At 40.1% G+C, this 72,089-nt stretch overlaps 1 protein-coding gene across 1 annotated transcript; it reads left to right on the top strand.

Annotated features, from left to right (window-relative positions):
• The first annotated feature begins 44,409 nt into the window (after positions 1-44,409).
• On the top strand, positions 44,410-70,231 carry chrnb4 (cholinergic receptor, nicotinic, beta 4 (neuronal)). Its single transcript, XM_062067037.1, has 6 exons — positions 44,410-44,554; positions 59,182-59,327; positions 60,733-60,777; positions 60,918-61,027; positions 63,247-64,285; positions 69,568-70,231. The coding sequence occupies exons 1-6, from the start codon at positions 44,506-44,508 to the stop codon at positions 69,730-69,732; spliced, it is 1,554 nt and encodes a 517-aa protein (XP_061923021.1). The 5' UTR covers positions 44,410-44,505; the 3' UTR covers positions 69,733-70,231.
• Positions 70,232-72,089: the final 1,858 nt, after the last annotated feature.

The following is a 72,089-nucleotide window of genomic DNA, read 5'->3' as shown; positions in this document are numbered from 1 at the left end:
AATGTTTAACTCTGAATTTGTGATGCACATTTTCAAATGGATCCACGGTGTCCATGAATGTCTTTAATTTGCATCACAATACAACACAATTAGGTATACTATACTGTACATTTTACAAGTCAATTATGAGGGACAAAATAACTACCGGTAACTGTTATTTAGACTTAGACTTAGACAAACTTTATTGATCCACAAGGGAAATTGTTCCACACAGTAGCTCAGTTACAAAGGCTGGAAAAGGTAAGGATGGAAAGGATAATGCAGGTTTAAAGTAGACTAAAAATGTACCAGAGTAGCAATATAAAACATAACATATATGTAATATTTACATATTATATATACAGTATATAATATATACTGATATCTTATTATATTTTTATATAATATATACAATATATAACAAATCCCAATGACCATGTATAATATTACAGTATATGTAACTGATGCAGCATAAAATAAAGAGTAGATCCAGCAGAAAAAGAAAAAAAATGCACTATTACAATAATTTCACCAGTGGATTTCATTAAGTATCTACTTAAAAGTAATAGAACCAACAAACAAATTAGGTGATATTGGCGAATATGTAATAATTTTCAAAATATTGTAATACAAAATACAATATATTTAAAGTAAAGGAAAATAAACATGCACATTGAGTAAAAATATTCAGTCCACATATTATATTATATTTTTTGGCATAGAGAGAATGGGATTTATTTTTAAATATAATAGCCCCCCCCAAAATGTATTTAAAAAAAATAGATAGTCGGTTGAGGTTGAATAATAAAATAAAATCCTCTACATCGACGGTTGTATTTGTTATCATTGACCTATACCTCAGAGTTTATTTGTTTTTATGCATATTCATTGAACTTTCACAACATAATTACTTCACAAAAAAGGCATGGGTCCATCTTATGTGTCTTTGTCAGTTTAAGTGCTTCTCCAATGAGCCCGCAGAGGCCATTAGGGGCGAAGGCTGAGTAAATGTCACCTTGAATTGCAGCGGCATCACCGCAGAGTGTCTCCGTAGTCTATTCACATGGTCACTTACATAGATAATAGCTCCAGCGGCATTGAATATATGTGCAGTGGTGAAAAAAAATGCAATCACACCAGTTGTTTATTGATGGTTAACTGGTTATTATGCACCTTTCTTGAGGTTATTGGAATTCTTTGCTTGCTTGATGAGTGATAAAACGGCTTACAGCATTTTACTCAGTAATAAAAACTGACCTATTTTGTCACGAGACAATGAGTTTGAAAAACTCATGGTTATCATTGGGATTTAAGCAGGCAGGTTTACGCAAAAACAGCTTAGCCGAGTTTTACAAAGCACAGTTTTTACTCCTTAAACTTTGGTATTAATTTGACTGAGGGTTTGAATCCAGGATATTTTTATGGAGCAAGCAAAAGCCCTTTAAAGCAATTTTTTGAGAGTTTGCCGTGCTCAGAAACTCTCCAAATGTTAATCAAGGTGCAAATTTACATCTGGTAAAAATACAATTTTTTTTGTTTTTTATTATTGTGATCAAATGTAAAAATAGTCTAAAGAACCCATAGTGCTTGATCTACTAACATCCAAATAACAAGCGCCAAACAGTGTGGGTAAACCATTAATTTGCAAGTACTGTTAGTGGGCTTGTTGCAGGTGATCTACTAAGACTGTGTGTACAATTGATTACAAGAGCAGAAGTGATGCAGACCTATTTGAATGAGGTTTTTGCATGTACAACCGGCTGTCACCATGGAGACACTCATTTCCCTCCACATTTATGGCTTCATATGGTCCAACCTGTGGTGCTTTGTTATGTTAATGACATGGAGTACCACTTCTGCACGCTGACAGTAGTATCAGAACGGTCATACTGGAAATATGCAAAAATTATCCCTATATAAGACAAGAACACATACATTTTTCTTTTTTATGCATTCAAAGTCATAAATTAATAAATATATAAAAAGTCCACTAACAATGTAGTCAATGGGGGCTCTCTATTTTGCCCACAAAACCCTCTAAATAACCATCCAAAACCTGCCATCAATGTTCTTATACATATTGTGACCTGAATATTAACCACATTTTAGCTATGTTGTTATTATAAGAGCTAACACAGACCATCTATTCCTTAGCGGCGGATTGCTACCACACAGCTAAGTAGCCCTCTGCGGGTTTTCTGTGAGCCGGCCGTGATGTCAAAATTGGTTGTCATAGTGTACCAACTTGTCGGATTACGTCCTCGGCCGTCTGCTGTCCAGGTGAGAGGCATGATTTATGATATACGATAAAGCAAGGAAATGAGGAAGCAGCTAATTTCTCCTCTGCTCCCCTCTCCCTTATGGAGGGGGAGTTGCACAGGTCCGGTGGCCACGGATGAAGTGCTGGTTGTCCAGAGTCGGGACCCGGGGTGGACCGCTAGCCTGTGCATCAGTTGGGGACATCTCTACGCTGCTGACCCGTCTCCGCTCGGGATGGTTTCCTGCTGGCCCCACTATGGACTTGACTTTCGCTGATGTGTTGGATCCGCTGTGGACTGGACTTTCACAATATTATGTCAGACCCACTCGACATCCATTGCTTTCGGTCTCCCCTAGAGGGGGGGGGGGGGGGGGGGGGGGGGGGGGTTACCCACATATGCGGTCCTCTCCAAGGTTTCTCATAGTCATTCACATTGACGTCCCACTGGGGTGAGTTTTCCTTGCCCGTATGTGGGCTCTGTACCGAGGATGTCGTTGTGGCTTGTACAGCCCTTTGAGACACTTGTGATTTAGGGCTATATAAATAAACATCGATTGATTGATTGATTGATCAGTCGATCATGTCAACATTGGTAGAAAACCCGTGATCCCATCATTGCTTTAAATAGATCGTCTGTGTTAGCACTTATAATAACAATAGCACTAATACTTGGTTAATATTCAAGTCACAAAATGTAAAGAGGATATTGTTGTCGATTTAGGGATGTTTTTTTATTGGGTTTTGTGGGCGGAATAGAGGAACTCTCATTAGTTCCGCTGTAAGCTGACTTTTATTTACAAGTTAGAATGCATGAGAAAATAAAATAAAAACATCCGTGGCATGTCTTTCAGAATCATTGTGAACGATAGGCAAAATTCCCCAAAAAGTGCAGTTCCCCTCCCCTGTAAGTCACCCAGAAGCTATAAAATACACAATGATATTGCTTAATAGACCATATGTTTATTATTTTTATTTTTGACGGGCCAAATATGTTGAAACGCGCACAGAGGGAATATTTTCTCTTAATCGCAATTGCTTTGCGCGAACATTTCACACGTGCCAAATATAGACGCGGTCAAAGTACCGTATTTTCCGCACTATAAGGCGCACCTAAAAACCTCAATTTTTCTCAAAAGCTGACTGTGCGCCTTATAATCCGGTGCGCCTTATGGACCAATATTGAGCCACAACAGGTCTCGCAACCACGGTAAGCAGCCGCCGACTTTATTTTCCCCCGTAGAAGAAGAAGCGTGTGGTGCATGCTGGGATATATGACTGCGCGAGGCGTGCCGTTTCATTTCCATTTGTGTGTTTATGTAAAGACCCCAAAATGGCTCCTATTAAGAGACACGCTTACGACGCAGAGTTTAAATTCAAGGCGATCAGTCACGCAGTAGAACACGGGAATAGAGCAGCAGCAGCGAGATAATTTAACATGGATGACAGAAGGCGAACACACGTTCACCAAGACAGGGAGACAGCGCCCGGACGACATACTCCACTATCTGCCAGTGGATCGTAAATGCCTGGGCTGATATATCAGTCTCAACTGTGGTCCGAGCTTTCAGGAAGGCAGGAATTGTTACTGAACTGCTAGACAACAGCAGCGACACTGACTCGATTAATGAAGACTTCGACGAGACGGAGCCGGGCATGTTGAATGCCGTATTCGCCCAACTGTTTAATTCGGACACTGAAGAAGAATAATTCGAGGGATTCGTGGATGAGGAATAACTTAATAAAGTGAGCTTTACATGTTTATTTTGTGTGTTGTGTTGTGTGATATTAACGTTTGAGCAACGTTGAGTTATTGATATATTGTTATTGCTTTGCACTATTTCGAGTGTTACTATATTGTGATTGCACTAACGTTTGATTTACCGTAACAGTAGCTGAGATAGGCTCCAGCGCCCCCCGCGACCCCAAAGGGAATGAGCGGTAGAAAATGGATGGATGGATGGAGTATCAGACTGTTTTTTACATGTTTATTGAATCGAGGAAAAGTTTCCCTCCACTATGTGATATAAATGTTGCACTACATTTTATACCTTGCTGTTGTTAAAAGATAAACAAAATACCAGGTCACTGACTTTACCTCGGGGTAAATAATAAAACAGCCGTTTATTCATTTTGGGAGTGAACGGAGTTGTCAGAATGCTGGTTTGTAATCTATTAATAAAGTTTGACTGACCTATCTGACTGTTTTGTTGACATTCCTTTTAGCGCAGCTCCATCTAATGGATGCATAACGTAACCCCAGCCTCTACTGTAGCGTCTATTCTATGTGCCTTATAATGCGGTGCACCTTATATATGAACAACGTTTTAAAATAGGCCATTCATTGAAGGTGCGCCTTAAAATCCGGTGCGCCTTATAGTGCGGAAAATACGGTATAGTTTTAGTCTTGATGAATCACATTGCGGGTGCTAAATGATTATATAGATTATATTTTGCATATTAATGAAGACAGACACTCTAAACCAGGGGTGCCCAAACTTTGTGACTCGGGGGCCGCATTGGGTTAAAAAAAATTGGGCCGGGGGCCGGACTGTATGTATGTATGTATATATATATATATATATATATATATACATCCATTTTCTACCGCTTGTCCCTTTTGGGGTCGCGGGGGAGCTGGAGCCTATCTCAGCTGCATTCGGGCGGAAGGCGGGGTACACCCTGGACAAGTCGCCACCTCATCGCAGGGCTATATGTATATATATATATATATATATATATATATATATATATATATATATATATATATATATATATATATATATATATATATATATATATATATGAGTAACAAGCGGTAAAAATGGATTAGAAAGGACAGATTTAAAAAATAAATAAATAAATAAATAAATAAATACATATTACCGGATTGTGTGGGCCGGATTGTGAGGACCCCTGCTCTAAACCATGGTTCTCAAACCATTCTAAATCATAAATAAATACTAGCAAGAGGTGGCCAACAATGAAGCTAAAGGGATTCATCTATTCCACCAATAAAGCCCTCTAAAAAACATCCAAAAACCGTCAACAACGCTCCATTTACTTGTCGTGAACTGCTATTAGCGACATTGTTATTATAAGAGCTAGCGCGGAGGAACAATTTTTTAGGTGAAACTACTTATAACTACTTCAGCTTTTGACATACCGAGCTGGTGAGCTGCTGCACCGCCTCTGAGTTGGTAACAGTTTCTGCCTCTCACTTGTATAGTAGAAGGTTGTCACAATAAGCCGAGAAGTTGATCAACCTGAAATTCAATTTCGAACCGAAGACATTGCAAAGAAGATGCAACACAATGCCTGTTTGCTCCCAGTATGTTTTACCTGAGGAGTGAGGCTTATGATGGATTCCTCATCTAAACGGGGAACACAAGTCCTGTGCTGAAAGATAAAAACATCCCATCAGTTGGCATCCAAGTAAGAGTAGAAATTGTACAGTAAGTGATTGTTTTATTTTGTTGGTATTTTTTTATATTTCTTGTTTAGCACTTAGCAATACTGCCACATGTTCCTAGTGTTTCACTAAAGCTGGATTTGCTTAGCACACATCTTCTAAAACTGGTAGTTAATCCTCCGTTATATTCAGGCTAAAAGATGTAAGGTTCTAGACCATTGTTTGTTCCCAAGTTGTCGTTGTTGGCTCTCATGATTCATAGTTGTTGTTGATAGAAATCACAAATATTGTGATGAGCTCTGTAAAATCAATGCGCCGCCAAAAAGTTTCAGTAATGCTTAAAATGACAAAAATACAGTCAATACTACATGATATTAAGAATGGGCCAGTTACTACATTACAAACAGCATATACTTATAGAATGTATATAAAGTTGGCGTTTTTTTTTAGGGTTTTTTGAGTGCGCTTTTTAGGCGAAATAGATCAAATTCGCATTACCTGGATTGTTAGCCACCTCTTGCTAGCGTTCACTTACAATTTAAAAAGCATAAAAAATAGAAAGACCGACACCCTAAATAGCTTTCACTCTCTATTTTACTTATTTAGGAGACACAATCCTTAGTAAATTTGCTTTGCGTGTGCTATCAGGTTTGCACGTCTTTTAATACGCACAAAGCTTGAGTGCAGTGAAAAAAATACCATTAAAAACCATGGCAAACAATTGTTAAACAGCAACAGTCCAACATCGTCAAATCAAAAATAGTTTATCACAGTAGTAATTGCAGTGGATTCCTACAAACCAACAAACAGTAGATAATCTAAATTACTATGGTTATAATACCTATAAAAAGAAATTACCCAAGTGTGAAAATAATGGAAACATTCTATAATGCGTTTGCAAATACTGTAATGTCACAAGCATGCAAATACTCTAAAATGTACGGTATTAATATTATGTCTAAATCAAAGATATTGCAGATTGTACAGATTTACAGCATACCTTAATTGTTTTTGGGGTTTGTGTTAAAGCACCTTGGGCTAACAGCAGGTTTTCTTGTATTTTTGTGGCAAGTCATTTAGACATTGAGGGGTTATGTCTTTGTGCTTCATTGTAAACTGCATCGAAATGAACCACGCTGGGTGTTAAAGTGTGTTGGAACTGGTTGCAAACAGCTTTTTTGATTCATTGATTGAAACTTTTATTAGTAGATTGCACAGTGAAGTACATATTCCGTACAATTGACCACTAAATGGTAACACCCGAATAAGTTTTTCAACTTGTTTAAGTCGGGGTCCACTTAAATTGATTCATGATACAGATATATACTATCAAATATATACTAACATCATAATACAGTCATCACACAAGATAATCATCAGAGTATATACATTGAATTATTTACATTATTTACAATCCGGGGTGTGGTTACGTTTGGTTGGTATCAACAATCAGCATCAACAATTGCATCATCAGAGAAATGGACATTGAAACAGTGTAGGACTGACTTGGTATGATATGTACAGCAAGTAGTGGACATAGAGAGAGAGATCAGAAAGTATAAGAAAAAAAAAATGATATATTGAACTATATATATATATATATATATATATATATATATATATATATAACTATATATATTGAACAGATACGGAGCATTTAAAGCTAACTTTTTAATAGCTCACTTGAAGGAACATGTTGCGAAGGCCATGTTGTGAGTTGTCCAGTGAAAGGTTATACAAATACTTTCAAGTTAAAATCCTTAATGTACCTCACACATGTCTCGGAATCACAGGCATTTTGCAGATACTTGTATTGGTGAACGGGCAGCACTGTGTGCCGTGGTTAACATTTGTGCCTCACAGTGAGGAGGTCCTCCATTCGATTCCCAGGCTAGGAGGTCTTTGCATGTTCTCCCCGTGACGGCATGGCTTCTCTCCAAGTACTCTGGCTTCCTCCCGCCTCCAAAGACATGCACCTGATTGGCAACAGTAAAATTGGCCCTAATTTGTTTTATGGTAAATTCCTGGAAAACACAGCAGCTAGTATTTTACCGTAAATTCTAAAGGTTGTTTGTAAACAGGTTAACAATATATCAGTTTTTTTTCCACAGTGATTTACCGTGAGCAAAAACAGTTATCAACTTTAAAATCAACATCAACATTCCGTAATGTCCAATACATCTTGACTGTATTTTTCACGACAAATTCCTGGCAACCACAGCTCTCGGTATTGTACTTTAAATTGTGCAGATTTTTTTCCTTTTTTAAACGAACAGTCACTCGGCCATTTTAGCAAATAAGCGTCTGTTTTAGTGGGATTTAGATCTTTTCCAGTTCTCCAAAAAAAGCACACTTGCCCTCAAGAATTTACATTTAAAGCTTATGGGTGATGTTAAATAACGAAAAGTTTTGCATTTTTCTGACAGCTTTTTGGCAAAGCATGGTCGTGAAGTTTGATGACAGTAAAGCTAATAATTCAGCTCCAGTGTGTGGTGCATATGATAACTGCCCCGCTCTAAAAAAAAAAAAAAAAGATTATTATGCCAGTTAGGAACATAGTAAAGGCAGGACATACAAATATATAAGAATCGCAAATGTCATACATCAACCTGCTCTTATACATTTCATATGTACAGTACAGGCCAAAAGTTTGGACACACCTTCTCCTCATTCAATGCGTTTTATTTATTTTCATGACTATTTACATTGTAGATTGTTGTCACTGAAAACTATGAATGAACACATGTGGAGTTATGTACTTAACAAAAAAAGGTGAAATAACTGAAAACATGTTTTATATTCTAGTTTCTTCAAAATAGCCACCCTTTGCTCTGATTACTGCTTTGCACACTCCTGGCATTCTCTCGATGAGCTTTAAGTACACCTGTGAAGTGAAAACTATTTCAAGTGACTACCTCTGGAAGCTCATCGAGAGAATGCCAGGAGTGTGCAAAAAAGTAATCAGGGTGGCTTTTTTGAAGAAACTAGAATATAAAACATGTTTTCAGTTATCTCATCTTTTTTTGTTAAGTACATAACTCCACTAGGGCTGCAACTAACGATTAATTTGATAATCGATTAATCTGTCGATTATTACTTCGATTAATCGATTAATAATCGGATAGAAGAGACAAACTACATTTCTATCCTATCCAGTATTTTATTGAAAAAAAACCAGCATACTGGCACCATACTTATTTTGATTATTGTGTCTCAGCTGTTTGTAAATGTTGCAGTTTATAAAGTTTTCCAAAAATAAATAAATTATAATAATAATAATTTTTAATTAAAAAAATAAAAAATAAAAAATGTGGATGCGCATGCGCATAGCATAGATCCAACGAATCGATGACTAAATTAATCGGCAACTATTTTAATAATTGATTAGTTGTTGCAGCCCTAAACTCCACATGTGTTCATTCATAGTTTTGATGTCTACAGTGACAATCTACAATGTAAATAGTCATGAAAATAAAGAAAACACATTGAATGAGAAGAAGGTGTGTCCAAACTTTTGGCCTGTACTGTATACATGTCACGCATTCTAAATATACGCAAATTTTAGAAAGACAGAACGTGAATGTAATAACTCTGTTCCTGATAGTGTGATTTACTTCAAACTTTGTGTATTGAGCCTATCGATTTTTACCTCAGTTGTAGCTTTAATTTCTTTCCTAGAAAATGACTTGTGGATCTCAATGACAAAATTCAGGCTCAGCTATTCTGGTGTTATATGATGCCTTCGTAAAGATTACCAGTGTGACGCATAAGAAGTTAGAAGCATGAAAACCACAATAAAACCAAAGACATAAAACAGATGAGTAAGTAGAGAGAAAGTAGCAGCCAAAGGATTAGATAGAGATCAACATTCTCCTTGTAACATCATGTATTTTTCATAAGTCTGCGGGTAATAGATAAATGGACCGAGCTACAGCCAAGCTAATTGGATAAAGGTTATCTGTGCAGCCTCAGTGTTCCGAGGGATCTGTTGTTCCTCATGCGACTTAACCAAGTCAACTGGCTGCCTAATCACATTCGAACCAAAGTCTATTTACTTTGCGGGGCACTGCTGCTCTGGCTGGAGGCAAAAATGGCGCAGGTTGAAGAAGAATCCCGTAAACGAGCACACCAGTCCCTAATGCAAAAACTGTTTACAACAGGATAGGGGGGTGGAGAGTCTGACAGACTGACAATGGGGGGAGAAGCTTCAGTTTAAACTAATTAGCTCAGAGGACAAATTTCATGTAAATCGAAGCTTCATCTCCAAAGACTATGCAATGGACGTAGAAATGTAGAGGAACACAATTACAGCAGTGGTGTGCCGTCAGGGCCAGCAAGGCCTTCTCTGCTGGCCTAACATAACCAGAAATCCTGATCGTAATATCTAAAATTATTCATATTCTCTTCATGTCATATTTTACTTTTTCCAGTGCTGTTGTTTTTAGGTTAGAGTTTGTATCCAAACAGAATTCAGCTAGCTTATATTGCCATACTGTATGAAATCTGCCCGGGGCCTTCAGAATCAACAATGCAGGCGTCTGTGCAGTGTAAGTGAACCAGTGACGTGCGGTGAGGTTCATGGCTGGTGAGGCACTGACTTCATCACAGTCAGATTTACAAACATATGAACCCTAAAGAGTATCTTACTCACCATTTGATTGGCAGCAGTTAATGGGTTATGTTTAAAAGCTCATACCAGCATTCTTCCCTGTTTGGCACTCAGCATCAAGGGTTGGAATTGGGGGTTAAATCACCAAAAATGATTCCCGGGCACGGCACCGCTGCTGCCCACTGCTCCCCTCACCTCCCAGGGGGTGAATAAGGGGATGGGTCAAATGCAGAGGACAAATTTCACCACACCTAGTGTGTGTGACAATCATTGGTACTTTAACTAGAAGTCTTCCTTATCTTTCTTCAGTTTTAAAAGTCTCTCTGTCTCGATGGAGATGATCCTTTAATTATTACCTCCTACTTCGATTGAAAGTCCAGTTTAGAAAACTGTTTTATTTTAGATATGTAATCCTCCATGTTAATAGTCCAGGCAAGAGGAAAAAATAAACGATCGCTGCTAACTGTTGCTGCTTGTTGTCACTTCTTCTGCAGCCGAGTAGTCGCAAGAATGATCTCTGGGATCACTACCGCCCTCTACCACCAGGAGGTGGGATTACTGCGAGCCTCACAGAGTGCGTCTTTTGCAGCCGTTTTATGATTGCTCAGCACAAGAAATACGTTACACACATACAGTTGTTCACAAAATACACTGTACATTATATACCTCAGCTAACTAAATTATGGAAATGTATAATATAATTCATATGGGGACGGCGTGGCGAAGGGGGCAGTTGGGCCTAGAGTGGCCGTGCCAGCAATCGGACTGTTGCTGGTTACTGGGGTTCAATCCCCACCTTCTACCATCCTAGTCACGTCCGTTGTGTCCTTGGGCAAGACACTTCACCCTTGCTCCTGATGGCTGCTGGTTAGCGCCTTGCATGGCAGCTCCCGCCATCAGTGTGTGAATGTGTGTGTGTGTTGCAGGTCCCAGGTAGCCAGGACAAGCAGTCAGATAATAATGTCCTGTTATACAGGAGGAAAAATCACACAGAACGTTTCAGATGTTTACAGACTGGTCGCTCTCATCAGAATTTATTAACAGAAATTAGAAATCCACAATTCACTTAATTTCCCATATATTTTGTCACTTTGTATTTTACTTTATCTTCACCTCTATGTTCATCAAAACACTCAATAAACTATCATTAAACCGTTACTGTATCACTGGAGTTATAATTACCATAACAATACTGTATGCATTTGCCATATATTTTTTACATATCCACATCATCACTCCAAAACATACAATATAGTGCCCAATTAGACATTATTTCACTGTCTTATCTTTCTCAGGAATATTCACCTTTAACTTAATGCACAATTTAGCAACATTCATTTAAATACTTTACTTTTCTTCATATTGTCCTTCTTATAATAGCAGCTTTAAGTTACTGTATTTGAAATGTTCATTGACCATTCCTGAGAGCTTAACTTATATAACCATGTCTAAAGACAATAAAATAGCATGTAAAACCTCTTTCAGAACACACACATTACACAAAAATACATTATAAAATCAATAAGAAAACGGGAGCTCTAATTTGGGAGTCTGAATTAGGATCAGAAGTTCCTATACAAACATTGCGCACTCACGTCGCCATTTTGTATTGATTACTGCAGCTGTGCACTGGATTCAATCACAAATACAAACAACACACAAACACTTTAGAGTTAGACTCCACCATCAGAATGTGTACTTAAACTTATAAACATCACATGGATATTATTCAGTGAGTTGATTCACCAAAACTAACCTGTTATACAGGAGGAAAAATCACACAGACCGTTTCAGATGTTTACAGACTGGTCGCTCTCATCAGAATGACGAGAAGCTTCCGGTCTGCAGGTGATCACATTCAATTGGGAAGAAACGCCCTACTGCCCCCTACTGACCAATGTGAATAGTAATAAATGTGGAATGACAGCTCCAAAAACGAATTCAAACCATAAAATAAAATAAATAAATCAACACAAAAATGTGACACATTATGGGTGGGTCACATGTGAATGGGTGAATGTGGAAATACTGTCAAAGCGCTTTGAGTACCTTGAAGGTAGAAAAGCGCTATAAAAGTATAACACATCCATCCATCCAGCCATCTTCTTCCGCTTATCCGAGGTCGGGTCGCGGGGGCAGCAGCTTAAGCAGGGAAGCCCAGACTTCCCTCTCCCCATTTATTTATTTATTATCATATAGCAATACGGTCTCACTGCACAGCAGGCGAGCAGTTAGCCGAGTCATTGCGCAATCCATGGTGAGGCTCGACTCAGTGACGTGCCTCAACTGGCTGGTGACTCACCGCAAGTCTCTTCTCAGTATTTGAACGGCAAATGTGAAAATTCAGCGATTTTGAATAAAAATAATCTAAAACTGGTGAAGTTAAATGGAAAATAACATAGTATAATCACTGGATACATATAACAATTTAATTATTATTTTTTTCTTTTTACGTTTTTTTTCTTTCCATGATGGCAGGTGAGGCCCCGCCTCACCTGCCTCCCCTGACTGCACGTCACTGAAGTGAATGGACACATACGGTTGACAGACAATTGCCATAGCCAATCAGATCACGAGTTGTTGTCAGTAAGGCCTTCCAGATGGCCTTACTCTGTGATTGGATACTCACTTGGGAGTTCCAAGTGAGTATCCAATCACAAGTTGCGAAAACCTGGATGAGGTGGCGACTTGTCCAGGGTGTACCCCGCCTTCCGCCCGAATTCAGCTGAGATAAGCTCCAGCAACCCCGAAAAAGGGACAAGCGGTAGAAAATGGATGGATGGATGGAAGTTGCGAAAACAGGAAGTGGCACCGGAGCCATACGAGCCATAGAAAGCAACAGAAAACTCACCGGTACTCTCAAAGAAGACGAGAAACATTTTGATTAGGTGTCAGATATATATTTGCAAGGCACCGAAAGCTATGAAATGGAAGAGGTCAAATGGTTTGTACGAATACAAACCAATGAGTACAACCAACTACCGACTACGAGCGTACGGTACCATTGGCTTATACGGCGTCGAATGGGTTCTACAAATTGGGAGTTCAAATATTTTATTCCTTAAATTTTTTCATGTTTCATTTGTTTTGTACAATTCTTTTAATTTTGACAGTACAACGTAAGATATGTTTTATTTGCTGAAGGGGGTTTATTGAATGTTAAATGCGGCAAAAAATAGCCCGGCTTGTACACTGTTGAGGGGTTTCAATACTCAGTAGTGTGCAAGTGTGTTTCTGTAGAGTATCTCCAGCCGTGTCCATGTGGTGACATAAATTACGGTATTTTGAGAGGTGAAGTCGGACTAAGTAGGACATCACTGAAGGCCTAGGTGAGAAACTGAATTACAGTGATTAGGTGTTAATGAAAAGAACTGAGGAACTGAGTCGTTAAAAAGGATACCTTTGAAAAAGAGCCATCCGTCGCCAGTGGCACGTAGATCTCAGTGGCGGGCCGTGCATTTCACACCTAAGCCTTTATGATGTCCTACTTAGTCCGACTTTCATAAATACCTCTTAATATCATATCATAATTCATGTAATTTTAGGACCATGGCTGGAGAAATACTATACAGAAACACACTTGCACACTACTGGGCATTGAATCATCTCAACAGTGTACAAAACCGGCTATTTTCTGGGGCATTTAAAAATCAATAAACCTGCATCAGCAATTAAAACATATCTTGTTGTGCTGTCAAAATTAAAATAATTGTAAAAACATTAAGCGTGAAAAAATAAAGAATTTGCAGCAATAATTTAAGTCAGGTATCCTGCTCATAGTTGGGAGATTCAATTGAAAATGGCGGACAAACCATTTCATCGGCTGGGACAGGTTAGCTAGCTCGAGGGCCGGTCGACCTCATCTCACGAGATCTAGCTTCTCTTTAATGTCCTTTTTGAAAATGGCCTTGCAATTACATATGTGAAGTGAAGCGAATTATATTTATCAATTTATGCTCATGATTTATTTTAGTCCATTGTAGTTGGACTCGAGGCAGCATGTACCAGTTGAACAATAGGGGCCCCAATGATTGACCCCTGAGGAGCCCCAAGAGGTCATAGCCATTTTGGTTGAGACAAAGTTAACAATTCCCACAAAGTATGTATGTCTTGTGATCTTGACAGGACTTGAACCAAAAATGAGCACAACCACAGATTTCCACACATTTTTCTAACCTCTGCAATAACCTAGCATGGTCAACTGAGTCAAATCCTGCACTCAAGTCAAGCAGAACTACAAACGTAAGAGTCAGACATTGCCTCCGTCGCATGTGAAATGTTTTTTACAATGTTGACTTTTTGTAAACATCAATGAATAGACATAAACATGTAAAAACAAATCTTGACAACCAATGAGCTCTTTTTTAGGCATTAGCATGCAAATAAACCTTGAGCTAACTCAGTGTTAAACCATTATCATTCACATTTTTGTCGAGCAATTATATAATGCTGCCTGTGACAGAGCTAAAGTTGGTTCATAAATTACGTCTACATGGAAACTTTCTTGTCCTCTGGGGTGCTTGAGGGTGTGCAGAAGAAGAGGGGCAACGAGAAAAGCTGTGGACATATGGTCTGCTGTGCTGGGAATCAGTGTGTGGGAGATTAACATTTTCCACCAGTGGCTAAGATCACAGTGGAGAGGCCGAGAAGAAGAAGGTCTCAAAGGGGAGCAACTCACCATCTGGATCGTCGGGAGCTGTGACACATCCAATTTAGCTCTACCTGTGGACCACTCGCCAACCTCTCCACGGTCTCATCAGGGCCGACATCCTACAGGATGGGATGAAGTGTGCGGACGCTCTGCCGAATGAAGTCTTAGAAAAACAGCACAATAGAAATCCAGCTTTTTTTGGTGAAAAGCAAAAAAGCAGAATGATTGGGCAAATATTTCAGTCTGAGTCAGAAGCCCATATTAGGTTATTGGAAGAGAGTATTTCGAACCATGCAACAAGTTGACAACTTGTCCCAGATGATGCCTTATTGACTCCAATCCAAATTAATTCTCTAAATTGGCAGACTGCTTCAGGGGTTCATAAGCAGTGATGTAATGCTAGGAAAGTAGGAAATATCCATCTTTAAAAACTCTAATTATTCAAAAATATTCAATAAATATGGAAGACTCTAATATCACAGTGGTCTGGTACTCAATTTAAGGTGTTACGAATGGTACAGACTGAGCCGTTTTAACCTAATTGTATTATCCTAGCATCAATTGCATTTAGAGCAGGTTGCTCGCTCGTTAAAGAAAACCAACTTGACCAGTAACATTTTGTAAATTTAACGCTTTTACTGTAGAATCGACAGTCTACTTGAAAAATATATATATAATAGATAATGAAATCCAGAGGCAAATTCATACATTATTTGCTGTTACAAGCGGCCCTCTGATGGCAGCCATAACCGTGATGTGACCCTCAATGAAAACCAGTACGACATCCCTGTACTAATGGACTACTTCTAAGGTGTTGGGTAATTTTTGTGACCCAACCGGTCAGCTCTTCGACATTGCCCATGCTCAAAATTCATGTAACAACCCAGCAAGGAAGTACAATTGACCCTCCAGCTGGGTTACATTGTGGAGTGATTCTCTCCTGGCTTCTCTTTACCTCCTGAGACGGTGTCAATTGATCAGCCTCATGCTTTGGGGGGATAAAGTACAAGAAAATGTTTGTATGTACTTCATTAGTTACCTAATAACCTGTCACATATGAGCGAGAAATATCACTGTCTTTATAATTTCAGTTATCTCTACACCAGTTCCATCAAGTGCTTGCGTCGGTGACGGGTTTGCAACCCCGATGTGCAACAAAGGTATTGAAATATAGCACTGTTTGATTTTATGTGAATCGATACCCAGGAGTACAAACGGTAAAATTGCAGCAAGCAATCGTTAAATAGCACCAGTAAAAGACCGTAAAATTAATAATAGTTTATCACAGTAGCAAATGCATTGCAAACCATGCAAACCAAGAAACAGTAGATAACCTAAATTAGAATTGGGGATTAAATAAAAAAAAATTATTACCGGGCGCGGCCACCGCTGCTGCCCACTGCTCCCCTTACCTCCCAGGGGGTCATCAAGGGTGATGGGTCAAATGCAGATAATAATTTCATCAATGGTACTTTAACTTAACTTTTACTATGATTATAATATGCAGAAAACACATGACTTTACTATGAAAATGTGAAAAGAATTGTACGCCATCAGTGTGTGAATGTGTGTGTGAATGGGTGAATGTGGAAATACTGTCAAAGCGCTTTGAGTACCTTGAAGGTAGAAAAGCGCTATACAAGTATAACCCATTTATCATTTATTTATTTACAATGCACTTGCAATTACTGTATGTCAGGGGTGTCCAAACTTTTTCCATTGAGGGCCGCACACGGAAAAATTAAAGCATGCGGGGGCCGTTTTGATATTTTTCATTTTCAAACCATAACAAAATATATGGATTTATTTGTTTTTTTTTACCTTTAGGGCTCCCGGGGACCATAAAGGGTCTAAGTCATTAAAATGTAAAAAAAACAAGTCAAATTATTATATATATATTTTTTTTAACGCTAACTGTAAATTTATACAGGATATCAACTTCAGGTTGAAATAAAGTTAAAAAAACCAAAAAGGTTTTATGCCTTTTCTGTCAAAGACAACTTTGTTTTTTATAATAAAACTGAAATATGCAGTATTTCCCCCACTGCCCAAAACATTCAAAAAGCAATGTTTGATGTGAAGTAATTAGAGCCTTAAAAAGATCAATAATGCAGGACACCATTCATTATTATTTTTGAGTAATCATAGTGAAAAGACAAATAAAATCCCATTAAATATATTTGGGACCCAAAAGGTGTCCCATTCATAAAGTGATAAATTTTTATTAGTTTTTTTTTTTACTTTCAACACTTAAGTTACGAGATCAACTTCAGATATATCTGTCGATTTTACATTTGAACTATTATTTTGTTTGTTTTATGCTATTTTGTCAAAGAAAACATTGATGTTTTTGTATGGCAACCTCACAATATTTTCCACATAAAACATTTTAAAGTTAAATATTTTAAATAATTCATTATAACATTGAGTTCTTTTTTTCTTTTCTTTTTAAGAAATGGCAAAAAAAGAAAAAAAAGAAAAAAAACAGCTTGCATGGCAGCTTTGTGTCAACATTGCAACTTTTTCTAGTCAGATTTCACCTCATTCCACTTTTTTTTAATGTTTTTTTTAATTTTTGCAGTAGCATTTCCAGAACGTGTGGCGGGCCGGTAAACTATTAGCTGCGGGCCGCAAATGGCCCCCGGGCCGCACTTTGGACACCCCTGCTGTGTGTCATACACATGCAAATACTCTAAAATATACAGTATTATTATGTCTAAATTAAAGGATTTTGCAGATTGTACATTTAAATTTAAAGTATACCTTAATTGTTTTAGGGGTTTGTGTTAAAACATTAGCCTAGTCAACGTTTGGCTAACATGTTTTTTTGTATTTTTGTGGCAAGTCGTTTCAGACATTGAGGAGTTATGTCTATGTGCTTCATTGCAAACTGCATCGAAATTAACCACGCTGTGTGTTTAAGTGTGTTGGAACTGGTTGCAAGCAGTTATTTAACAGATACAGAGCATTTAAGGCAAATTTTTGATAGCCTACTTGAAGGAATATGTTGCGGAAGGCCATGTTGTGAGTTGGCCAGTGAAAGGTTGTACAAATACTTTCAAGTAAAAATCCTTACTGTACCTCTCACGTGTCTTAGAAATCCTTTTGCAGATACTAGTATTGGTGACACGGCAGCACGGTGGAGCTGTTGTTAGCGTTTGTGCCTCGCAGTGAGAAGGTCCGTGCGTGTGGAGTTTGCATGTTCTCCCTGTGATTGTGTTTGTTCTCTCTGGGTACTCTGGCTTCCTCCAAACACATGCACTTGGGGATAGGCTGATTGGCAACACTAAAATTGGCCCTAATTTCTTTTACGCTGAATTCCTGGCAGACACAGCTGCCAGTATTTTACCGTAAATTCTACAGTTTTTTTTTGTGAACAGGTTAATGATATATCTTTTTTTTTCCAGAGTAATTTACTGCAAGAAAAAGCTGATTTACGGATTCAACATCGTATATACTTCTATACATCGTGACTGTATTTTTTACGGTGAATTCCTGGCAACCACAGCACCGTAAATTGTGCTGATTTTTTTTTTTACAGTGTACCTATAAAAGTACCAAATACATTACCCCATCACTGTTGCGGCGATCTGCCTGGAGGTGCGGCTGAAGGTGTGTGTGTGACAGCGGCTGTGCTGCTGCATGCGTGTCACAGCAGAAGCGCTGCATGCGCGTCACAGCAGAAGCGCTGCTCCGCGGCGCGCCTCACCAGGTGCGCTCTCCAGCAGGTGAGCGCAATCAGACTGATGAGCAGCGCAGACAGGACAAAGCAAACAAATGCACCCGTTTCATTCAGTGTGCAGGACGGAGCTGAGAGCAGCAGAGACAGAGACGATCACTAAAACCACGAAAGCACTTCACAAACGCATGGGAAAAAGGACTCAAACCAAACGGACTACCGGTGAGCTCACCTCTTTCCACTGGACTGTTTAATCATGATCCGACTGTTGAAGTTTATGCGCTGTGATTGATGGCAGAGCTCAACTTCAGAAGAATGTTTATTTAGATAATTGAACTGTTAAATAAGGTACAATTGGTGCTTATTTTGTTTCTTTTCTTTATCTTATTCACCACAAATATTTGTTTTACTTGTAGAGACAAGAAATGGGCAATTAGGGCGCTTAAAGCCTTGTAAATGTAATTTGAAGTATATTAATATAGAGAGTGGATTTTGCTTTATTAAAAGGCAAAGTAAAACATTTAATTCATGTATAAAAATAGTATTTCTGTTAAAAGTGTTTATGTTAAAAACTACAGTAATATTGGTTTAAAATGCTTGATTTCATATGAATTAATAGAGAAGTGTCAAGTTAAACTTGTTGTAGAAATTCATGTCTAAAGTCTGTATAAAATAATTTAGGCTAAAACTTAAGGTAAAACACGTTGCTTTAAAAGTAGATGGTTCTAACATGTGAACTATATTTCTGTTTATTTAATGCCTAATTTACCTTATTAATCTAAGTTAATTAAGTTAAGTGAAATGCTGGTTAATGTGTATTAATTAATGTTAAAAATGTACTTACCTTTATAAAATACCTGAGTTAATGTACTTACTTTGTTTGTTGCAAAATGCTGTATTTTATTTAAAAGCTTTTATTCTTGTGTGTTTAAAGGTTTTTCACCTTCCAAGATTCCAGTTAATAAACTGAAATACGAGTGAAATCCTGAGCCTCATCGAGTCCTTCCTTTTCAAGTGTGGGAAGCCATGTCGTTATAAATACACCTGACAGTGAAAAACCGTCTGTGACCAGCAAAAGACTCCACTTGCGGCCACCACCGAGAGGGAGGACACTCCACCTGGGGCCTGGAGGACAAAGACTGCTGTCTGTCAGCCAAAGAGAGCAAGATGGCTGATCCAAAGCCAACAGATGAACTGAAAGTGGAGAGGGCCACAGCTAAGAGACAGTTCTCCCGCCTTGCCAACAACATTACGAGAACCTACATAGAGATGTCTAAGGAGGAGTTACAGGAGAACTTCAAGAAGCTGATGCTAGAGAGCTCTCGTGTCTTCGAGGCAAACGAAGAAGTGGAAGCCGCTTACATGGCAGACGCTGAGGAGCTGAGCGACCCCCAGAAAGCCGACATAGCAAAGACGGAGAAAGAATGTGAGCAGAAGACGAAAGAAGTCAAACTCCTAATCCGAGAGACGCTCTGGACCACATATGGAGAAAAGGAACTTTCCCTGGCTCTACAAGTTGCAGAGGCCGAATTCAGGAACGTCTCCTTCCAGCCAGACACAACTCTGGAGGCTTGTGAGTTCATGCTGACCCACCTACAGAAGTTGGTGGACAAGGCAAAGGAAGCGCACCAGAACTGGAACCACTGGGCTCCGCTTGCCGAGAAAAAGGACTTTGATTACCGTTTAAGAGAGCTCGAGGTGGTCCTTCCCAAGCTGGTGTCACAGAAGGCCCCCCTCATCCAAGCAGCAAGTATAAAGAAAGACGCTGGACCCCAGCCCATCTCAGCCCGCAGCTCAGCTCCAGTGGCAGCGATAAAGCTAAAGGCCACAGCCTTACCAAAGTTTGCCGGCAACCAGCGAAACTACTACAGATGGAGGAAGGAATGGGAGGCTCTGCAGAAGCAAGGTGAACCAACCGGATCTTCAGAGGTTAAGAAATTCCAACTACTGGATAGCCTTGATGAAAAGGTGGCCAGGGAAATACGTCTGTCAACGTACAGCTCAGCAGATGAGGTCTTCAGAGTCCTGGAAAACCGGTTTGGGAACCAAGCCAGCATTGCTCTTGAGATCATAGAAGAGCTACAAGCAAGACCATCAGCCAGGAGCGGCCATCCAAGGAAAATCGTAGAGCTCATCCAAACTGTGGAAAAGGCCCTTTATGATCTAAACGAACTGGATAATGCAGACGCCTTAAAGAACCCACTGGTGATTAGATCCATCGAGAGCAAACTCCCAGAAACTCTGAAGAAAGACTGGCTCACCTATGCTGCTGACAGAGGAAACACTGTAAACCCCCAGAACCGCTTCGACAAGCTCATCACATTCCTAAAGTCCCAAGAATCTATATATGAGCAACTAGATCAACTGAGCAACGTCTTTGAACCCGCCAAGGAGCAGACTAAGCTCATCAAGTATGCCAGAACAAAGTCAGCCAAGTCCAGCAGTGAAACAGCAGGCTGCATCATTTGTGGTGACCCAAAGCACAGAAGAAGACTCTATTTCTGCAGAAGGTTTAGGATCAACCTAAAGCCATCGGAGAAGAGGGATGCAGCACAACAGCTCGGTGCCTGCAAGAGATGTCTCGAGGTCCACAGCAGCGACCCCTGCAGAAACACCACGTATCTGTGCGGGAACCCAGAGTGCAAAGACCAACACCATTACCTTCTCTGTCCAGTTGCCAGACCCCAGTCCCAAAGAACACCTAAATCCAGTCCAGTGAGAGCTGAGGGGAAAAGATACACCGAAGCTCAAAAAGACTTCCTATCCAGGCTTACCCCTGAGCTGGCGCAGCAGTGTCGAGACACCTTCTGCAACGTCACATCCAGAGCATACAACACCACAGCAGTTGAAAGAGGTCTTCTAGAGGAAAATGGCTTGCATGAGTATCCAGTGATCCTGATGCTCTTTGATGTCACTGCCAACGATGGACAGAGAATTGGGACCCTCATCGACCTGGCATCAGACACGAACTATATAACACATAGAGCTGCCAGCAAGTTGAACCTGAGAGGTGAAGATGTGACACTGGTGGTTTACGGCGTTGGAGGGATGAAGGTGTCTGTTGCAACTAAGCGCTACCTCCTCAAGATTCGGGTCAACACTCCGAGAGGGACCCTCAGGTCACATCAACTAATCTGCTATGGCCTTGATAAGATTGCAGAGTTTCACAGACATGTTCCAGCTATTAAGCTACAGAAAATCTTCCCAGATGTTCCCCTAAGAGACCTTGCTAGACCCAAAGAGGTGCAACTCCTGATCAGCCACAAGGAAGGCCAGCTAGTACCCCAGAAGGTTCGTTCTGTTGGCAACCTTGTGCTCTGGGACGGCCCCCTCGGCAAGACGATCGGAGGCACACACCCGGACCTCTTTGAAGAAGTCACCTTAATGGCCCACACATCAAAGACACACTTCGCAAGATCCATGAGAACTGCAGCAGTCAAATACAGTGAACTCATCTGTAGAGATCCAATCTCCTGCCAGTCTCCCGACAAGCCCCACACCCAGTCCAATACAGCCACTAGCAGCAGAGACTTTCTGAAGTGGTGGAAGTGGGAAAGTATTGGAGCTGCTTGTGAGCCAAGATGTGGAGGATGTCGCTGTGGGAATTGCCAACCCGGGGGAAAAGAAATGACACTGGCTGAAGAAAGAGAGATGGAGATAGTGAAGAACGGGTTGATGTATGTGAATGGAGACCATCACAGCCCTGATCCCCACTGGCATGCCAAGTATCCCTGGACAGAAGATCCAGCATCTCTACCCAACAACAGGAGAGCGGTTGAAGCCACATTCCTCAGGACAGAGAAGCAGCTGGCAAAGGAACCGGAGTTGAAGACAGCCTACATGTCACAAGTCCATGAAATGCTTCATCGCAAAGCTGCAGTGAAGCTATCCAAAGAGGTTCTGCAGAGTTGGACTGGGCCAGTGTGGTACATAAGTCACCTGATTGCACCAAATCCACATTCAGTCTCCACCCCAGTGAGGCTAGTATGGAACAGCAGCCAGAAGTACAGAGGCCTGAGTTTGAACGACATACTAATCAAAGGTCCTGACGTCCTGAACCCAATCAGAGCTGTCCTACTGAGGTTCCGAGCTGGTGTCTTTGCTGCCCTCGGTGACATCCGCAAGATGTACAACTCTGTCTGGTTGGAAGAGAGAGAGGTCCACCTGCACAGGTTCCTGTGGCGTGACACTGAAAAGGCTGAAATAGAAGACTTCGCCATAACAAGGGTCAACATGGGAGACAAACCTGCTGGTTGCATAGCCCAAGTCGCCATGAGAGAGACCGCCAATTTGCCTTCATTCAAACACTTCAAAGAAGAGAAACGTGTGATAGAGGAAGATGCATACGTGGATGATATCCTGACCTCTCACAACAACCTCCAGCACCTCAAACTCCTCACATCCAACATCGAACAGATCCTTAAAGCTGGAGGATTCATCATGAAGCCCTGGGTCTACTCCGATCAAAGTGGGAGGAAAGGGCCGAGAGGTGAGAAGATGGAGTCAAAGACCATGATCCTGCCAAACCAGCTCACTGAAGAGGATAACAAAGCCCTCGGCCTTGGTTACACCATTGAGGATGACACACTACATGTCATGGTTGCAGTGAACTTCTCCAAGAAGAAGAGGAAAATGCGCCTTGGTCAGGACTTACTGAGAGATGAAGTAAGAAGACAAACCCCAGATCCATTCACCAGAAGAGAACTGTTGAGCCAAGTCTCTGGTCTCTATGATCCACTCGGCCTCGTGGCTCCTGCAAAGCAGAAGGGAGCCATCCTCATCCGAAGAGCTTTTCAAGAAGCAAAAGTCATGTACTGCATAGAAGACACCTGGGATGCCGCCTTGTCCAAAGGACTCAGAGAAGATGCCATAAAGCTCCTAGAAGACTATGCAGAGCTGAGCCAACTCAGATTCACCAGACCCCTGACACCACCAAATCCACGTGCAAAACCAAGTGGCATCACCTTCTCTGATGGCAGTGAGCACGCATATGGCGCTGTGCTGTACCTACGCTGGAGCTGCAGCCATGGTGTTGTTGTGAGGCTAGTTGAATCTAAGGCCAAGCTGACCCCTCTCGACCACAAGGGTGACCCTGTGAAGGCGGAGATGTGTGGAGCAGTCTTTGCCGCCCGGTTGAAGAACTACTTCCAGAGACACTGCCGAATCGATGTTGAGAAGTGGTACCATCTCGTCGACAGTCAGACCGTCCTAGGCGCAATCCAGCGGGAGAGTTATGGTTACCAGACCTTCTTTGCCAACCGAGTCGGCGAGATCCAAAGCAGCACAAATGTCCAAGACTGGTGGTGGATTCCAGGGCCCGAGAACATTGCAGATATCATAACCAGAGGGGCCAGTCCAAATGACTTAACTGAGGAATCCGAGTGGCAGTCAGGTCCAAAGTTCCTTCGACTTCCTGAAAGTGAGTGGCCGAAGAAATCAGCCAAAGACGTCGCCGCACAAGCAAGAGACAATATCACAAAAATACAGAAGAAAACATTTGTCGCCGTACTCACCCGAAGTCAACAGAAAGCACAGGACCCAAAAAGAGTCCAAGAAACAGAGTCCAGATTCAGAAGACCACCTGCAGCAGCAGCAGTCCAAAAGCTACTGGACGAAAGGCGCTTCAGCAATCTAAGACGGCTGGTCGGGACAATAGTATGGACTTGGAGAGCAGTAAAGAAATTCCTGTGCCCCGGCGATAAAGAAAAGTGGGAGGCAGTACCTTCATCTGGTGTCATCACTGTGAACGAAAGAGAAGATGTGTTCAGAGACCTATGCTTGGCAGCACAGGAGGGCGTACACTTTCCAAACACAACAACAGACAGACTGGTTGTTTACAAGGACCAAACAAGCGGACTCCTGATGTGTGGTGGCAGGATCCAGACCTTCAGAGAAGACCACAGAGCTGTTCCCCTGCTACCGTTCCAGGCCTGGATCTCCACCCTCCTAGCCCGGGAAGCACACAGTGAGGGACATGAAGGAGTGGCAGGAACTACACTGCGGATGCGAAAGAAAGCATGGGTCATCAAAGGAAGAATTATTGCCCAAAAAGTTGTTGACAAGTGTGTCGTGTGCAAGAAAGCAAAAGCAAAGACCTGCCAGCAAATAATGGGAAACTTGCCTGAGGAGAGATCGAATCCGGCTGCACCATTTCAATTCACATCTGTCGACCTGTTCGGACCGTACCAAGTGAAGGATGATGTCAAGAGGAGGGTGAGCATGAAAGTATGGGGCGTGCTCTTCTGCTGCATGTCCAGCCGAGCCATCCATGTCGAACTGGCAAACACGCTAACAACGGAGAGCTTTCTACTTGCTTACCAGAGGTTCACTTCTGTCCGAGGCCATCCTCAGAAGATCTGGTCCGATCCAGGTACGAACTTTATTGGAGCAAAACCTGTCCTTGAAGAGATGTACAGTTACCTGAGACGACAAAACAAAGGATCACTAGAAGAATATGCTGCCAGGAATGGGACCGACTGGATGTGGAGAATCCTTCCAGCCGATTCACCTCACCGAAACGGTGCCGCCGAAGCTGCTGTCAAGATCACCAAAAGAGCTCTACAAAGCCTTGGTAGAGGAGAAGGCCTTGCCTTCAGTGAATTCCTGACTGTACTCAAGCTGGCCGCCAACCTTGCCAACGAAAGGCCTATCGACGCTAGAGTCCAGTGCCGTGAGGACGGCATCCAATACATCACTCCAAACACCCTGTTGCTTGGTCGAGCCACACAAAGTGGAGATTTCAAAACATTCGACTACACAACTTACCCCTTCAAAAGGCTGCAAGAGATTCAAATGCAAGTCAGCTACTTTTGGAAGTCCTGGAGCCAACTCGCAGGTCCAAACCTGTTCATCCGCAGTAAATGGCATACTGCTGAAAGAAATGCTGCCATTGGAGACATAGTGTGGCTCTGCGACCAAAATGCACTGAGGGGTCAGTTCAAGCTAGCAAGAGTTGTCAGTGTGAACGCAGATCCCAAAGGCATTGTCCGAGATGTCCACGTGAAAGTCTCTCCAAGTGGGTGCGTTCAGGTGAAGACTCCAAACCCTGTCGTTAAAGAGTCCAGGTCTAAGGAGAAGGACTTCCAGGGCACCATACTGCATCGAGACGTCCGACGCCTTGTCGTCCTCATCCCGGCGGAGGATCAGGTCAGGGGAGACCAGCTCGCCTGAGAGGTGCGATCTTTCCAGGTTACACTGCAAAGATCGAGTGGGAGGTGTTGCGGCGATCTGCCTGGAGGTGCGGCTGAAGGTGTGTGTGTGACAGCGGCTGTGCTGCTGCATGCGTGTCACAGCAGAAGCGCTGCATGCGTGTCACAGCAGAAGCGCTGCATGCGCGTCACAGCAGAAGCGCTGCTCCGCGGCGCGCCTCACCAGGTGCGCTCTCCAGCAGGTGAGCGCAATCAGACTGATGAGCAGCGCAGACAGGACAAAGCAAACAAATGCACCCGTTTCATTCAGTGTGCAGGACGGAGCTGAGAGCAGCAGAGACAGAGACGATCACTAAAACCACGAAAGCACTTCACAAACGCATGGGAAAAAGGACTCAAACCAAACGGACTACCGGTGAGCTCACCTCTTTCCACTGGACTGTTTAATCATGATCCGACTGTTGAAGTTTATGCGCTGTGATTGATGGCAGAGCTCAACTTCAGAAGAATGTTTATTTAGATAATTGAACTGTTAAATAAGGTACAATTGGTGCTTATTTTGTTTCTTTTCTTTATCTTATTCACCACAAATATTTGTTTTACTTGTAGAGACAAGAAATGGGCAATTAGGGCGCTTAAAGCCTTGTAAATGTAATTTGAAGTATATTAATATAGAGAGTGGATTTTGCTTTATTAAAAGGCAAAGTAAAACATTTAATTCATGTATAAAAATAGTATTTCTGTTAAAAGTGTTTATGTTAAAAACTACAGTAATATTGGTTTAAAATGCTTGATTTCATATGAATTAATAGAGAAGTGTCAAGTTAAACTTGTTGTAGAAATTCATGTCTAAAGTCTGTATAAAATAATTTAGGCTAAAACTTAAGGTAAAACACGTTGCTTTAAAAGTAGATGGTTCTAACATGTGAACTATATTTCTGTTTATTTAATGCCTAATTTACCTTATTAATCTAAGTTAATTAAGTTAAGTGAAATGCTGGTTAATGTGTATTAATTAATGTTAAAAATGTACTTACCTTTATAAAATACCTGAGTTAATGTACTTACTTTGTTTGTTGCAAAATGCTGTATTTTATTTAAAAGCTTTTATTCTTGTGTGTTTAAAGGTTTTTCACCTTCCAAGATTCCAGTTAATAAACTGAAATACGAGTGAAATCCTGAGCCTCATCGAGTCCTTCCTTTTCAAGTGTGGGAAGCCATGTCGTTATAAATACACCTGACAATCACTAAACCGGACCAACACTCACTCAATCTCCACCTTTTGTCCTGTTAAACCTAAAAGAAGATTGACAAACTTTTACAAAGTTATTTTAAAATGAGGAATAAAGGGATTTTATTTTTCAATGAAGGCAGGTACTGTAATAACTTTCTGTAAGAAAGACACCTGGAACTGAACCAAGACTACATTTTTTGCTCTGATGCGCCCAAAAATGAATGTCCACACCTTACAAAGTTGCACTGATATGATATCAAGTATGAGGGTTCTTGTGCCGTAATCCTAAACCTGCAAACAGGGCCGGCCCGTGGCATAGGCCGTATAGGCAAATGCTAAGGGCGCCGTCCATCAGGGGGCGCCACGCCAGTGCCACAAATGTTGGAGAAAAAAAAAAATTAAAAAAAAGTTGTTACTATTATTTATAAATACAAAAAATAATCCCACGCTAAATAAAATGCAAAGTAAAGCCTATTTAATAGAAATATTATTTGTTACAACATTAGGCCCCCCGCCCGGTGCACCCCCTCCCTTCCCGTATCATGACTCTTTGGACGTCACCACATCAAAAAATCAACACAAGATGTCAAAACGGCCAAAACTGTCAGGTGCCCAGGGAAGAAAAAAGAGAAAAGAAGAGGAGGAGAAACGAGAAAAAGACAGAGGTAGCAGGTAGGTAACGTTAGCCTACATGAAATTATTTGTCTGTTACAGAATGTGATAGTAACCTGACTTTTTAGCATGAAGCTAATGTTACATGATTCGGCAATTGCTAATCAATAAATAGCTAGTTCTGTTTTAACGTCGGGTTAATATTGTGGGGGGGGGGGGGGGGTTACATTATTATGGAAAATAATAATGTAACTTTAGGTAATTACAGTACTCCCTGGTGTACAGTAATTTGTAAGTCATTCTAGTTAATGCAATATTAAAAAGCACAAATAGAGAACTCTGTAGGATCCCCTTTTTTTGTAATATAGTTGTTAAAGTCATACTGGTTTGATATCGTGTTTTGTGCAGTGCCTTATTTATATTGTATTTTTAATTTATTTTATGCAACTTGTTGACACGTTTTATTTTGTGATTATGTATGTAAAAAATATTGTATTTCATATATTCATATATTCATTTTTTATTTTTTTATTCATTTATTTATTCTTTTTTTTATTTTATCTTGTTAACTATTCTGATTGTTAATTTGCTTTCTTTAAGTAAAAAAAAAGGTCAAAGACAAAGCTATTCAGTTTCTTGTGAGTATATACACTTCACTGCCGATGTGGGGGGGGGGCGCCACCTAAAATTTTGCCTAGGGCGCCAGATTGGTTAGGGCCGGGCCTGCCTGCAAACAAACTTACAAAAGCCAATCAACCGATAACCACCTAAACGTATCAGTGCGGGAAACAAGAGACATTGGATCATCAGTCAGTATGGCACAAATGACACCACTAACAAACACGGTTAAGGATATTTGCTTTCAGCTAATTGATGGATGCTGATCCATTTCCATGTGGCAAAACGCAACATCTCATTCAATCTTTTTTTTTACGTTACTTCATCCCTCACCATGACGCCGCTTGATTATTTCAGCCTGGCATCATTAACGGCCGGTCCAGACAGACATGCAGCAATCAGTCACGGCTTTGGTGGTCTCTCGGGAACTCCTTATAGCACCCGAGAAGCTTCATCTTCCTTTCCCTTCTCCTCCACCTTGGAGGGTTTTAACCCGATGACAACAGAGACCAGGAATCGAATCACAGATGCACACATCCATTGACGTCATTGAGCCAGGATGCACAACTGAGCACCAGGGTGAGTGAAAGCAACTGTTGATGCTACAGTATCTCCAAATTACTGCTACGCTAAGACTGACAACTAAGTGGACTTATTCTCATTTGAAAGACACACGTAATTCACTACACAATTTGCGAGTATCAGTGGAACTTTTACAGTTCAACAACAGAAATGCAGAATTTGACAAAAAAAACAAAAAACTTTTTAAACAAATGACCAATATTTTGTCTAACAAAGCTACTCCAACCCCAAAAAAACTAAATAAAGACACCTCTACAGAGTTCGCTGGTTATTAGAAGGATATTCTTATTTTATTCTCATAGTATATATATATATATATATATATATATATATATATACATACACATATATATATATATATATATACAAACCCAGTTTCCATATGAGTTGGGAAATTGTGTTAGATGTAAATATAAACGGAATACAATGATTTGCAAATCATTGTCAACCCAAATTCAGTTGAATATGCTACGAAGACAACATATTTGATGTTCAAACTGATAAACATTTTTTTTTTGTTGCAAATAATCATTAACTTTAGAATTTGATGCCAGCAACACGTGACAAAGAAGTTGGAAAAGGTGGCAATAAATACTGATAAAGTTGAGGAATGCTCATCAAACACTTATTTGGAACATCCCACAGGTGAACAAGCAAATTGGGAACAGGTGGGTGCCATGATTGGGTATAAAAGTAGATTCCATGAAATGCTCAGTCATTCAAGAAAAACCGTTCTCAACCAGCTATTGCAAGGAATTTATGGATTTCACCATCTACGGTCCGTAATATCATCAAGGGTTCAGAGAATCTGGAGAAATCACTGCACGTAAGCAGCTAAGCCCGTGACCTTCGATCCCTCAGGCTGTACTGCATCAACAAGTGACATCAGTGTGTAAAGGATATCACCACATGGGCTCAGGAACACTTCAGAAACCCACTGTCAGTAACTACAGTTGGTCGCTACATCTGTAAGTGCAAGTTAAAACTCTCCTATGCAAGGCGAAAACCGTTTATCAACAACACCCAGAAACGCCGTCGGCTTTGCTGGGCCTGAGCTCATCTAAGATGGACTGATACAAAAGTGGAAAAGTGTTCTGTGGTCTGACGAGTCCACATTTCAAATTGTTTTTGGAAACCGTGGACGTCGTGTCCTCCGGACCAAAGAGGAAAAGAACCATCCGGATTGTTATAGGCGCAAAGTTGAAAAGCCAGCATCTGTGATGGTATGGGGGTGTTTTAGTGCCCAAGACATGGGTAACTTACACATCTGTGAAGGCACCATTAATGCTGAAAGGTACATACAGGTTTTGGAGCAACATATGTTGCCATTCAAGCAACGTTACCATGGACACCCCTGCTTATTTCAGCAAGTAAATGCCAAGCCACGTATTACATCAACGTGGCTTCATAGTAAAAGAGTGCTGGTACTAGACTGGCCTGCCTGTAGTCCAGACCTGTCTCCCATTGAAAATGTGTGGCGCATTATGAAGCCTAAAACACCACAACAGAGACCCCCGGACTTTTGAACAACTTAAGCTGTACATCAAGCAAGAATGGGAAAGAATTCCACCTGAGAAGCTTAAAAAAATGTGTCTCTTCAGTTCCCAAACGTTTACTGAGTGTTGTTAAAAGGAAAGGCCATGTAACACAGTGGTGAACATGCCCTTTCCCAACTACTTTGGCACGTGTTGCAGCCATGAAATTCTAAGTTAATTATTATTTGCAAAAAAAAAATAAAGTTAATGAGTGTGAACATCAAATATCTTGTCTTTGTAGTGCATTCAATTGAATATGGGTTGAAAAGGATTTGCAAATCATTGTATTCCGTTTATATTTACATCTAACACAATTTCCCAACTCATTTGGAAACAGGGTTTGTATATACAGTATATACATACTTAAAGTATTTGATCCCACCAACTTCTGATACAACATGTAAAAGATGACTGTTTTCAGTTCTTGCCCAATTGCTACCATGACAACCAAGAAGACAAACAAGAAGAAAGTTTAACAACGGAAATGCAGAATTTGACAAAAAAAAAAAAAAAACTTTTTAGACATCTGACCAATATTTTGTCTAACAAAGCTACTCCAACCCCCAAAAAACAAAATAAAGACACCTCTACAGAGGTCGCTAGTTATTAGGAGGATATTCTTATTAATTATATATTTGTTCTCATATATATATATATATATATATATATATATATATATATATATATATATATATATATATATATATATATATATATACACTTAAAGTATTTGATCCCACCAACTTCTTATACAACATGTAAAAGATGACTGTTTTCATTTTTTGGCCAATTGCTACCATGACAACCAAGAAGACAAACAAGAAGAAAGTGGCTCAAGAGGTAGATCAAGTCATCCAGTGTTGGAAGAGTTAGTGGTTCGAGGCCAGTTTTCTTAATCCCTATTGTTGCTGTTGTGTCAATGGGCAAGGCATCTTAGCCTTGTAAATAGAGTATTGTTGGCGCTTTATGAATGGCAGTGATGGGCAGTAACAAGCTACATGTAGCTAAGCTACGTAGCTTAACTACATTTTCTAGTAGCTTGGCGGTATCTCAGCTACTTTTTTAACGAGTAGCTTTTCCTGCAGTTTAGCTACTTTTAGACCCATGTAGCTAGGTAGCTTATGTTGCGCTAGCTGTTCAAAGTCTGGACCTGGAGTGGACCACTCCTCTGTGCATCAGTTGGGGACGTCTCTGCGCTTCTGACTTGTCTCCATTCAAGATTAACTGCGGCTGGTCCCACTATGGACTGGACTCTCACACTATTAACTAGATCCACTCGACATCCCCACATCTGCGGTTCCCTCCGAGTTTTGTCATTGTGCCCATTGTGTTGATTTTTTCCTGCCCTGATGCCGAGGATGCCGTTGTGGCTTGTGCAGCCCTTTGAGACACTTGTGATTTAGGGCTATATAAATAAACTTTGATTGATTGTTTTGTGTTAAATTCCAGATATTGTCCTCGACAATTCTCAATTTTAGATATTCTTTTCCACAATTACAACATATTCGTCAGGGTTTTCGACAAATAACTCCTCTCAATTTCACCATTATCAATGAAAATCTCTGTCAATAATGAACAATCTTTAACCCAGAAGGGGGTTTAAATGTCATTTAGGAGCTACTTACTGACACTATCTGACTTATGAATCAAAGTTGCGTAACCTTGGCGACCACTAATGGGTTTCCAATGCTAATCGAAGTCATCTGTTAGTGCTTACTATCTGCAGTAGTCGGTAGAATGAAACATACTATTCGCTCATTGGGCTTTTACAACCGACCAAGAGCCAGGGTCCTCTGCAGTGGACATTTGTGTTTCCCATAATAAGGCTATTTCTGAAATGTGCAACTTCCATAAAGAAAAAGACCAAAATGCAAAAGTCCACTGTAAAAGATGCTGGCTCTGATGTCTTTATTTTATGGAGTAGCCAACAAAGAGCTCCAGGGGCAAAGTATGGAATCAGCCATCAGGAGAAGGTTGTCCCTCTTAATCAAACCACAGGAAATCAGGGGAGGAACAAGACTCATCGATCCCTTGCAGGATTTGTGGTTTAAGACCTCCCTCCCTCCCTCCCTCTACTGTCTATAAAAAAGTACGTTCATTTCGGAGGTCACGAGCAGAGCTTCTCCTCCTGACTGCATGGTGTCAAGTCGCAACATCTATCTTCTTCTGCTGCGTCAATATGACACGTTGCACGCCTGGCCTTCCTGACACGCTCAAGCTATTAATTGGCTAATATGTCTTCTCCGGGGACTTTTCATTAGTGACACACCAGACATGGACAAGAGAGATTCGGGCTGATTACCGGCCGTCCGCATCCGCCGCCTGTGTGAAATAGAACAGCCTGTAATTGTATTGCATGTGCGACATATTGCTTGGGCTTTTCATGGGCCTGTCTACTTACTCGGCTTGGTGTAACTCTCTCAAAATAAACATATAATTCTGTCTTTTTTCAAAATGTAAATCTAATACGCATAGGGCCTGGTCTACTAAGATCCCACATAATACTAGATAACATATGCAAACTATAAAATTGTGTTAATTTTAGTGGGCGTGATGTAGGTCAGTGTCTTTCAACCTTTTTTGAGACAAGGCACATGTTTTGCGTTGAAAAATTCTGGAGGCACACCACCAGCAGAAATCATTAAAAAACGAAACTCAGTTGACAATAAAAAGTCGTCGCAATTGTTGGATACGACTTTAAACCATAACCAACCACGCATCAATATAGCTCTTGTCTCAAAGTAGGTGTACTGTCACGACCTGTCATATCACGCCGTGACTCATTTTGAGTTTTTTGCTGTTTTCCTGTGCGTAGTGTTTTGGTTCTTGTCTTGCGCTCCTATTTTGGTGGCATTTTCTGTATTTTTGGTATTTTCCTGCAGCAGTTTCATGTCTTCCTTTGAGCGATATTTCCCGCATCTACTTTGTTTTAGCAATCAAGAATATTTCAGTTGTTTTTATCCTTCTTTGTGGGGACATTGTTAATTGTCATGTCAAATACCTTTTGGCCTGCACTCTGCCTCCCGCTGTTTCCGACATCTACAAAGCAATTAGCTACCACCTACTGATATGGAAGAGTATTACACGGTTACTCTGCCAAGCTCTAGACAACACAGACACTCAACAACAACACATAATTTGCAGACTATAATTGCCACGCTTATTGATAATATTTTTACCAATGAGCTTGACAATAACACTACAAGTGGTCTACTTATAACCGACGTTAGTGATCATCTGCCAGTTTTTACAATATATGATGGAAACTACAAGAAGAACATGGAAGACAAAAGGACATTTCGAAGACTGTGCACAGAGAAGAGGATGACTGCTTTCAAAATTGAGCTACAAAAGCAAGATTGGGACAATGTGTACAAGGAAAAAGAGGTTGATGAAGCATATGAACATTTCTCAAACAAGTTCATAATACTTTATGACAAACATTGTCCATGGATATAACTCAGTAATAAACAGAGAAAGAATAATCAACCATGGATGACAAAAGGATTAAAAAATGCCTGTAAGAAGAAGAATACACTATATAGAGAATTTATAGCACAAAGAACTATAGAGGCAGAAATTAAGTACAAAAAGTATAAAAACAAGTTAACAGACATACTACGATCATGTAGAAAAGAATATTACAGTGAATTATTGGACAGTAACAAAAATAATATGAGAGCAACATGGGGCATCCTCAATAGCATTATTAAAAATGGAACTAAGAGGGACTACTCTCAATACTTCTTAGATGAAAATAAAAAAAATGACAACATAAAGGAAGTAGTTGAAAGCTTCAATAATTATTTTGTAAATATTGGACCAAAATTGGAAGAAAGGATTCCAGACCCAGTTCCAATTGAGGACTATAATGACACCATAGAGCGAAATTCCAACTCCATGTTCCTCAGTAATGTGACACAGGAGGAAATAGTTACAATCGTGAAAAAATGTAAATCGAAGACTTCAACTGATTGTAATGGAATTGATATGGAAACGATAAAAAAGGTTATAGAAGAGATCTCAGGACCATTAATGTATATTAGTAATCTATCATTTCAAACAGGTACATTCCCAAACAAAATGAAAATAGCTAAAGTTGCACCAATTTATAAGACTGGAGATAAACATCAATTTACAAATTATAGACCCGTTTCTCTACTTCCACAATTTTCTAAAATAATTGAAAAACTGTTTAATAACAGATTAGAGAGTTTCATAAATAAAAATAGAATACTCGAAGAGAACCAATATGGATACAGAGCTAATGTCTCAACTTCAATGGCTTTAATTGAAATTACAGAAGAAATTACCAATGCAATAGACAGTAAAAAATGTGCAGCAGCAGTTTTTATGGATCTAACTAAAGCATTTGACACAATTAATCACAATATTTTAATAAAAAAACTAGAACGATATGGCATCAGAGGGTTAGTCTTAAACTGGATAAGAAGTTATCTAACGAACAGGAAACAATACGTGAAGCTAGGCGAACACACGTCTACAACGCTAAATATATCCTGTGGTGTACCTCAGGGATCAATATTAGGACCTAAATTATTCAATCTCTATATAAATGACATTTGTAAAGTTACAAAAGATTTAAAGTTAGTATTATTTGCGGATGATACAACAGCGTTTTGTTCAGGAGAGAACACACAGGAGATAATACAAATAATAACAGAAGAAATTAACAAATTAAAATGATGGTTTGACAAAAACAGACTATCGTTGAATCTTAGTAAAACTAAAATAATGCTATTTGGTAACAGTAGAAGAGAAAGTCAAACACAAATACAAATAGACGGAATAGAAATTGAAAGAGTAAATTAAACCAAATGTCTAGGTATAATGATTGATGATAAATTGAACTGGAAATCTCACGTAAAAAATATACAACATAAAGTAGCAAGAAACACGTAAATAATGAATAAAGCAAAACATGTTCTAGACAAAAAATCACTTCATATTCTCTACTGCTCACTAGTGTTACCATATCTGAGCTACTGTGTAGAAATATGGGGAAATAATTACAAAAGTACACTTCATTCATTAACGGTGTTACAAAAAAGATCAGTTAGAATAATACATAATGTTGGATATAGAGAACATACAAATCCTTTATTTATTGAATCAAAGATACTGAAATTCCACGACATAGTGAATTTGCAAACAGCTAAAATTATGCACAAAGCAAACTATAACCTGCTACCCAAGAATACACAACAATTCTTCTCAAAAAAAGAGGAGAAATATAATCTTAGAGAAAAATGTAATTTAAAACATTTGTACGCACGCACAACACTTAAGACCTTCAGTATATCAATATGTGGAATTAAATTATGGAATGGATTAAGCAAAGCAATCAAACAATGTACTAATATGATCCACTTCAAGAAACTCTTCCAACTTAAAGTGTTTACAAAGTACAAAGAAGAAGAACCATGACAAACATTCTCAATTCACTTCATCCATCCATTCATTCATTCTTAAAGTAATCTTACTTATCTCATCATATGAAATATGACTTTCTTCACCAATTATTATTATTAAATTCTTACTATTATTTATTTATTTATTTTTATTGTGATTACCTATGGAGTTTATTGTGAATAAATTGAGAACAGGAAGTGAATAAAAAAGTTTCAGCAACTGTTATGTAAAGAAAAGGGGTAGGATTAAATAAGCTCTGCTTCTTCCTACTCCTTTTCGAACATGTTGAAAAGAGAAACTGGAAATTGTGATGTATCATGTTGTATGCTTGCATGTTCGAAATAAACTCAAACTCTAACTCTAACTGGTTTGAAAAAAATATTTTTAACCCAAATAGGTGAAATTAGATCATCTCCCACGGCACACCAGACTGTATCTCACGGCACACTAGTGTGCCCCGGCACAGTGGTTGAAAAACACTTATGTAGGTGATGCACTAAGACATTTAATACAATAAATAACATAGTGATGCTATTAAACTGAGGATCTTGCTTGTACTATCAGCTGTCACCATGGAAACACTCATTTCCCTCGACATTTTTGTTATCACGCTCCAAACTGTGGCGTTTTGTTACGTTTTGAAACATGCAGTACACAACTATAATCTGTGCCACCTTTTCTGGGCAATGTAGAATTGCCCCGGCAGCGCGATTTACAACGGATCCTACTTTTTGGGAGACGCTGGCTAAGTAATCATTGTAGTATCGACTAGATACGCTATTGTACTTGGTATCATTACAGTGGATGTCAGGTGTAGATCCACCCATGGCATTTGTTTACATTCAGGCGCGCTAGCTTTTGTGAGCTATTGTATCCTCCTACGGTGTGTAGTGAAGCATGTTTAGATATTCCTCGTCCTGCAGGGATGATACTTGTAAGAAACTTACTTTATTTGTCGCCATGGAGACAAGGATTAGTGATTTAGAAGGAGCTAAAACACTGCCGACTGCGGATGTTCGCAGCTAGCTAGCTAGCCATGTCTTAAAGCACCTCTTCCTGAGGGCGTTACAGTGTTATAACTTCACCTTTATCGTCAGTTTTTAGGCCAAAATGCGTCCATTCTCCCTTTTCTGTCTACACTCTGTGTTTGCTCGTAAGTACTCCGTGATTGTGCGCTGCCGAACATGCTCCTCTGCTCGTAAACCAGCAATGTCATGACGTGATGGCGCGCCGTCATGCAAGTTGGGAATCGGTACTTTTCAAACAGAGTATTGTACCGTTTTTGATTCATTAGTACCGCGATGCTATACTAGTACCGGTATACTGTACAATCCTACCTGTTTGAAAAACTTTATGAATTCACTAAAATGACAGCAACAAAGTAACCATTTTCAAATCTTTACTTCATTGCATGCACGTCTGTGTGCAAGGCCCCTAAACTTAGTGGGCCCAGCTACAACACATCATTTGCAGACTATAATTACTGGCATGTCTAAAATATGGAATTTAAAATGTTGAGAAAAATTGCACCTATTAAGTTGCACAAAACATGCATGGCCATTTAATGGATTTAATCCGTAAGTGTTTTTCTTTTTAGGGGGGAAATTTTTGGTGAGAGAAGGGGAAAAGTGATAAAAACCATAATAGAACTTGTGATGTTAGAAAGCAGTATTATGTACACATATTTATCCGGGTTAAAGTGACAATAATAGTGTTCTAATCAAAGTCACTAGTGTTTAATATTAATGTAAAGAGACCAAAGTCTCAGCCACAAAATGCCACCCTTACAATAGCAGGGGGAAAAATCTATTTTAAACTGCTTGTAAAAGCAGACATTTTTCCACCTTTTATCGTTGTCGCTGCTCTGTGCAACAAACAGCACTAACACAGATTTCTCACTACCTACCTGATAGCTTGGGGCTTTTAGTTCACTGTGTAGCGCTCTGGACTTTCACCAGGCGGGTCACATTAGGGTTTCCAAAGTGCCAAGACCTGGAAGTGAAGTTGCAGAAATATGAATTGCCGTACCGGCTTCTGTATGAAAGAGCACAGACAAATAAATGCTGGATGGCACAACTCGGAGAATCCCGAGATGTCCGAAACTTGTGACCCAATCAGATGAGCTGACGATCGACAGGCGCGATCGATAACTTTGCACGAGCCGGAGTGCATGCACCACTTCAGGTAATGAACCGTCTGTGTGATATACGAGGGTTGAGGGTGATGGGCGGTGGCGGTGCAACATTGGTAGTGCGAGGGCAGCAATTCTGTGATCAGCCATTTCACCTCCATCACACTTCCATTTGGCTCACACGTACGCCAAAGGTCAGTCGCCATAGCAACGTGTCAACTTGTGTACCATTGGTGACGATAAACATGACAAAAGTGTCGTAGTGGAAGTTCCTAAAATAACACAGATGTTGCTTTTTTTTTTAAAAGTATTCAGAAAAAGCGATACTATTTTCGCAGCTGTATCCCACAATCAGACAGATACAATCCATGTACTGTGGCGACAATTACTTTCAACACAACAGCATGGAATAATCCAAGTGGGTCTCAGTTCTTAAAGTTTCCAGGCATTACAGCATGGAACTTTATGTTCTGGAGGCAGAAAATTGCCAGGTTTTACTCCCAATCTACAAAACCCAAGATCAGTGAAGATGGCACGTTGTGTAAATCGTGAATAAAAACAGAATACAATGATTTGCAAATCCTTTTCAACTTATATTCAATTGAATAGACTGCAAAGACAAGATATTTAAAGTTCGAATTGAGAAACGTTATTTTTTGCAAATATTAGCTCATTTGGAATTTGATGCACTGCAACGTGTTTCAAAAAAGCTGGCGCAAGTGGCAAAAAAGACTGAGAAAGTTGAGGACATCCCACAGGTGAACAGGCTAATTGGGAACAGGTGGGTGCCGTGATTGGGTATAAAAGCAGCTTCCATGAAATGCTCAGTCATTCACAAACAAGGATGGGGCGAGGGTCACCACTTTGTGAACAAATGCGTGAGCAAATTGTCCAACGGTTTAAGAACAACATTTCTCAACGAGCTATTGCAAGGAATTTAGGGATTTCATGATCTACGGTCCGAATTATCATCAAAAGGTTCAGAGAATCTGGAGAAATCACTGCGCGTAAGCGGCAATGCCCGTGACCTTCGATCCCTCAGGCTGTACTGAATCAAAAACCAACATCAGTGTGTAAAGGATATCACCCCATTTGCTCAGGAACACTTCAGAAAACCACTGTCAGTAACTACAGTTCGTCGCTACTGTCATGGAGTGGTGGTGACGAACCCCAAGATGCAGAGATGACAGGCGGTGTACAAGAAAACATGGTTTTAATGTTAAAAAAAAAGCAAGGAAAACACGAACCAGAAACCAGGAAACAGCAAACAGGGACAGGAGTCAGGATCCAGGGAATAGCTCACAGCATTGAAGAAACAGGCAGTCCACAGCATACAGCAAACAATACTCCAGCACTGACTGGAGGGCAAGGCAGGTATAAATAGCAGCTGACTGATTGACACCAGGTGTGGCCAGGTGCCAATCAGTCGCAGCTGAGGGGATCAGCGCTAAGGAAGGCAAGCAGGAAACTGAACAAAAATAATAGCGCTGACAGGAAATAAAACACAAACAGAGGGAAAACTAAAACATAACCAAAACTGTCAGTGACAAGCCTGACAGCTACATCTGTAAGTGCAAGTTAAAACTCTACTATGCAAAGCGAAAGCCATTTATCAACAACACCCAGAAACACCGCCGGCTTCGCTGGGCCCGAGCTCATCTAAGATGGACTGATGCAAAGTGGAAAAGTGTTCTGTGGTCTGACGAGTCCACTATTCCCAAATTGTTTTTGGAAACTGTGGACGTCGTGTCCTCCGGACCAAAGAGGAAAATAACCAGTTCAAAGTTCAAAAGCCAGCATCTGTGCTGGTATGGGGGTGTATTAGTGCCCAAGACCTGTGCATTATGAAGCGTAAAATACAACAACGGAGACCCCAGATTGTTGAACAACTTAAGCTGTACATCAAGCAAGAATGGGAAAGAATTCCACCTGAAAAGCTTCAAAAATTGGTCTCCTCAGTTCCCAAACGTTTACTGAGTGTTGTTAAAAGGAAAGGCCATGTAACACAGTGGTGAACATGCCCCTGTGCCAAATTTTTTGCAATGTGTTGCTGCCATTAAACTCTAAGTTAATGATTCTTTGCAAAAAAAATATATATATATGTTCTCAGTTGGAACAATAAATATCTTGTCTTATCTTGCAGTCTATTCAATTCAATATAAGTTGAAAAGGATTTGCAAATCATTGTATTCTGTTTTTATTTACCATTTACACAATGTGCCAACTTCACTGGTTTTGGGTTTTGTATGTTGGAAGCGTTTATACTGAAAAAGCCTGCCATTGGTTGACTTACTTTGAAACACTTGCATGGCAGGTAAGACTGTTAAAATTATACATTTCCTGTAATGGTGATGGTTTGACCCTGGAACTGATTATTTCTTATGAGGACTACAGTCCCCAAACTTACTGTACATTGCTACAGCTAATACAGGAAAGTGTGTCGCTTCATGTGGTCACCGGTCTAATATATTATTTTGACAGGCAAAGATTTGATTTGTTGCATGAAATGAGGCCTGCAGTTATGAAAATTAATGAGTGAAGTCCGCCTAGGAATTCAAAATATAAATTTGTCACATTTGGTACCTCAGTAAATTTACAGGCGGGATCTGGCTGATAAAAACAAATACAATTTAATTTTAGATCCTTTAGGGCCATAAAACCGGGTCAGAACTTACTCAGTCCTTATTGATCACCCCTGAACAAGCCACAAAAAGAAGTCAAATGAATCACAACACCTGGGCGTGTTCTTCTGGCCTGTAACACTGTCTCCTTTAACAGGCTTTTTTAATAGCGCTTTAGTGAGCGCAAAACCATCTTTAAAACTCCCATTCGCCTCCAGAAAGAAAGATTTATTCTCTCGTGAGGGCTCACTGAAGTGAGTGAGGGGTAAGCCAGCAAATAATGAAATAACGTGGGAATTGGAAGAGTGCTCGGGTCTGAATCCAAACGCCCGAGTAATGAATTTTTATGGGGGTCACCGACTTATTTGGATGCAGATATGTTGTGGTAAAAATAAAAATACAATTTGAAAAAAAAAACGTTTTAATTACTACACATCAGAATATATATATATATTTTTTAAAGCAATTGTATAAATAACTAACATTTGAAAGTATTTTTAATATGCCATATAGATTTAACATACCAATAACAAACCTAATGTTTGCAGTCTGCTTCTTCTATTTGGCTGCAGCTTCTTTAGCTGCACTGGAAAGGAAAACTATGAGAAGCTAATTGGTTCTTGAATAGGGTTTGTAAATAGAAATGTTTGCATATTGAAGCAAATGTTCTCATAAGAAACAATGTAAATAAGAATAATGTGTTCCAGTCTCGACAAAAGTCCATATTTTAGTAAAAGTTTGCACACTTTGAACACAATATAAAGCGCTATACACTCCTGGATATCAAACAAATCTAACAAGGGGGTGATGGATCAACTTTCTATTTAATAACAAAGCCAAAACAACAACTGCTAGCTGAACTGTCCTCATTTCCGGCCGCCCTGCCGACACGCACACACACTGTCACTAGCCCTGTGGTGCACTCACAGTTCGAAATCACAAAACTCCTTAACCTTAAAGGGGAACTGCAATTTTTTTGAATCTTGCCTATCGTTCGCAATCATTATGAAAGACATAACGACAAAACATTTTTACATTTTTTTTTAAAGGTAATTGTATAAATAACTAACATTTGAAAGTATTTTTAATATGCCATATAGATTTAACATACCAATAATAAACCTAATGTTTGCAGTTTGCTTCTTCTATTTGGCTGCAGCTTCTTTAGCTGCACTGGAAAGGAAAACTATGAGAAGCTAATTGGTTCTTGAACAGGGTTTGTAAATAGAAATGTTAGCGTATTGAAGCAAATGTTCTCATAAGAAACAATGTAAATATAAAAAATGTGTTCCAGTCTTGACAAAAGTCCATATTTTAGTAAAAGTTTGCACACTTTGAACACAATATAAAGCGCTATACACTCCTGGATATCAAACAAATCTAACAAGGGGGTGATGGATCAACTTTCTATTTAATAACAAAGCCAAAACAACAACTACTAGCTGAACTGACCTCATTTCAAGCCGCCCTGCTGACACACACACACACTGACACTAGCCCTGTGGTGCACTCACAGTTCGAAATCACAAAAATTACGAACTCAAAAGCCAGCAAAAGCTAGCTTACCTCTTGCTGTAGCTAGCTCACGGCTAATGAAATGAAGTGAATTATATTTATATAGCGCTTTTCTCTAGTGACTCAAAGCACTTTTATATAGTGAAACCCAATATCTAAGTTACATTCAAACCAGTGTGGGTGGCACTGGGAGCAAGTGGGTAAAGTGTCTTGCCCTAGGACACAACGGCAGTGACTAGGATGGCGGAAGAGGGGATCGAACCTGGAACCCTCAAGTTGCTGGCATGATGTCCCAAGGTGATGTGTTACTACGCTAAAAAAATAGTTCCTCAGTGTTTGTTCTTACTGTACCAATGTTGCTACAGCTTGGTTATTATACAGGTTACGGAACGTAAATAAAGTATTGTTGGCAGTTGCATTTTTAAAGTGATTTAGTGGTAGAATTGATTGCTCCCATTAGCTGCATTGCCCGTCATGAAGAACAAGCAGATTTTTTATAAATTAGAATGCAAAAAAAACAATGTTTTGTCTTTTTCCCAGCACGCACAAGATATTACAACAACATTGTAAATTTGTCAAATTAAGACCTGATGTTGAGCAACTCAAACATAACGATAAAACAACATGCTTTTTGACAACTTTTAATCAATGTTGGGTTCTGATGTTGATTTGACCGTTGATTTTGGTCATTTCCCAACCAATATTCTACAACACAAATACGACATACAACATGCTTTTTGACGACGTTTATCGAACTCAAAAGCCACAAAGGTTGTGACGTTGATTTGACCTTTGACATTTGGTCATTTCCCAACCAACAACGTGGATCCAACATTAGACATCAACGTTGTCTCAATTTACAAATATAACTATTTTGCAACGTTTTTTTCCAAAGTCAGGTTTAAAGGACATGTATGTATAGTCAACGTTGTATAAATGTCTTGTGCCTGTTGGGTTGTCTCTCACGAGAGGCAAAAAAAAAAAGTGCCGTTCCCCTTCAACTTATGTTAACAAAAAAAAAGCTATTCGGTAACAGTTCACAAAAATACAAATAGATAGCACAAACATTGATAGAGTGAAGGAAATAAAGTTTCTAGGTGTAATAAAATAAAACAAAATAGAAATGTACAATAAAGTAGTAAGAAATATTTCAATAATGATTGGAAGCTCAATATGTTTTAGACCAAACATTTCTGCTGTTCGCTAAAAATAGTTTTTTTAAATACATGAATTGAAAACATTTATATTAGAAAATTTGACAATTTGACAAAAAAACAAAATGTCAGTCGAAATTTAATGTATTAATTTTTTCAAGGCAGATTTGTTTAATGTCATAGATTTGCCAATAGGCGTTGTTAAGTTTAGGACAGGGGTGTCAAACTCATTTTAGATCGGGGGCCACATGGAGAAAAATCTACTCCCAAGTGGGTAAAATCACGGCACGATAACTTAAAAATAAAGACAACCTCAGATTGTTTTCTTTGTTTAAAAATAGAACAAGCACATTTTGAAAATGTACAAATCATAATGCTGTTGTTGTTGTTTTTTTACACTTACATGTTGCAGTTAGTAGTATTATATCTTTATTGTCGTTATTTATACTTTCTGAATAAATGATGTGATAATGTTCATCAGTCAACTCATTGGTGTTCATTTTCAATTAAAATCAAATTACAGGGTGTTATTTATCTAGTTTGCTCATTTTCCTAACTGGTGCACTAACATCATGTGGTTTATTTTTTTTTGTACATATGTAGCATCATCTACAAAGATACAAAGAATTGCTATTGTGACATCTAGTGGACACATTTAGAACAGCAGTTTTTTTTCATTCAAAAAATTTCGGCTCATTTTTATACTTAGCAAACTCGTCCCGCGGGCCGGATAAAACCTGTTCGCGGGCCTGATCCGGCACCCCATGTTTAGGGACATCGTTTCTTTCATGCGTTTTGGGGAATGAAAAATCACAGTTGCTACTGAAGTATGACTATAACTGATTTTAATTTTCAATCAAAAAAGTTGTTGAAAACTATAAAACTGTAGAAAGCCCAACTATTAATTGTATTTCACAGTGGATGTATGCATGAAAAAGGTGCTTGTGCTTTGACTGTGTAATGACTCATGGTCTACATGAGCTCCAGCCTTAATAGAAACGGGGCTGGTCTTGTCGCTCACTCGCCGCCTCAGACGCCTCATGAGCGGACACGTCTTCTGAAGAGTGTGCCCCTTCTGGATGGGTGCATGGATGAATGACTGAACCAAAGAACACGTCAGGACGAGACTTTTTTTTGATTGTTTTGGCAAAGTTACATCACAATGGAGCCGATGGTGACATTTTGGGGGAAAATTTTATATTTTGGTGTCATAAGATCCACGCTGGCTCCGCGCCGGGGCGCGTCCGCTCGGGCTTGCACCGCCAGAGAAGCGCTGCTTTGAGGCTGCACCAGCTCACTTGTCCCCGTTGAGCACATCCATGGTAGCGGGAAAAAATGACGCCTCCTCTCTGCATCATGGCTTATATGATGGCTTTAATCCACGGTAGGTCGCCTCTATAATGTACTTTTAAAATCTAAATTAGACCTATTTATGCATGCACCAGATATTTGCATGAACTATTTGCATTGTGTGTTGTTGTTATAGCAACCAGAATACGTCATCAACTTATTTACTAAAAGTGATAGTTATGAAGTTGCAAACTCCTGTAGCCCGGGGGTCCTACCATTTACTATTTCACAAATAGTTTTAAAATAACTAATAGTGACAATATGAGTATAGTATTTCCAAGCCACGGTGTCCAAAGTATCAATGGAACCTTTTCTTATAATTCTTATAAAAAACAAAACAAACACTGCCCACATTAAACATTACAATAAAGGTCAGCTATAGCATGAGTTAATGTGAACCACAGAAAATATTGGGAATCCAATTAAGTTTTTTTCACTGTAGTTATGATTTATGCCGGGTGTTGTTGTTTTTTAATTCACCATGGGTGTTACTCGCTTACAAGCTACTGTATATCCAATCTGTCGACATATAGTGCAGACAAAATGGCCATAATGCTTCCTATTCGTATCTGTTTTTAGGGATATAAAGATATGAACATTTCATATCACGATTCTTTTGACCCTAATTATCACGGTTAATATTATTATCACGGTATTGAGGTGGCGACTTGTCCAGGGTGTACCCCGCCTTCCGCCCGAATGCAGCTGAGATAGGCTCCAGCATCCCCCGCGTCCCCGAAAGGGACAAGCGGTACAAAATGGATGCATGGATGTTTGCTCAAAAAGTACTTAGAAACAATTACATCTTACAAAGTTTTATTTAAAAATAAATACATAAAGAAACAGACAAACAAAATACTTCCATTGGCGGAAGAAACATTAAATATTGTTCTGGCCTCTTATGAGCCATATTCTTACAGTGCAACCTCTATTTACCAACCTAATTGGTTCTTGAACAGGGTTTGTAAATCGAAATGTTCGCATATTGAAGCAAACTGTCTCATAAGAAACAATGTAAATATGAACAATGTGACAAAAGTCCATATTTTAGTAAAAGTTTGCACACTTTGAACACAATATAAAGCGCTATACATTCCTGCATATCAAACAAATCTAACAAGGGGGTGATGGATCAACCTTCTATTTAATAACAAACCAAAAAACCCACTACGAACTGAACTGTCCTCATTTTCCAGCCACCCTGCCGACACGCACACACACTGTCACTAGCCCTGTGGTGCACTCACAGTTTGAAATCACAAAACTCTTTAACCTTAAAGGGGAACTGCAATTTTTGGGGAATTTTGCCTATCGTTTGCAATCATTATGAGAGACATAACGACAGATGATTTATTTTTATGCATTCTAACTTGTAAATAAAAGTAAATAAAAGTCTGCTTACAGCGGAGCCAATGGGAACGCCTCTGTTTCGCCCATAAAATCCAATAAATAACCATTCAAAAACTGCCAACAATACTCCATTTATATTTTGTGATTTGAATATTAACCAAGTATTAAGAATATTGTTATTAAAAGTGCTTATCGCAGACAAACTATGCCGTGATCACTTCTGCGTGTCCCTATGTTTACATCATCGAGTGGTCTGCTGCTTCTTCGCTTCCTTGCTCCCTTTAAGTGTATTGTAGATCATAAATCATACCTCTCATCTGGACAGAAGAAGTCTGAGTAGGTATTCCAACCAGTTGGTACACTTTGACAGCCATTTAGGACCCGAAACTGGCAAGGACGACAGGAAAAGACGCTATGTCCCACACCTCGGCCCCCAGCCCTTTTCTTTGTGAGGATTATTAGTACCAAATAGTAATTTATGAACATCCTAGCAGTCAGCATCCTGATGCCAGAAGACATTGTACAGTAAGTGATGTTTTATCATGTTTCTTGTCATTCATGAAGTCTGCAGTGAGTAAATAATCAGTGATGAAGAAATACAAACAGACGTGATACTTTTTAAAAAAAATTAATGCACCGTGTATACTTAGAATTATCAAATACGTATGTATTAAATGTTATCATAAATGTGCCCGTTACTACATTACATACATACTTACATCATGTATATACAACTCCAATAAAGGTGTTTGGATGTTTTTTAAGGGCTTTATAGGCAGAATTGCACGGCTCCCATAAGCTCCATTGTAAGCAAACTTTTGATGGCATTTATTTACTATTTAGAATGCAAAAAAAACCAAAAAAAACTTCCATTGTCAAAATTCCCAATAAAGTGCAGTTCTCCTTTAATAGCCGGCTAGCTACAATGAATAAGAAAAAAAATCAAAAAATCTACTTTACCTTGTCGGTTAATCTTTTTTTGAGTGCAATGGAAAAAAGGGGGAGGAAGGGCAGGACGCTTTGACAACATTGTGAATGTTTCACATCACCCATTGATTGCTTGTTCATTGTTTTCTTTGGGCTATAATTCAGCTAGCAACACTAGAAAGTCTAAGAAAATATTTAAAAAAGCACACAAAATAGCACTTGAGCGCCAGAAATCGATCAACCATGGTTGTGCTAGATGAAACGTTGGTTCTTTGAGTTCTTACTCCAAAGTATATTTTCTCCACTCTGCGGTTCGCATATCGAAACGTTTGTACAATGAGGGTTTTTGTAAGTTTACATATTTGAGTGTTTAAATATGTTTAACTTATTTTGTTTTAATTTGTAAAAAAAAAAAATTAAACAGGTGTTGTGTACATAACTTCCGGTTAATGTGATGTCAGGTGGGTTTACTTCCTGTTACTGTATATACAATCACGATCAAAAGTTTACATACACTTGTAAAGAACATAATGTCATGGCTGTCTTGAGTTTACAATCATTTCTACAACCTTTATTTTTTTGTGATAGAGTGATTGCAGCACATACTTGTTGGTCACAAAAACATTCATGAAGTTTGCTTATGAATTTATTATGGGTGTACTGAAAATGTGACCAAATCTGCTGGGTCAAAAGTATACATACTGCAATGTTAATATTTAGTTACATGTCCCTTGGCAAGTTTCACTGCAATAAGGCGCTTTTGGTAGCCATCCACAAGCTTCTGGCAAGCTTCTGCTTGAATTTTTGACCACTCCTCTTGACAAAATTGGTCCAGTTCAGCTAAATTTGTTGGTTTTCTGACATTAACTTGTTTCTTCAGCATTGTCCACACATTTAAGTCAGGACTTTGGGAAGGCCATTCTAAAACTTTAATTCTAGCCTGATTTAGCCATTCCTTTACCACTTTTGACGTGTGTTTGGGGTCTTTGTCCTGTTGGAACACCCAACTGCGCCAAAGACCCAACCTCCGGGCTGATGATTTTAGGTTGTCCTGAAGAATTTGGAGCTAATCCTCCTTTTTCATTGTCCCATTTAAAGCACCAGTTCCATTGGCAGCAAAACAGGCCTAGAGCGTAATACTACCACCACCATGCTTGACGGTAGGAATTGGTGTTCCTGGGATTTTCTCCTCCAAACATATTGCTGGGTATTCTGGCCAAACAGCTCAATTTTTGTTTCATCTGACCACAGAACTTTCCTCCAGAAGATCATATCTTTGTCCATGTGATGTCATGTAAATTATTGTAAACTCAAGACAGCCGTGACATTATGTTCTTTACAAGTGTATGTAAACTTTTGATCGCGACTGTATACATTATAATATATTCTTAAATGTGGCAATCAATCAATCATTACAAAAGTTATTATTTGAAACGGGTATACTAACCATCAGGAATTTTACCACGTTTTATCATTAATATCAATAATCTGTACATTCCTAACTGTTTTTTGTCTACATCAGGGGTGTCCAAACTTTTTCCACTGAGGGCCACACACGGAAAAATTTAAGCATACGGGGGCCATTTTGATATTTTAAATTTTCAAACCATAACAAAATATATAGATTTTTTTTTTTAACCTTTAGGGATCTCGGGGACCAGTCAAGGGTCAAGGGTCTCAGTCATTAAAATGTTAAAAATAAGTCAAATTATTATTTTTTTTTTTTACAGTATATCTCTATATCAACTTCATGTTGATATCAAGTAAATAAAAACAGGTTTTATGCCTTTTTTGTCAAAGACAACTTTGTTTTTTATCGTAAAACTGAAATATGCAGTATTTAGTAATTAGAGCTCTAAAAGATCAATAATGCAGGACACCATTGATTTGAATTATTTAATATTTTTGAGTAATCACAGTGAAAAGTTAAATAAAATCCCACTAAATATATTTGGGATCCAAAAGGTCCCCCACTCATAAAGTGATACATTTTTATTAGTTTTTTTTTTGTACTTTTCACACTTAAATTACGAGATCAACTTCAGATATATCTGTCGATTTTACGTGTGAACTATTATTTTGTTTGTTTTATGCTCTTTTGTCAAATAAAACTTTTGTGTTTTTATATGGCAACCACACAATATATGCAATATTTTTTACACATAAAACATTTTAAAGTGACATTTTTTAAGTAATAATTCATTGTAACATAGATTTTTTGTCTTTTTTTTCTTTTTTTTTGACAAAAGAAAAAAAAACAGCCTGCATGGCAGCTTTGTGTCAACATTGCAACTTTTTCTCGTTATATTTCACCTCATTCCACTTTTTTAAAATGTTTTTTTTAATTTTTGCAATACTATCAATTTTGCAATTTTTGCAGAATGTGTGGGGGGCCGGTAAACGATTAGCTGCGGGCCGCAAATGGCCCCCGGGCCGCACTTTGGACACCTCTGGTCTACATCATGGGCCACATGGGAGAAATCCACGGCTATTGTGGTGCAAATGCAGTTAAAGTTTGCAAACAGGAACAAAAAAAGACTCACATACTCTACTTCATGATATGAGTTTTTCCATTAAACGTCACAGTGCGACCTTATCAAGAGCGCAGTAGTGCACATTCCATTGTCATATGAACACGCCTGACCTCACTTTCGGTCAACACTTTTACACAAAAAACACCCGCAGCAGGTCATATTGTTGTTGACGACGACTCCCTGTGGGCTTTAACAACACACCATCTGTTTACCAACACTGCTCATGGGTGGCATCCCAGCTAGAAGGCAAACAAGGACGAGTTGGACCCATTAGACTGCCTCCTTCCTCAGCCACTAATAAACTGCAGGAGTGTTTGTGCCCGCTAATGACTTGCAGCGTGACTCCGAAGTACAAGAAAACCATTACAAAGTTCGCAAGTCTTTAAGCTATTGAAGGCATTGGTGCGTCAAGCCATAACTTGCATCCAAAAGGTCAGACTTGATGACTTTTTAAAGTTCTCCTGTCCACAGAAGGAATTCTGCATGAACATGACCATCAGTTAAGAGTGTTTATCAATAGGAAATAGGCTTCTTTCGGCCTTCGAGGTAATCAAAGCACTGAGCTAATTGCCCCTATCACACAACCTGTAAATGTGTTTTTTTTGTAGCTTATTTCTGCCTCACAGTTCTGTATAAATGACACCAACACTAAATGAGAAGGCAAAGTCGACCCGGCAATTTTCTGACGTTTTTAATCCTGTTGTGTTGAAGGAAAGTGTCGCTATCCAACAGTAACTTTATTCAAGACTTCAAAAGATCTGATTGCAGGATACTGTGTGAAAGAACGCAGTTACGCTGATACGCCTTTACTGGGTTCTGTGCAAAATTCAACGGGTGGATGAGGCTTTTCAACTACAAAGACGTATTTGGGGCAATGACAAGGTCAATGAAAATAATAATCCTACAAGAATAAAATCATTAAATTATAAGATTGAATTTGTAAAATACAAGTAAGCATCTAATATCACAAGAAGAAAGTAACATATTTTTAAGTGAAGTGAAGTGAATTATATTTAAATAGCAATTTTTCTCTAGTGACTCAAAGCGCTTTACATAGTGAAACCCAATATCTAAGTTACATTTAAACCAGTGTGGGTGGCACTGGGAGAAAGGTGGGTAAAGTGTCTTGCCCAAGGACACAACGGCAGTGATCTGGAACCCTCGAGTTGCTGGCACGGCCACTCTACCAACTGAGCTATACTGCCTCTATATCTAGTAAGAGAAACAAACTAGATTAAAATGTACCTATTGCATGAAAAAAGTTGTGATGGTATGAGTACGAAACTATGTAAAGAGACAAAGTAATAAATGATTGAAGAAGAACAAAGAAAAAACCTTGAACTTAATAAAAAAAAAATAAAATAAAATAAAAAATTACGGAATAAAGCAGAGTCCGGCTAATTACATTCTTTGTTGTCATTGGTCTGGACGCCCAAGATGCAGAGATGGCAGGCAAAGTGCAGGAAGAACAAAAACAAAGATGTGCAGCAGGCAAGTGCACAAAAGGCAAATGGGCCTAGAAAAGCATAACGCACAACAAGCAAAGCAAATAATCCAGGAACTCGCAAAGGACCAAGCTGAACTAAATACATGCATCTTTAACAATAGAAAACAGGTGCACTTTTAAGCTTCTTCAAACAAGCGTGAAGGTAAAACATAAAACATACATTAATACTATACAAAAAAACTATTACAGAAAAAAAACATGAGAACTGTTGTATTGTAATGCGAAGAATTGGAAATGTTGGCGCTGATAACACAAAGTTGACATGCAGGCTTTTTTTTTTGTGTGTGTTTGGTTCATTTTTGTTGCGTTTCGCTTGATAGTAAAATGTCGTTCAAGAGGTGGTGTGACGTTCATATGTTGTCAATATTCAGTGTTTTATCGTTCATAGTTAATATTGTAAAACCCACATTCTTTATTTTCATGTACATTCTGGGTATCTCATTCAGTAAAAAAAAAAAAATTCCATTCCTTTTTTTTAGGCGGTCTGTCATAACGTTTTTAGCATTCAATCAAACATTTTTGTGAGTTTTTGTATTAGTGTTCCTAAAAATAGATATGCCGGCCCCCAGACACATTTTTTTCCTCTAAATTTGGCCCCCGGATCAAAATAATTGTGCTCGCTTGGCCCGTCTGTCAACTTTCAAAAGATGTGGCCCCTGAGCCAAAAAGTTTGCCCACCCCTGCCCCAAAGACACAATGATATACTTGTTTTAATAACTTACATACTTGTTACACATACATCATACTTGCATATCTTTGCATATGTAACGGGGGCCAGACAGTGTGGCTTTTGGCCCGGTGGTCAGCCCACTCGACATACTTGCCAACCCTCCCGATTTTCCCGGGAGACTCCCGAATTTCAGTGCCCCTCCCGAAAATCTTCCGGGGCAACCATTCCCCCGATATCCACCCGGACAACACTATTGGGGGCGTGCCTCAGAGACACTGTCTTTAGCGTCCTCTACAACCTGTCGTCATGTTCGCTTTTCCTCCATACAAACAGCGTGCCGACCCAGTCACATAATATATGCGGTTTTTACACACACATGAGTGACTGCAAGGCATACTTGATCAACAGCCATACAGGCCACACTGAGGGTGGCGGTATGAACAACTTTAACACTGTTACAAATATGCGCCACACTGTGAACCCACACCAAACAAGAATGACAAACACATTTCGGGAGAACATCCGCACCGTAACACAACATAAACACAACAGAACAAATACCCAGAATCCCTTGCAGCACTAACTCTTCCGGGGCGCTACAATATACAACACCCGCTACCACCAAACCCCGCCCACCTCAACTACCCCCCGCCCCCCACTAATTCACCCCCCCCCCCACAATCTCCCGAATTCGGAGGTCTCAAGGTTGGCAAGTATGCCACTCAACGATCAGAGTTAGCGTCTCCATGCAGAATGGCATAAAGCAGGGGTGTCAAACGTACGGCCCGGGGGCCGGATCAGGCCCGTAAACAGGTTTTAGCCGGCCCGCGGGATGAGTTTGCTAAGTATAAAAATGTACCTGAAATTTATGAATGAAAGAAACAGCTGTTTTAAATGTGTCCACTGGATGTCGCAATAGCAATTCTTTGTATCGTTGTAGATGATGCTATATATGTACAAAATAAACCACATAAGGTTAGTGCACCAGTCGAGGAAAATGATCAAACTACATAAATAACATACTGTAATTTGATATTGATATACGTTTTTTATCTTGATAGATTGAAAATGAACACCAATGACTGATGAACATTACCATATAATTTATTCAGAAAATATAAGTAACAACAAATAAAGATAGAAGTCTATTAACTGCAACATGTAAGTGTAAAAAAACAACAACAACATGATTTCTACAATTTCAGAATGTACTTGTTCTGTTTTTAAACAAAGAAAACAATCTGAAGTTTGTCTATATTTTTAAGTTATCGTGCCGTGATTTTACCAGTCCGGCCCACTTGGGAGTAGATTTTTCTCCGTGTGGCCCCCGATCTAAAATGAGTTTGACACCCCTGGCATAAAGGCAGGGGGCCAAACCACCTGCGTTACATATACAGCAGTGGTGTGCCGTCAGGGCCAGCAAGGCCTTCTCTGGTGGCCTACCATAAATCATGATCATAAATTCATAAAAGTTCATTTTATAATTTTTTTATTTTTCATAAATATATAAAAGTATACAACTGTTGCTGTTTTTAAGTTAGTCAGAGTTTTTATCCAATCAGAATTCAGCTAGCTTGTTGTCAGCGCTGTATGAATCCTGCCGGAGGCCTTCTGAATAAACATTAGCGGCGGTTGTGCGGTGTAAACGAACGGCGGACATTCAGTTAACAGACAATTGCGATAGCCGACCAGATCACGAGTTGTTGACATTAGCCCATCTAGGTGGCCTTATGTTGAACGTGACTGTGATTGGATACTCACTTGTCACTCCCAAGTATCCAATCACAAGTGGTGATTTACGAAAGCAGAAAGTGGCACCGCAGCCATACCCGGCCAGCGGAGAAATCAGCGGTACTCCCTTTTTCAACTAACAAAGAAGCAGAGCAAAACGTCGATTAGGTGGCAGATATATATTTGCGAGGCCATTTTCAAGAAGGATATTTAAAGAGAAACTACATCTTGCGAGACGAGGTCGGCCGACCCCGGAAACTTGTTAAGTTCCACTCGAATCAACCAACTACGAACGGTACCAATGGCTTATACGGCTTTTTCAACCAACAAAGAAGCAGAGCAAAACGTTGATTAGGTGGCATATATATATATTTGCAAGGCCATTTTCAAGAAGGATATTTAAAGAGAAACTAGATCTTGTGAGACGAGGTCGGCCGACCCCGGAAACTTGTTAAGTTCCACTCGAATCAACCAACTACGAACGGTACCAATGGCTTATACGGCTTTTTCAACCAACGAAGAAGCAGAGCAAAACGTTTATTAGGTGGCATATATATATTTCCAAGGCCATTTTCAAGAAGGATATTTAAAGAGAAACTAGATCTTGTGAGACGAGGTCGGCCGACCCCGGAAACTTGTTAAGTTCCACTCGAATCAACCAACTACGAGCAGTACCAATGGCTTATACGGCTTTTTCAACCAACGAAGAAGCAGAGCAAAACGTCGATTAGGTGGCAGATATATATTTGCAAGGCCATTTTCAAGAAGGATATTTAAAGAGAAACTACATCTTGTGAGACGAGGTCGGCCGACCCCGGAAACTTGTTAAGTTCCACTCGAATCAACCAACTACGAACGGTACCAATGGCTTATACGGCTTTTTCAACCAACGAAGAAGCAGAGCAAAACGTTGATTAGGTGGCATATATGTATATTTGCAAGGCCATTTTCAAGAAGGATATTTAAAGAGAAACTAGATCTTGTGAGACGAGGTCGGCCGACCCCGGAAACTTGTTAAGTTCCACTCGAATCAACCAACTACGAACGGTACCAATGGCTTATACGGCTTTTTCAACCAACGAAGAAGCAGAGCAAAACGTTGATTAGGTGGCAGATATATATTTGCAAGGCCATTTTCAAGAAGGATATTTAAAGAGAAACTACATCTTGTGAGACGAGGTCGGCCGACCCCGGAAACTTGTTAAGTTCCACTTGAATCAACCAACTACGAACGGTACCAATGGCTTATACGGCTTTTTCAACCAACAAAGAAGCAGAGCAAAACGTTGATTAGGTGGCATATATATATATTTGCAAGGCCATTTTCAAGAAGGATATTTAAAGAGAAACTAGATCTTGTGAGACGAGGTCGGCCGACCCCGGAAACTTGTTAAGTTCCACTCGAATCAACCAACTACGAACGGTACCAATGGCTTATACGGCTTTTTCAACCAACGAAGAAGCAGAACAAAACGTTGATTAGGTGGCATATATATATATTTGCAAGGCCATTTTCAAGAAGGATATTTAAAGAGAAACTAGATCTTGTGAGACGAGGTCGGCCGACCCCGGAAACTTGTTAAGTTCCACTCGAATCAACCAACTACGAACGGTACCAATGGCTTATACGGCTTTTTCAACCAACGAAGAAGCAGAGCAAAACGTTGATTAGGTGGCATATATATATATTTGCAAGGCCATTTTCAAGAAGGATATTTAAAGAGAAACTAGATCTTGTGAGACGAGGTCGGCCGACCCCGGAAACTTGTTAAGTTCCACTCGAATCAACCAACTACGAACGGTACCAATGGCTTATACGGCTTTTTCAACCAACGAAGAAGCAGAGCAAAACGTTGATTAGGTGGCAGATATATATTTGCAAGGCCATTTTCAAGAAGGATATTTAAAGAGAAACTACATCTTGTGAGACGAGGTCGGCCGACCCCGGAAACTTGTTAAGTTCCACTTGAATCAACCAACTACGAACGGTACCAATGGCTTATACGGCTTTTTCAACCAACGAAGAAGCAGAGCAAAACGTTGATTAGGTGGCATATATATATATATTTGCAAGGCCATTTTCAAGAAGGATATTTAAAGAGAAACTAGATCTTGTGAGACGAGGTCGGCCGACCCCGGAAACTTGTTAAGTTCCACTCGAATCAACCAACTACGAACGGTACCAATGGCTTATACGGCTTTTTCAACCAACGAAGAAGCAGAGCAAAACGTTGATTAGGTGGCAGATATATATTTGCAAGGCCATTTTCAAGAAGGATATTTAAAGAGAAACTACATCTTGTGAGACGAGGTCGGCCGACCCCGGAAACTTGTTAAGTTCCACTCGAATCAACCAACTACGAACGGTACCAATGGCTTCTACGGCTTTTTCAACCAACGAAGAAGCAGAGCAAAACGTTGATTAGGTGGCAGATATATATTTGCAAGGCCATTTTCAAGAAGGATATTTAAAGAGAAACTACATCTTGTGAGACGAGGTCGGCCGACCCCGGAAACTTGTTAAGTTCCACTTGAATCAACCAACTACGAACGGTACCAATGGCTTATACGGCTTTTTCAACCAACAAAGAAGCAGAGCAAAACGTTGATTAGGTGGCAGATATATATTTGCAAGGCTATTTTCAAGAAGGATATTTAAAGAGAAACTACATCTTGTGAGACGAGGTCGGCCGACCCCGGAAACTTGTTAAGTTCCACTCGAATCAACCAACTACGAACGGTACCAATGGCTTATACGGCTTTTTCAACCAACGAAGAAGCAGAGCAAAACGTTGATTAGGTGGGAGATATATATTTGCAAGGCCATTTTCAAGAAGGATATTTAAAGAGAAACTACATCTTGTGAGACGAGGTCGGCCGACCCCGGAAACTTGTTAAGTTCCACTTGAATCAACCAACTACGAACGGTACCAATGGCTTATACGGCTTTTTCAACCAACGAAGAAGCAGAGCAAAACGTCGATTAGGTGGCAGATATATATTTGCAAGGCCATTTTCAAGAAGGATATTTAAAGAGAAACTACATCTTGTGAGACGAGGTCGGCCGACCCCGGAAACTTGTTAAGTTCCACTCGAATCAACCAACTACGAACGGTACCAATGGCTTATACGGCTTTTTCAACCAACGAAGAAGCAGAGCAAAACGTTGATTAGGTGGCATATATGTATATTTGCAAGGCCATTTTCAAGAAGGATATTTAAAGAGAAACTAGATCTTGTGAGACGAGGTCGGCCGACCCCGGAAACTTGTTAAGTTCCACTCGAATCAACCAACTACGAACGGTACCAATGGCTTATACGGCTTTTTCAACCAACGAAGAAGCAGAGCAAAACGTTGATTAGGTGGCAGATATATATTTGCAAGGCCATTTTCAAGAAGGATATTTAAAGAGAAACTACATCTTGTGAGACGAGGTCGGCCGACCCCGGAAACTTGTTAAGTTCCACTTGAATCAACCAACTACGAACGGTACCAATGGCTTATACGGCTTTTTCAACCAACAAAGAAGCAGAGCAAAACGTTGATTAGGTGGCATATATATATATTTGCAAGGCCATTTTCAAGAAGGATATTTAAAGAGAAACTAGATCTTGTGAGACGAGGTCGGCCGACCCCGGAAACTTGTTAAGTTCCACTCGAATCAACCAACTACGAACGGTACCAATGGCTTATACGGCTTTTTCAACCAACGAAGAAGCAGAACAAAACGTTGATTAGGTGGCATATATATATATTTGCAAGGCCATTTTCAAGAAGGATATTTAAAGAGAAACTAGATCTTGTGAGACGAGGTCGGCCGACCCCGGAAACTTGTTAAGTTCCACTCGAATCAACCAACTACGAACGGTACCAATGGCTTATACGGCTTTTTCAACCAACGAAGAAGCAGAGCAAAACGTTGATTAGGTGGCATATATATATATTTGCAAGGCCATTTTCAAGAAGGATATTTAAAGAGAAACTAGATCTTGTGAGACGAGGTCGGCCGACCCCGGAAACTTGTTAAGTTCCACTCGAATCAACCAACTACGAACGGTACCAATGGCTTATACGGCTTTTTCAACCAACGAAGAAGCAGAGCAAAACGTTGATTAGGTGGCAGATATATATTTGCAAGGCCATTTTCAAGAAGGATATTTAAAGAGAAACTACATCTTGTGAGACGAGGTCGGCCGACCCCGGAAACTTGTTAAGTTCCACTTGAATCAACCAACTACGAACGGTACCAATGGCTTATACGGCTTTTTCAACCAACGAAGAAGCAGAGCAAAACGTTGATTAGGTGGCATATATATATATATTTGCAAGGCCATTTTCAAGAAGGATATTTAAAGAGAAACTAGATCTTGTGAGACGAGGTCGGCCGACCCCGGAAACTTGTTAAGTTCCACTCGAATCAACCAACTACGAACGGTACCAATGGCTTATACGGCTTTTTCAACCAACGAAGAAGCAGAGCAAAACGTTGATTAGGTGGCAGATATATATTTGCAAGGCCATTTTCAAGAAGGATATTTAAAGAGAAACTACATCTTGTGAGACGAGGTCGGCCGACCCCGGAAACTTGTTAAGTTCCACTCGAATCAACCAACTACGAACGGTACCAATGGCTTCTACGGCTTTTTCAACCAACGAAGAAGCAGAGCAAAACGTTGATTAGGTGGCAGATATATATTTGCAAGGCCATTTTCAAGAAGGATATTTAAAGAGAAACTACATCTTGTGAGACGAGGTCGGCCGACCCCGGAAACTTGTTAAGTTCCACTTGAATCAACCAACTACGAACGGTACCAATGGCTTATACGGCTTTTTCAACCAACAAAGAAGCAGAGCAAAACGTTGATTAGGTGGCAGATATATATTTGCAAGGCTATTTTCAAGAAGGATATTTAAAGAGAAACTACATCTTGTGAGACGAGGTCGGCCGACCCCGGAAACTTGTTAAGTTCCACTCGAATCAACCAACTACGAACGGTACCAATGGCTTATACGGCTTTTTCAACCAACGAAGAAGCAGAGCAAAACGTTGATTAGGTGGGAGATATATATTTGCAAGGCCATTTTCAAGAAGGATATTTAAAGAGAAACTACATCTTGTGAGACGAGGTCGGCCGACCCCGGAAACTTGTTAAGTTCCACTCGAATCAACCAACTACGAACGGTACCAATGGCTTATACGGCTTTTTCAACCAACAAAGAAGCAGAGCAAAACGTTGATTAGGTGGCATATATATATATATTTGCAAGGCCATTTTCAAGAAGGATATTTAAAGAGAAACTAGATCTTGTGAGACGAGGTCGGCCGACCCCGGAAACTCGAATCAACCAACTACGAACGGTACCGATGGCTTATACGGCATCAAATGGCCATGACAAATAAAGTTAAAGTTAAAGTACCAATGATTGTCACACTCACACTAGGTGTGGTGAAATGTGTCCTCTGCATTTGACCCATCCCCTTGTTCACCCCCTGGGAGGTGAGGGGAGCAGAGGGCATTTTTGGTGATTCAACCCCCAATTCCAACCCTTGATGCTGAGTGCCAAGCAGGGAGTTGATTGTGAGTCAAGTCCCAACTTGTGAGTTCAAACATATTTTTTCCCATTCAATATGTTTTTTACAATTATTTTTGTCCTGACAGTACCACATTTATTGATTTTTAAATGTGCCAAAAAATAGCCCGTTTTGTACACTAGTGAAAAAATGTAGGTGATCCAATGCCCAGCAGTGCGCAAGTGTGTTTCTGTATAGTATTTTTCAAGCCGTGGACATGTGGCGACATCAATTATTGTATTTTGAGCGGTATTTATTGAAGTCGGACTAAGTAAGACATCACTGAAGGCCAAGGTGGGAAATGCATGGCCTGCCACTGATATACAGTAATAATAATAATCAGCCTTTTTAACCAATTTGTGTGCCCAGGTTGTGGTGGTGCCGACTCTGAGGAGCGCCTCATAAACTGGCTGCTGGACAAAAATCGCTACAATCCACTCATACGGCCGGCGGTCAACAGGACAGAAAGGGTCACCGTGAAGCTGCGAGTGTCGCTGGCACAACTCATCAGTGTGGTGTGTACATGGATGGTGGGATACATTGTGGAATACATCTACCGTATTTTCCGGACCATAGGGCGCACCGGATTATAAGGCGCACTGCAGATGAATGGTCTATTTCCGAGCTTTTTTCATATACAAGGCGCACCAGATTATAGGGCGCATTAAAGGAGTCATATTATTATTATTTTTTTCCAAATGTAAAACACTTCTTTGTGATCTACATAACATGTAATGGTGGTTCTTTGGTCAAAATGTTGCATGGATTATGTTTTACAGATCATCTTCAAGCCGCTTTCGGACTGTCGCTTCCGGATGCGCTGTTTTGTGGGCGGTCTTATTTACGTGGCTCACCTTCGACAGCGTCTTCTCCCCGTCATCTTTGTTGTAGCGGTGTAGCGTGCAAAAACGGGAGTGGAAGAAGTGTCAAAAGATGGAGCTAACTGTTTTAATGACATTCAGACTTTACTTAAATCAATAACAGAGCAGCATCTCCTCATCCGGAAACAACAACACCGCCGGAAATGTGTCCCGTGAAAAAACGTCCTACCGGAACTCTCTAGTAACTAAAGTTCCTTGGGTGAATAATGTAAATTCACTACACCGGTATGTTTTAGCGCTTTCATGGCGAGTTTACTGACAGATATAAGTAAGAACTTTACACTACTTTATATTAGAAATGACAACAGCGGAGGATGAATGTCCCATAACAAGAAGATAGAGAAAAAGAAGAAGCTTATCGACTATGGGTCGGCACGGTCTACAAAGGCGGATGCGTGCAATTTTTCAGGATTTATGCAGATCCCAAATACAGATCAGCATGTACAAGAAGATAAGAAAAGTTTATTTTGAATAATATTGCGAAACAAAACGCCAGATAATGTCTTAACTTATGCACACACCATAAAAATACTTGTATGTTTAATGCGCCAACAATCCATCAAGGGGTGCGGCTTCATAGCTTACCAGAGTCGTACTAAAACATTTTGATAGATTTTTGAGCGCCGTGTGTAATGTTCTATATTTTCAATAGAACATATAAAATGCTGGTGTTGTTTACTTGAGTCATATTGCCATCATAGTGCAGTCTACACACATCTCTTATGTTTGACTGCCATCTACTGGTCACACTTACCATTACACCATGTACCAAATAAAATGGCTTTGAGGTTGGTAAGCAAAACCAGAATTATTCCGTATATTAGGCAAAACCGGGTTATAAGGCGCACTGTCGAGTTTTGAGGAAAAAAAAGGATTTTAAGTGCGGCTTATTGTCCGGAAAATACGGTAGTCTTGGTAGTCTAGTTATGTGTGAAACGGCAAGGATTTTAAAACATCCCATTAGACTGCACAGGCAAAATCAGAATTACTTAATGGTGGAAATGATCACGACTTTCTATCATTTCGTATTCATTTCCAGAATGAAAGAGAACAGATCATGACCACGAACGTCTGGCTCACTCAGGTAAGTGTGATGAACATTCTTGAATCACACAATTGCACCGTGCACTGCACTATTCTTCGCCTTTGATGACCTGTGTCAACTGGAAAAAAATAGAATGTGTGTGTGCAAGTCAGCCTGACTTACTCGCTGTATCCCTGCAGCACTGGGTGGATTACAGGCTAGCATGGGACCCTGCCAAGTACGAAGGTATCAACAAGCTGCGTATCCCCTCCAGACACATCTGGCTGCCTGATATTGTCCTGTACAACAAGTAAGTGGCACAGGACTCAACGCAGAGAACAAATGTCCCTGTGCAAATGGCAAAATATTGTACGGGTCCATAAAAGTCTGAAATAGAAGGGTCGACTTATGTTTAGGGTCCAGAGATTTATGATGTCTGTTTTACGGTAATAGAGGTCAATGAGGCAGAGTCATCAAACAGCCGTGCAGCAGCTTAGAAATATTGTATAATTGGGCTGTCAAAGTAAGCAAATATCATAGCTGAGGTGACAAACATTTTTGATAATCAAAGCGTGAACGTATCAATCCACATTTTGTTATTAATGTGGTAAGATGCCATCTAACCACAGAAGTTAAGGTTCACTCCTTTGAATGCAAGCGGAAGGGGATACAACATCTTTTGGGTATACAAAATCTGGCATGCCAAGTAAAAAGTAAAAAAGTTTTCTACCGATCTGTAATTAATTGTGATTATTACGAGTTAAAATGTGATTAATCGTGATTAAATGTTTTAAGTGTTTGACAACTTTTATATATTTTAGGGATATCAAAATTAACAAGTTAAGTCAGGGGTCGGCAACCCAAAATGTTGAAAGGGCCATACTGGACCAAAAATACAAAGAAAAATTTGTCTGGAGTCGCAAAAAATTAAAAGCCTTGTAATGAAGACAACACATTATGTAAGTGTCTATATTAGCTATATTAGCCTACTATCAAAATGACTATGTGTCGCAGGCTGACGCAACTCTTTGCTGACAGAAATGTTGAAATGTAATATTTATTTTTACAACATTGGAAAACATTAGTAAAATTGAGGCTTCTCAGAGGGTGAGATAACTCCTGGAAATTACTGGCTTAGAATGGCCAAAGGTATATATGTGTGTGTCCAAGTTAAAGGAAACGGCAGGCTGTCTTCTTCTAATGGATTTATTACAATCTTTGCAAGCTGGGTAACATTTGCTGTGGTCTGGAACAACACGGCACACAAACAACTATCAGAAATGCAGCCAATATTACGTACAGATAATGTGTCATGAGACATGCAAATATAAATTGAATTAAGAGGACTTAAAGGAAATTAAATGAGCTCAAATATACCAACAAACGAGGCATAATGATGCAATATGTACATACAGCGAGCCTAAATAGCATGTTAGCATCGATTAGCTTGTCAGTCATGCACTGACCAAATATGTCTGATTAGCACTCCAACAAGTCAATAACATCAACAAAGCTAACCTTTGTGCATTCACACACAACAGTAAAAGTTTGGTGGACAAAATGAGACAAAAAAAGGAGTGGCATAAACCACGTCTTAGAAAGTCGGACAAAGTTGTACATGTAAACAAACTATGGTGAGTTCAAGGACCGCCACAATTAGTAGGACAAAACGGCGCTAGCCAAATAGTCTCTAATCACTGAAGCATGTTTAATATAAACAGTGGGATTTCTAACAATTAGGGAGGTTTGTGCTATTTTTGTCCTCCTACAGAAACTATATTAAAACTAAAATTATATTTTTTCCCTCATCTCTTTCCAATTGTCATACATTCTAAAAAAAAAAAAAAAAAATTTTTTTTTTTTTTTTTAATTTTCCTGAGGGAACTCTCCCAAAGGAATCAATAACGTACTATCTATCTATCTATCTATTTTTGAAAAACCTCCAAAGAGCCACTAGGCCCGCGGCTCTAGAGCAGCATGCGGCTCTAGAGCCGCGGGCTGCCAACCCCCGAGTTAAGTAATGTGATTGATCACAAAAAATGATCGCATTAATCATTGATATGCGCAGATTAATCACACAATTTATTTTGACCATACACACTCCTTTATTTTAACCGCAGATGCTTACCTGAAAGGCGGCGCAGGTTGTTATATGGTCAGTGGTCAGGTCAACGCGTGTGTCAGTGCAAAGATGAGTGAGGAGACGTCGACTGGCGTGCTCGCTGGAAAAAAACAATTTTAAAATACACCCAGATGGAACTTAAGATAAAACTGTTACCAATTTGTTTTAGCAAATAAATGAGCTGCATTCAAATAAAACATTTTAAAACATTTTTTTTTAATGAAATTGGGGCAGTAAAATGTAATTTGTGTCCAAATATTGGACTCTTAAGTTGATTTAAATAATTTGACAGCCCGAATATCTATATGTCTAAATTCATATTATTTAATTGTATTAAACATCTTCCAGTATATTCAAGGCAGCGTGGTACAGCACTTGTTTTTGTGTTTGTGTGCGTATTCCTACAGTGCCGACGGGACCTATGAGGTGACGGTCTTCACCAACGCCATCGTCCTCTCCAACGGCAGCATCAACTGGCTTCCTCCCGCCATCTACAAAAGTGCATGCAAGATCGAAGTCAAGCATTTTCCCTTCGACCTGCAAAACTGCACCCTGAAGTTTCGCTCATGGACCTACGACCACACCGAGATCGACCTGATCTTAAAGTCGGACATGGCCAGTATGGATGATTTCACCCCCAGCGGGGAGTGGGACATCTTGGCGCTGCCTGGACGACGGACGGTCAACCCGTTGGATTCCACCTACGTGGACCTCACGTATGACTTCATCATCAAGAGGAAGCCTCTTTTCTACACCATCAACCTCATCATCCCGTGTGTGCTCATCACTTCTCTGGCCATCCTGGTCTTCTACCTGCCGTCCGACTGTGGCGAAAAGATGACTCTTTGCATTTCCGTCCTCCTGGCCCTCACCGTCTTCCTGCTCTTGATCTCCAAGATCGTTCCTCCGACCTCTCTGGATGTGCCGCTGATCGGGAAGTACCTGATGTTCACCATGGTGCTGGTAACCTTCTCTATCATCACCAGCGTGTGCGTGCTCAACGTCCACCACCGCTCCCCTAGCACTCACACCATGCCCCCCTGGGTAAAGCTGGTCTTTCTGGTCAAACTACCCGCCTTGCTGTTCATGAGGCGACCTCACAATAACGCTTGCCGTCAGAAACTAAGACATCAGCGGCGCCTACAGGCAGGAAGGACAATTCTGGACTTGGATTACCCAGTTGGAACCAAAACTGTTTTTACCAAATCATCGTCTGCCTTGCTGACTTCAGACTCGGCCTTCTCCACCACAGGACACAAAAATATAATCCCTCCTCTGAGCTTGAGTCACCCTGAAAGGCAAGGTGACTGCTTCCCCAGTGGTTCAGCCTGGACTGAGGACTTGCATCCCCGAAGCAACTCAGACTGGGCTAATGATGTCCAGGAGGCGGTGAACGGAGTGTGCTTTGTTGCTGACCACATGATGGCGGACGATGATGATCAGAGTGTACGTATAAAAGTTTTTTTTTTATCATTCAGGAAAATCAGCCTATCCATCCATCCATCCATCTTCAACCGCTTATTCGGAATCGGGTCGTGGGGACAACAGCTCCAGCACAGACCCCCAGACTTCCCTCTCCACAGCAACATTAGCAACTTCATCCTGGGGGATCTTGAAACGTTCCCAGGCCAGAAAGAAGATGTAATCCCCCCTATCTGGTCCTTGGCCTGCCCAGGGGTCTCCTCCCAGTGAGACGTGCAACGAGGACCTCCCTAGAAAGACGCTCATGAGGCAACCGCATGACATGCCCGACCAACTAAGCTGGCTTCTTTCCAAGCGAAGGAGCAGCGGCTTTACTCTGAGTCCCTCTCGAGTGAGTAAACTTCTCACCCTATCTCTAAGGGAGATGCCAGCCACCCTTCTGAGGAAACTCATTTCGGCCGCTTGTATCCGCGATCTTATTCTTTCGGTCATGACACACACTTCATGACCATAGGTGAGAGTAGGAATGTAGAGAGCTCGGTAGACCGAGAGCTTTGCCTTCTGGTTCAGCTCTCGTTTCGTCACAACAGTGCGGCAGAGAGACTGCAATACTACCCCAGCTGCTCCGATTCTCCGGCTTATTTCCTTCTCCATCTTTCCCTCACTCGTGAACAAGACCCAGAGATACTTAAACTCCTCCTCAGAATATCAGCCCAGTTTACAAATAATCAACACCTTATTTCCACCAAGCAAAACTGTTTGGATCAGTTAGGTATACATACCATTGTATACATACCATCTACGCATCAAAAAGAGCCAATAAACCAGTGTTTTTTAACCTGGGTTCGATCGAACCCTAGGGGTTTGGTGAGTCAGCCTCAGGGGTTCGACGGAGCCTCCGCCACGGAGGTCAAGACACACCCGACTCATCGTGTAAATAAAAACTTCTCCCTATCGGCTTTATGGATACGGCAACAGCAGAAGTCAGACTGATTTGCAGGTGTGTAATTTGTTGTGAGTTCATGCACTGTGTTGGTTTTGTTCTTTGAACAAGGTGATGTTCATGCACGGTTCATTTTGTGCACCAGTAAAAAAAACATAGCTTCGTCTTGAATTAAAAAAAAAAAACTTTTATTTTTCACTAAAGAAGGGTTCGGTGAATGCGCGTATGAAACTGGTGGGGTTCGGTATCTCCAACAAGGTTAAGAACCTCTGCAATAAACAAAGTATGTTGGAAAAGGAGGGAACAGCCCACATTGTAAACACCAATCTGATTAGGTTTTAATGAACTGAAATGTAGCTTTAACTTGTGGCCCCATTTTTGTCTTTGATACTATTTGTTTATAACTATTAGACTTCTCAAGGGCTCCAATCCCAACCTAAACTAATGTAATCCCCCCCCCCCCCCCCACACACACACACACTAATATGTTTACATGCACAAACAAACTAATTATTGACTTAATTTAGTTGAAAGTAGATTTTTAAAAGACAACCTTATTAAGGTTTTTACATGCCCAGCTAGTAATGTCTCTATAAGAATTATCATACTAATACATTGTTTATATAGTTATTATGATTAATAGTATTAGTGCATCTACTTGTGCTGGGGGTAGAGCCTCCCCTGTGTCTAAAAACCAGTGACACCTCTGTTTCAAACTTTAATCAATGATTCTTGAACACATTTTGCGATTCTTGAACACATTTTGCGATACATTGCAAAAGTGAAACTTAAACATAACTTTCTCTTATACTGCCACAAATACATTTATTCTATTTTTTTACTAGGGCTGTCAAACGATTAAAATATCTAATCACGATTAATCCTATTTTGTTCATAGTTAACTCAAAATTAATCTCGGATAATCGCATAAAGATAACATTTTTCATCATTTATAAGAGAGCTGAGCCAGAAGGCAAAGCTCTCTGTCTACTGAGCTATCTACATTCCTACTCTCACCTATGGTCATGAAGTGTGGGTCATGACCGAAAGAATAAGATCGCGGATACAAGCGGCCAAAATGAGTTTCCTCAGAAGGGTGGCTGGCATCTCCCTTAGAGATAGGGTGAGAAGTTCAGTCACCCGAGAGAGACTCGTAGTAAAGCCGCTGCTCCATCGCTTGGAAAGGAGCCAGCTTAGGTGGTTCGGGCATCTCGTGCGGATGCCTCACAAACGTCTCCCTAGGGAGGTCCTTGTGCACGTCCCACTGGGCGGAGACCCAGGGCCAAGGACCAGATGGGGGGATTACATCTCTTCTTTGGCCTGGGAATGCTTCGGGATCCCCCAGGAGGAAGTTGCTAATGTAGCTCTGGAGAGGGAAGTCTGGGGGTCTCTGCTGGAGCTGTTGTCCCCGCGACCCGATTCCGGATAAGCGGTTGAAGATAGATCATTTATAAGTGTACCACAGACAGATAATTTTCAGGATTTTAGAACTATGACTGGACAATAGCTCAACATAAAATGGGCATGAACACGCTTTTAATGACAAATAAAAAAGGGACCTGCAGTGCGTTGGCGTTTCCCCGACAGAATCTTTTAACTGATGTACTAGCATTTATTGCAATCAATCTATCAATCAGTTTACCCCTAATCACAAATGTCTTAAAAGGCTGCAAAAGCCACAACTACATCCTCCGCTCAGAACCCACATCAGGGCGAGAAAAAACTCAACCCAATGGGAACAAGGAGAAACCTTGGAAGGGACCGCAGATGTGGGGACCCCCCCTTAGGTGACCGGTGCCGAGTGGATACGGTTAATAATGTGAGAGTCCAGTTCATATTGAGGCCAGCAGGAGATCCTTTTGTATGTAGACACGTCAGCAGCGCAGAGACATCACCAACTAAAATCTAAACACCGAAGTGAAGCGCCACCTCTCTGAATGCAAGCGCTCCAGCACACATTTGCTCCCGGGATGACAGCTCATGGCGTCCATGAAGAACAACTTACTTTACTTTCTTTTGTCCATTTCTGCTTGCTATTTTTTTTCCCCAAAGTAACTGAACACAGATATATTTTCCACGCTACGGAATGGACCGAGTGTCAGACAGGACGGCATCAAAAAAATGTACCGCCGTTAAAGGAAATTATAGTTAATGCATAATTATGGCGTTAACTTTGACAGCCCTAATTTAATTTTTTTTTTCTGTCGCCTCATCCTGGTTCCCAAATGTTGTTGCTGTGTGTGAACATACTTGCCAACCCTCCCGATTTTTCCGGGAGACTGACGAATTTCAGTGCCCCTCCCGAAAATCTCCCGGGGCAACTATTCTCCCGAATTTCTCCCGATTTTCACCCGGACAACAATATTGAGGGCGTGCCGTGATGGCACAGCCTTTAGCGTTCTCTACAACCTGTCGTCGCGTCTTCTTTTTCTTCATACAAACAGCGTGCCTGCCCAGTCACATGTTGTATGCGGATTCTACAGACAAACATAAGTGACTGCAAGATATACTTGATCAACAGCCATACATGTCACACTGAGAGTGACCGTATAAACAACTTTAACACTGTTACAAATATGCGCCACACTGTGAATCCACACCAAACAAGAATGACAAACACATTTCGGGAAAACATCCGCACCGTAACACAACATAAACACAAATACCCATAATCCCTTGCAGCCCTAACTCTTCCGGGCTACAATATACACCCCCGCTACCACCAAACCCCGCGCCCCCAACCCCAACCCCGCCCACCTCAACACCCACCCCCATCTCCTGAATTCGGAGGTCTCAAGGTTGGCAAGTATGTGTGTGAATGCATAAAGATGAGCTTTGACGACGTCATGACGTCTGTGTTGAGTGAACAGTAACGGGTTCCATGCTGGGTTTTGCCACCACCATGAACCATTTTGCATTCCTGCAGGGGGGTCTAGGTTGTGTTACACGTTCCTTATTATTGAACTTTGACAACAACGTTGATTTTATATCAACTTTTATAGCGTGGTCTTTTATAACTGATGGCTTTAAATGGAAAAAAATAACATTCTTCAAATCTGATCATGTTGTTGTGGCCCTAAACAACAACATAGAGCAGGGGTGTCAAACTAATTTTAGCTCAGGGGCCGCAAGGAGGAAAATCTATTCCCTCGTGGGCCGGACTGGTAAAATCATGGCATAATAACTTAAAAATAAAAACAACTTCAGATTGTTTTCTTTGTTTTGCTTTGATCAAAAATAGAACAAGCACATTATGAAAATGTACATTTTACAAATAATTCTCTTGGCAAAACACTTCAAGTTAGTTGAAAATTCTGAGGAAAAGAACTGGTGAAGTTTAAAAAACAGTCTCAGTGTATTTACAATGGCATTAAACTTTAAGCACACATTTTTACAATGGAGTTCAGGGTGTGCAACTCGCTTTTAACCAACTGCGAGCCCTGCAGGGAACTCTAACTACTACCAAGATGATGGTCAAGTTGACTTAAGTCTTTGCATCTTACGGTTTCGTTATTGTATCCGTTGAGTGGATAATTTACAAGGAAAGAAGGTATTGTGCGTTGATACTGCATCAGGCTGCCGCCATCTGCTGCCAGCCACAACAGGAGAAGCTTATTGCTTACACCTACGCTGATTGGAGTAGCATCAGCCAACCCAGAGGGCGATTAAAGTCAGCTGACACTTCATCTTTAAAGACTGTCATGTGTGACTTGGGTTGCACTCAAATTGCTATTGCAAAAAAAGAAAAAAAAATTGCTATTGCAACATCCAGTGGACACATTTAGAACCGCAGTTTCTTTCAATACAAAAATTGCAGCTCATTTTTATACTTAGCAAACTCATTTTGCAGGCCGCGGGCCGGATTAAACCTGTTCACGGGCCTCTTATAGCCCACGGGCCGTATGTTTGACACCCTTGACAGAGTGTTTATGCCATGGGCAGGCCCTGATGGTGAACTGAGCCATACTGCTTGGTGGAAACATGGCAATACATCATAACAAAGGAACATCTTTATGTATTTCCGTCCTTCTCCATCCTAAACCCAAAAAACTGCATCAAAATATTGGCAATTGGTACAATACCAAGTTCTACACAATCTGCTGGTAGGAACACCCCTAACTTTAAGCAGCAAATTGGTGGTCCATCGCTTTCTGTAACATATCAATCCGGCAAAGAAGAAATAAGAAATGAGGAATGACGGCTACTAAAAAGACAGTGAAAGAGTCAACAGCAGTGCATGTTTCAGCTTTATGAAGGTTAGATCAGAAAAATTGGACAGTCGACAACGATCCGGTCTTTGTGACATATTGCATCATAACAATAACTCTGATTGAATTAGAACTTGACTTTTGTGTGTTCGCAGGTCATCGAGGACTGGAAGTACGTGGCCATGGTGGTGGATCGCATGTTTCTGTGGATCTTTGTCATTGTGTGCGTGGTGGGAACTCTGGGCCTCTTTCTACAGCCACTTTTTCAGAGTCAAGTCGTTCAGAACCAGCAATCCACCTCCGACATGCCTCACATTTGATGGGAAGACTAGCCTGAGGTTTAGCTCAATCTTTAGCAAGGAAAGCGGTATTTGTTAAAAATGTAAAATATGTAAAAATGGATCTGGTTAAAGGGGAACTGCACATTTTTTAAAATGTTGTCCGTTATCCACGAGCCTTATATGAGACAATAACACAAGTATTTCCCTTTTCTGTTTGTTTAATGAATAACTGCTAGCACGAGGCGGCTAACAATGCAGGTAATTAGGATTAATATATTCCGCCTATAAAGCACTCCAAAAAAACTCAATTTCTACATAAAATGTATTCTGGTTTATGTTTTACAGTGTTGAACTTATTTTTACGTTTGTGTGACATGTACAGTAAGAATGTTAAAAAAAAAATGTCATGTGAAGCACAGATGCAACGCTATTTTTTAGAGATAAAAATGTTAATGTGGATGGTTGCCTGTCTTCATGTGTCAGTTTTGTGATTGACAGGTGATCAGTCCGGGCTGAGCCTGCCTCTCAGTCTTAAGTCAACTGGGATAGACTCCAACCCATTTGAGACTCGAACAGCTTAAGTGCTTAAGCAAATGAATGGACGTGTAACAATTTGATGTGCAATTACAAACTAAATGTGTGTACCAAATGTTGTTTACATTTTATTATTCCTTATGTAACTACATAATAAAGTCTCAATAATACCCATTTTTGGTACATTTGTGTGTGTTCAAATGTGTTAATAAATGTTACTTGCTTAAAAAATTTTTTTTTTTTTAAATTTAACATTCAACACTGAGCTCTACTCAAAAGTTGTACTTTTGTGTCTCATTTGCAAGTATTATATAGTAGACTTTGCATGCAGTTGTAATTCAAAGATGTTAGATGGCTGTAGTGTGTAGGCTATGTTGTGTTGTCTTAGCCAGGAAGTAGTCTTTGACATTAAGTTGACTGTGCAAGCCTTTTTTTGGTTGTTGAGCCCTACAACGTGTCTATACTGTAAGCATTGTATTTATTACACACCAGCTGTTTGTAAGGATTAAAAAAAAAAATAATAATTGTGTTTTTTCTTTTCAAAATTGCGGATGCGATTCGATTTGCAATTTTTTAATTTTATACATATAAATGCACAAAATTGTGAAAATAACAAGTAAAGGAAGACATTTTACTTTTGGATTGTCAATCAACATATTGTCTCTGGGTGCCACACATTATAACCGAATGCAATAATGCACTTAAAAAAAATATTTGGCTTTATGCAGACAGACTCAGTAGAGTAGAGCCGCTGCTCCTTCGCTTGGAAAGGAGCCAGCTTAGGTGGTTCGGGCATCTCGTGCGGATGCCTCACAAGCGTCTCCCTAGGGAGGTCCTCGTTGCACGTCCCACTAGGAGGAGGCCCCGCGGCAGGCCAAGGACCAGATGGGGGGATTATATCTCCTCTCTGGCCTGGGAACGCTTCGGGATTCCCCAGGAGGAAGTCACTAATGTTGCTCTGGAGAGGGAAGTCTGGGGGTCTCTGCTGGAGCTGTTGTCCCCGCGACCCGATTCCGGATAAGCGGTTGAAGATGGATGGATGGAGACAGACTCAGAGCTTTTATCTACATCAAGCTCTTCAACTTAAGAAAGCATCGATAAAAACTATACAGTGTTTATAATGTAATGTAATCATAGTATATATTAACAATGCAAGTAACCATTGAAAAGGCTATAAACTTATTTCTCATTACTGTATAAGTGTTTACTATTGTACTGTAATTGGAAGTTACATAACTTTGTTATCAATAAATAAGCCAAAAAATAATATGTACTCATTTTTGTCAGCAAAAATGTTACTTCAATGAATATTTAACATCTTAAAGTGGGTTTTTTTCCCCCCCAGTTGGAAAAACTAGGCCGTCTTTTTTGTTGTCATCGCTGCATTCTCGCTTGTTCGTCCGTGTTGATGGGCTCATATTGCCCATCTGGTTCCAAGCTGAAATATTCCTACAACGAGACTTTTGGCTTTGTAATAATATTTTTCCCCACTTACTTTGCGGAACTTCTCAGCGAGTAGCAAAGCTCTCTGCCCGTGCTTCCTGTGTGTGTAAAGCTGGCGGTCTCGCTCTGCCCACCGAGACAAAGATTGTGAATGACTGAAAAGAGGGGTCACTGCGTTCAGTTAATATTCCTGTTAAATAAATGCACTCAGGTGCTGATAGCGATGCACAGAGTGAGACCTCTTTCTCCCTGTTTGAAGCAGGAGACAAAGTAAATAACACAAACGGACATAGCAATTTATCGATGTCAGCAAAGTAGTTCTACTTCATTTTCATTTATCGTTCGATTAATTGACTTATTGACTATCGGCTCAGGCCTAGTTACCGTGAAAACTTATTCCAAGGGTGGTTAAAAGCGAA

Source organism: Entelurus aequoreus, linkage group LG02 (genome assembly GCF_033978785.1).
Source record: "Entelurus aequoreus isolate RoL-2023_Sb linkage group LG02, RoL_Eaeq_v1.1, whole genome shotgun sequence".
In the NCBI taxonomy this organism is placed as follows: domain Eukaryota; kingdom Metazoa; phylum Chordata; class Actinopteri; order Syngnathiformes; family Syngnathidae; genus Entelurus; species Entelurus aequoreus.
The sequence above is the reverse complement of the archived record's forward strand: the minus strand, read 5'-3'. Positions and strand labels throughout refer to the sequence as shown.

Bases quoted from the DNA above. Each gene is read 5' to 3' on its own strand.
- chrnb4 (XM_062067037.1), top strand. From the start codon at position 44,506: ATGACGCCTCCTCTCTGCATCATGGCTTATATGATGGCTTTAATCCAC. The intron at 44,555-59,181 runs GTAGGTCGCCTC...TTGTGTGCCCAG, and splicing joins TATGATGGCTTTAATCCACG to GTTGTGGTGGTGCCGACTCT. The intron at 59,328-60,732 runs GTGTGTACATGG...ATTCATTTCCAG, and splicing joins TGGCACAACTCATCAGTGTG to AATGAAAGAGAACAGATCAT.